At 39.6% G+C, this 60,948-nt stretch overlaps 2 non-coding genes across 2 annotated transcripts; one reads left to right on the top strand and one right to left on the bottom strand.

Annotated features, from left to right (window-relative positions):
* The first annotated feature begins 8,077 nt into the window (after positions 1 to 8,077).
* Positions 8,078 to 8,183, top strand: LOC138385529 (U6 spliceosomal RNA). Its single transcript, XR_011233762.1, has one exon. It is a non-coding gene; the product is annotated as a U6 spliceosomal RNA (small nuclear RNA).
* An 8,944-nt stretch (positions 8,184 to 17,127) lies between these two features.
* On the bottom strand, positions 17,128 to 17,258 carry LOC138385599 (small nucleolar RNA SNORA69). The gene has a single exon (XR_011233819.1). It is a non-coding gene; the product is annotated as a small nucleolar RNA SNORA69 (small nucleolar RNA).
* Positions 17,259 to 60,948: the final 43,690 nt, after the last annotated feature.

The raw sequence follows: 60,948 nt of genomic DNA, 5'->3' as shown, positions 1-60,948 counted from the left end.
AAACTAGATGATTTACAAATGATCATCCAACAAAAAGGACAAGAAGGCCTGATACTTATAGAGGCCAAAATGACTGCCACAAAAAACTCGGTACACCATTGAAACTTACTAAATAGCAATGCAGATCTGGACGGATCATGTCCCAGGAAATAATGGTATTTATTTATTCTAGCTTGGGCTGAAGATTGACAAAAAGAAGGGAGACTGAGAAATGAAGCAAAAACTATAATGATTTGCAAAATGGATCAGCTGTACTGTTCCATGACATGCAACACAAACTATCAAAGCTCTTATTATTCTAACACCAGCTTGTTTAGAACCATAGGTTACAAGATAAACCACAATAAACAGGTTTAATTATAACTCTTCATACTCATATGTTCTAGCAATTCACCTAGTTTACAAATTTTAACCAATCCCTGCATAGGCTACTAATATCTACCATACAGCCACCTTATGATTAACACTAGCCACCTTTCGAATCCTATAAATATCTTTCCCTAACTACCCCCTTTTGAGACATTATTAAGATTCTGTTATAGTGATGCTTCCCCTTATTAGCAACAAATCCAAATTTTTATGATCAAAAGGATTTCTTACAATTTTTGTGTGGAGTGTGGCAGGCTAAATCATGCCAACTCCCCCACCAACACCACCAAAGATGTCCATGTCCTAATAACTCCCAGAACCTGTGAATTTATTATCTTACGTGGTAAAGGAATGTTGCAGATGTGCTGAAGTTAAGGATAGGGAGATTATCCTGGATTGTCTGAGTGGGATCAATGTAATCACAAGGTCCTTGTAATAGGAAGATGTGCAGTCAGAGGGAGGAGAAGGCTTTGTGAAGCAGAAATTGGAGTGATGTGGCCACAGCCAAGGAATGCCTTATATAGAAGATAGAAGCAGCAAGGAATGGATTCTCCCTGGAACCTCTAGAAGAAATCAGCTCTGTCAACACTTTGTTTTTAGCCCCATTAGACTGATTTTAGACTTCTAACCTAAAAGAAGGTAACTTCCGGAGGTTGGAAGTCTAAAATCAGACAATAGAATAAATTTCCATTGCATTAAGTCACTAAGTTTGTGGTCATTTTGTTACAGCAACAATAGGAAACTAAAACAGGGAGCTTTGGCAAGAATTTGGATTTTATTCTGAGTGAGATGAGAAGTCATCGGATGTTCTGAACAGAGAAATGATATGATCTGAAAAAAAAATTTTAAGTACATTCTTATTGCTGTGTGGAGAATGGAATATAAAGCAAGAACAGAAGCAAGGAAAATAGCTAGGAAGGAATTGCTGTAGACCAGAAGAGCAGTGATAATGACTTAAATTAGAGTGGAAGGCATGGAAGTGAAATGAAATAGATTTAGATATATTTTGAATATAGAATCAACAGAATTTGCTGGTGGATTGAGTCGTGGAGAGTAGGATCTGAGAGCAGAGGGGCTCATGTAAAGAGACTATGCAAGGATGGCTCATAGGATTTTGGATTGAACAACAGTGTGAATGGAGAATATGGGTGGATGAAGTTGGAAGGAAGAGAGCAGCCAGGTCATAAAGGACCTCACATGCCACATTAAGAAGTCTGGATATTGTCCTGAAGGCAGTGGGGAAGCACTAAAAGATTCCAAGGACAGAAATGACATGGAGGACTAACTGGTATTTGTGGAACCTTTCATTTCTGAAATTCAATTAATCTATTGAATGATTTCCTGAGTCAGAAACCATTATTCCATCTTTTTCCTCATTCCTCCACCTGTGTAATGCTTTGGTTTTTAGTTTAATTAAAGGCTTTGTTATGAGATAAAATATCAAGAAAGTTCTGGAGAGCTAAGTTTTACATTTTATGGTCTGCATTAGGTCTAATTCACTGTAGGCTGATAGAAGATTAGAAAACAAAAAGCTCATAAAAAATCATTGTACTGGCTGGTTGTGGTGGCTGATGACTGTAATCCTAGCACTCTGGGAAGCCAAGGCAGGAGGATTGCTTGAGCTCAGGAGTTTGAGACCAGCCTGAGCAAGAGTGAGACCTCATCTCTACTAAAAATGGGAAAAAAAAAAATATTAGCCAGGCAACTAAAAATAGAAAAAATTAGCCAGGTGTGGTGGTCTGCGCTGGTAGTCCCAGGTACTCAGGCGGCTGAGGCAGAAAGATTTCTTTTTGTTTTTTTTTTCTTCTTCTTTTTTTTTTTATTGACCCTCTGATAACTGCACAGTACAGAAGGATTTCTTGAGCCCAGGAGTTTGAGGCTGCTGTGAGCTAGGCTGATGCCACAGCACTCTAGCCGGGGCAACAGAGCAAGACTGTCTCAAAAAAAAAAAAAACAAAAAAGTACTTGTTTATAACACTTAACCCACAGGCAAGATCAAAAGAAAACTAGCTGGTGGGTAGGATGCAATATGACAATGGCATTAGAGATGGAAACAAGGACGTAGAGATAGGTAAAATGCATATGACTTGATTAAGAGATTACATGAAATGGATAAGGAAGAATGCAAAGTTTAAGTTGATTCCTAGGTTTCTAACTTGAGTTAGCTGATTGTATCTTGATGCTATCCACTGAAAAAGAGAACCCTGGAGGGGAAAGAAGTTGGGGAAGTAGCAGGGAGAGAAAGATGTATTCAGTTTGGACATAACTGATTTTTTTAATTAATAAACTTTATTTTTTTAGATCAGTTTTAGGTGATCTGACATCTTCCAACAATACTGAGTCTTCGTATCCATAAACATAAAATATCCCTCCATTTATTAGTCCCTTGATGTATTTCCTCAGAGTTTTTCACTTTTCCTCATCTAGATCTTATACATATTTTGTTAGCTCTATACCTAAGTATTTCATTTTTGGGGGGTACTAACATAAACGGTAATGTGTTTTTAACTTCAAATTGCACTTGTTTATTGCTGATATAGCAAAGAGATTGCCTTTTGTATATTAATGTTGTATTCTGCAACTTTGTTATAATAGCTTATTGGCTCCAGAAGTTTTTTTGTCAATTCTTTTGGATTTCCTATGTAGACAATCATGTCATCTGAAAACAAAGCCAGTTTGATTTTTCTTTCCCAATCTGTATATCTTTTATTTTCTTATTTCATTAGCTAGGACTTCCATTGTGAGGAGACATCTTTGCCTTGTTCATGCTCTTAGGGGGAAAGCTTTGAGTTCTCACCATTACCTATGATGTTAGCCGTGGATTTTTGTAGATGTATTTTATCGAGCTGAGGAAGTTCCCCTCTATTCCTAGTTTCCTGGGAGGGTTTTTTTTTTTTTTTTTAATTTTTTTAAAAAATATTTCTTTTTCCTCTTTTATTTATTTATTTTTTTTTTTGGCAGAAGAATCCCTTCTGGATCTGGGAGTTTTTTTTTTATCATGAATGGGTGTTGGATTTTGTCAACTGCTTTTTCTGTACTGTTGATATGATAATGTAGGTTTTCTTCTTTAACCTGTTGATGTGGTAGGTTTTACTAATTGCTTTTCTTTTCTTTTTTTTTTTTGAGACAGAATCTCGCTTTGTGGTTCGGACTAGAGTGCTGTGGTGTCAGCCTAGCTCAGCAACCTCAAACTCCTAGGCTCAAGCAATCCTACTGCCTCAGCCTCCCGAGTAGCTGGGACTACAGGCATGCGCCACCATGCCTGGCTAATTTTTTCTATATATTTTTAGTTGTCCAGCTAATTTCTTTCTATTTTTAGTAGAGACAGGGTCTCTCTCTTACTCAGGCTGGTCTCAAACTCCTGAGCTCAAAGGATCCACCCGCCTTGGCCTCCCAGAGTGCTAGGATTACAGGCATGAGCCTACTAATTGCTTTTCAAATGCTAACCCAGCCTTGCATACCTGGAATAAATCCCACTAGTTCAAGGTATATAATTCTTTTTATACACACTTGGATTCAATTTGCTAATAATTTTTGAGAGCTTTTACATCTATATTTGTAAGAGTTATTGGTCTGTAGTTATGTTGTAATGTCTTTGTCTGGTTTGGTATTAGGGTAATTCCAGCCTCACAAAATGAGTTAGGAAGTATTTTTTTCGACTTTTATCTTTTGAAAAAGGTTGTAGAGAATTGGTACAATTTGTTTTTTCTTAAATGTTTGTTATAATTCACCAGTGAACCCAACTGAGCGTGGTGCTTTCTGTGTTAGAAGGTTATTGATTATTGATATAATTTCTTTAGTATATATAGACCTACTCAGATGGTCTATTTCTCTTTATGTGAGTTTTGGCAGACTGTGTCTTTCAAGGATTTAGTTCATTTCATCTAGCTTATTAAATTTGTGAGCATAGAGCTGTTCATCATGTTTCTCCTTCCTCTTAATGTCCTTGGAATCTCTGGTGATGTCCCCTCTTTCCTCTCTGATGTTAGTAATTTGTGTCTTCTCCCTTTTGTTCATAGATAGCGTGGCTAAAGGCTTGTTGATTTTATTGATCTTTTCAAAGAATAAGCTTTTGTTTTTCTTGATTTTTCTCTATTAATTGTTTTCAATTTCATTGATTTCTGCCCTAATTCTTGCTCTTCTTTTCTTCTGTTTACATTGGATTTAATTTGCTCTTCTTTTCCTCATTCCCTAAATTACTAGCTTAGATTGATTTTAGATATTTCTTCTATTCTAATGTATTCATTCAATGCTATAAATTTCCCTCCAAGTACTGCTTTTGCTGCATCCTACCAATTTGGATAAGTTGTATTTTTATTTTGTTCAAAATATTTTTAAATTTTTCTTGAGATTTTTTTTGACCCATGTGTTACTGCTTCAAATATTGCTTCAGTTCCTTTCTTTGTTCTCTTTCATATATTCCAGTCACATGTGATGCAGGAGATCAGAATAGGGAACAGAGGTGGGGCAGAATGATTAGGAACAGAATTTGGGCTACAGATTAGTGAAAACAAAAGCTGGAGTCAAGCTGCGATTGTAACCATTGCAAAAATACCTTGTTTACTCCAGTTTGGGGAAGCCGCTTGGGAGGCGCCTGTGCAGATGAAGGGCAAAAGTGTCCTCAAGTAACTCTAACTTCATTATACCATCATTATCGTATATTATTACCCCCTTGAATGGGTTTCGGAAGCCATGACACATCCTGGCCTGAAAAAATAAAGTAGAAAAACCTCCTCCACATTGGTCGGGAAAACAACAATGCAAGTTGGAGGAAAGAAAAGGGGAACCCAAAGACACTCCAGGCCACTGTATGCTTGGACGTGTGCTGCTTTGACCCCTTCAGAGTGTTCTGTTGTCTGTTTGCTTAAATAACTTCGTTGATTATTGATCACTTTTAACAGCCCACTTCCATGTCTGTTTAGTAGTGTGTTTGCTAAATAACACTTTCTGATCACACTTAGATACTTTGGTGTTTGGTTTCAATTCTTTGTTACTGGTTACAAGAACTGAGGAAAATCACACACTACAGGTAACACATGTAAGTTACACTTTTGTAGTTGTCCCACAGTTCTTGGATATTCTGTTCTGGGTTTTTGTTTTTGTTTTTCAGTATTTTTTTTTCTCTTTGCCTTTTACTTTTGGAAGTTTCTTTGTTATATTCTCAAACTCAGAGATTTCTTTCCTCAGCTGAGTCCAGCCTACTAAGGAGGCCATCAAAGGCACTCTTTCTTTCTGTTATAGTGTTTTTGATCTCTAGCATTTTTTCTGATTTTTTTCTTAGAATTCCCATCTTCATCACTATGCTTACATTTTCCATCTGTTCTTGAAGGTTGCCTTATTTTTTATACTAGAACCCTCAGCTGTGGTGGCTCACACCTGTAATCCCAGCACTCTGGGAGGCCAAGGTGGGAGGATTGCTTGAGGATAGGGGTTCAAGACCAGCCTGAGCAAGAGCAAGACCCCGTCTCTACTAAAATAGAAAAAAAATTAGTCAGGCATGGTGGCACGTGCCTGTAGTCCCAGCTACTCAGGAGGCTGAGGCAGGAAGATTGCTTGAGCCCAGGAGTTTGAGGTGAGCTAGGCTGACCCCATGGCACTCTAGCCCGGGCAACAGAGCCAGAGACTCTATCTCAAAGAAAAAAGAAAAGAAGCCCTTAGCATATTAATCATAGTTGTTTTAATTCCCAGTCTGATAATTCCAAAATCCTTGCCATATTTGACTCTAGTTCTGATGCTTGTTCAGTTTTTTCAAACTGGTTTTTTGTTTGTTTTTTTTGTTTTGCCTTTTTATGTGCTTTGTATACTACTATTTTGTTAAAATCTTGACATGATGAACTGGGTAAAAGAAATGCAGTAAATAGGTTTTTAGTGATATGGTGGTAAGGTTAGAGGGAATGTGAAGCATTCTATAGTCCTATCATTAAATCACAGTTTTTCTGTGAGCCTGTGCATTTCTATTCCCCCAGATAGGTTAGGTTCTAACAATTCCCAGCAGGTTAGGCTCTTGTGGTATAATATAAAAATATATTTGGTCTTTGTCCTTGCCTCCTGGGACAGAGCTCCCAAAACTCTTGGAATTTGCTGAATGATAGGAGTCTCTTTTGTTATTCATAATGAGTCCCTTTCAACCACACCCATGTTTATGCTAATGAGGTGACTTAGGGTGGGGCCCCTACAAGTCCTCAGGTTGGGGCTGGTCACCCAAAAGACCAAGGGATCAGAGGGTTGGAACTTTCAGCCCCACTCACCAACCTCTGGGAAGGAGATAGAGGACATGGAGATTGAGTTCCATAAAAGCTCTTGAGCAGTGAAATTCAGAGAGCTTCCAAATTGGTGAATCCATTCATGTGCTGGAAGGGTGGTGCACCCTAACTCCATGAGAACTGAAACTTCTGAGCTCAGGATCCTTCCAGACCTCACTTTATGTGCTTTTCCATCTGATTGCTCATTTGTATCCTTTATAATAAAACAGTAAATATAAGTAAAGTGCCTTCCTGAGTTCTGTGAGCCATTCTAGCAAATTATTGAGACTGAGGAGAGATCGTGGGAAGCCCAAACTTCTGGCCAATGAGTCAGAAATGTGAGTGGCCTGGGACTTGTAATTGGCATCTCAACTGGGGGCAGTCTTGCGGGACAGAGCCCTTAAACCCATAGAGTCTGACACTAACTCCAGGTAGTTAGTGTTAGAATTGAATTGAATTGTTGGACACCCAGTTGGTGTTCAGAGAATTGGAGAATTTGTGGTTGGTGTTGGACAACACCTCACTCTAAGGGTAACAGTTTCTCCTGAGGGTAGGCCTTGTTGAGAACAGAATGCTTTGGCATATTTAAAAATGGAGCCCGGTTCTATGGCACATGTGGGTAGTCCCAGCTACTCAGGAGGCTAAGTATCACTTGAGCCCAGGAGTTCAAGTCCAGCCTGGGCAACATAGCTAGACCCCATCTCTTAAAAAAAAATAATAAGTAAATAAAAATATGGAGCTTTAAGGGTAGTATTTTCATATCATCTATATACATCCTCTAGTATTCTTTAAATCACCTCTATATTACAGACGTCCTCTTTTTAAAAATATAGTTCCTTTTCCCCTCCCCCTGCAAGAGCATGAGGAGATTTTTCTCCAGTATTCACTGTACCTGGTAGAACTCCATGAGGTAAAACTCATAAAAGTGTTGGGACCCCCCTATGACTGGTTCCCCTTGGAGTTTATAACTCTCAGGCTTGTCCGCACTGAACCTCCAATGATTACAGTTTAGGTTTTCCTATCCTAGCCCTTACTCCTGCAGAGCTTTCTGATTGTGGGTTTCTGCTTTGGTAAATTGTGATTCCCCGTATCTGCCTGTCTTCAATTTGGAGGAAGTGGTTTGCCCTGTGACCTCACTTTTTTTTGACAAATTTAAGAAGTGTTGTTGATTTTTCTGTTTGTTCAGCTTTTTACTTGTTAGGATGAAGTAGTGACTTTTAAGCTACTTACATGTAGGAACGGAAACTGGAAGTCCTAGACATATTGATTTTGAGTTGTTCAGGAGATAACCAAACGGAGCTGTCCAGTATACCAAAGCACATTAATGTGGCTTTCAGTAAGCTGGAGATACAGACCCAAAGAATATGAGTGTACAAATAGTTGGTGAAGTCATGGAATGTATGAAGTTAACCTGATAGTGAGTTAAAGACAGTCTGGGGGAATTCCAACATTAAAGAGGCAGGATAGTGCTGCTTCGGCAGCACATATACTAAAATTGGAACGAAACATAGAAGATTAGCATAGCCCCTGCGCAAGGATGCCACGCAAATTTGTGAAGCGTTCCATATTAAAAAAAAATAAAATAAGGCCGGGCGCGGTGGCTCACGCCTGTAATCCTAGCACTCTGGGAGGCCGAGGTGGGCGGATCGTTTGAGCTCAGGAGTTCGAGACCAGCCTGAGCAAGAGCGAGACCCCATCTCTACTAAAAATAGAAAGAAATTATATGGACAGCTAAAAATATATATAGAAAAAAAAAAAAAAAATTAGCCGGGCATGGTGGTGCATGCCTGTAGTCCCAGCTACTCGGGAGGCTGAGACAGGAGGATCGCTTGAGCTCAGGAGTCTGAGGTTGCTGTGAGCTAGGCTGACGCCACGGCACTCACTCTAGCCTGGGCAACAGAGTGAGACTCTGTCTCAAAAAAAAAAAAAAAATAAAAAAAAAAAAATAAAAAAAAATAAAATAAAATAAAAAGAGGCAGGATACAATATTGAAGGAGAGGGCTGAAGATATAGTCACTCTCTGATAAAATTAAGTTTTCTCCAGTACCTTATTATTGCTCATATGAATTTATCAAAGTTCATTACCTTTTACTCTTTTACACCCACACCTCCCACACCTCAATTAACTAAAGTAATTATATTACATAATCTGCTCATGCTAGGGCAATTTTTAAGACGTAGACTTTTTTTTGATGATAATACAAATTTATTTTGCCTCCTTACTGCTTTCAGATCACAGTGTTCTGCATTTGCCTGGGTAGGTGGCAGCTCAGTTTATGTAGTACCTTCGCAGGGCGAAGAAAACGAATTGCCTTCAGTTGTTTCATGGTCTCTGGATTTTGAGAATCAATGCGTTCAAAGAGGCACACTTCCTTCTGAAGAATCTCCAATTGTGTGCGTACCATACTCACTATGCCAGTCATCTCTTTATCCATGAGAAATACTTTCATACTCCACCCGCTGTCCTCTATCATTTTAGAAATGTACTGCTTCACTGCAGAAACCACGTCGTTCACGGTGGGGGATTGACAGATGCTCTACAACCCTTCCCGCCCCTTTTTCTTGCTAAATTAATCTGGCCCCCGACCCTTGGAGGGGTCTCAGCTGCTTCCTCCCCAGACATAGACTTTTTTTTTTTTTTTTTTTTTTTTTTTTTTTTCTTGAGACAGAGTCTCACTCTGTTGCCCAGGCTAGAGTGAGTGCCGTGGCGTCAGCCTAGCTCACAGCAACCTCAAACTCCTGAGCTCAAGCGATCCTCCTGTCTCAACCTCCCGAGTAGCTGGGACTACAGGCATGCGCCACCATGCCCGGCTAATTTTTTTCTATATATATTTTTAGCTGTCCATATAATTTCTTTCTATTTTTAGTAGAGATGGGGTCTCGCTCTTGCTCAGGCTGGTCTCGAACTCCTGAGCTCAAACGATCCGCCCACCTCGGCCTCCCAGAGTGCTAGGATTACAGGCGTGAGCCACCGCGCCCGGCCCGGCATAGACTTTTTAACAGCAGAATAAAATATTTCAAACTACCTTTTCAATAAGGTTCTATAGATTGCTCAGTAAATCTTTTGTTTAAACATATCACTTTAAAACAAAGATATTTTATTTCAACTGGCAGTCTAGTGAAAGTTTTGAGTACTGAATTCTAAACCTCCAAGAGTAGGATTAAATTTTTAGATGCTGGATTCCGATTCCAGGAAACGGCAACATTTCTGCATGCTACAGTAAAATAAAGGCAGGATGGACACAGCTGCCAAACTTTATATTATAATTAAATCACTTTGTACTGACATAGCTTTAGTTTAAAGGAGAATGTTTGTGGGGATTTTTAATCAGATAAAAATAGGGCTGCTGTTTTCTCTATACCAATTAACATAGTTGACACTTAGCCAGATTGGCCCTGGACACAGTAGGGGATGTACAGTTTGTCCTGGTTCTGTGGGAAATGAAAAATGCAGTACTTGGCACAAGAAAAAAATATGTAAACCCAAAAAACGTTGTCAAATATAGCAAGTCAAATTAAGTAAATTGATTTACTGAAGGGCAGTCTATGCTTTCGAGAGAACAAAGTAGGAAAGAAGACTCTCTGGACTACTAATAAACATTAGGGACCTTGAGTTTGACTGTTAATTCTATGTGATAAACATATTTGGTTGAAGATATTTTGGTAGAACTCAGTTAAATATGCAATTCTTCTTACTGTGAGTTTAAGAAAGGAACTGGTTGTGGCTCATACACAGCATATAAAGACATGTTAAAAATTTTTAGCACAGGCCCAGCATGGGGCTCATGCCTGTAATCCCAGCACTTTGACAGGCCAAAGTGGGGAGGATTGCTTGAGGCCCAGAGTTGGAGGCTGCAGTGAGCTATGATCGTGCTACTGCACTCCAGCCTGGGCGACAGAGTGAGACCTTGTCTTAAAAAAAAAAAAAAATTAGCACAGAAAGACTACTTAGATGTCATCTAGTCTCATTCCTTCATTTACAGATAAAGAAAACTGGTCCCAGGGATGTTAAATTACTTTCATCGAATCACACTGATACGTTACTGTCTCAGAACTTTTGCCACACATCCTTCATCTCATGAACTGAAAACTTTATGAGAACATCAAAGCAATAGTGATATTTCAAATAACCAGAGTGCTTTAATTCTAGTTCATTTAAAATTCTGTTAATTAGGCCGGGCGCGGTGGCTCACGCCTGTAATCCTAGCACTCTGGGAGGCCAAGGCGGGTGGATCGCTCGAGGTCAGGAGTTCGAGACCAGCCTGAGCAAGAGTGAGACCCTGTCTCTACTAAAAATAGAAAGAAATTATATGGACAACTAAAATATATATATACAAAAAATTAGCTGGGCATGGTGGTGCATGCCTGTAGTCCCAGCTACTCGGGAGGCTGAGGCAGGAGGATCGCTTGAGCCCAGGAGTTTGAGGTTGCTGTGAGCTAGGCTGACGCCACGGCACTCACTCTAGCCCGGGCAACAGAGTGAGACTCTGTCTCAAAAAAAAAAAAATAAAAATAAAAATAAATAAAATTCTGTTAATTAATGTTTTTAAAGAAAAGTATTTTTATATTTATAACTTCTTAAAAGTTTATCTAAGGTATCTTAGCTCACAGTCCCAGCTTTATAAGTACTATTCGGTTATTAAGTATGAAATGTCTGATTTCCTTGAGTACTAAGTTTGACAGTTAATATCTGTGACATTTCACTTTGACACTACTTTTTGATTTTTATTGTAAAGGTACAGCCTCATTCTTTCAAACGTAAGTTTTGACTTGTGATTATCTTTCAAATTTTTAGAACAATTTTTGTACAACCATACACAAGTCAAAAATTCATATAACTTTCAAATATAAGTTCTGTTGTAAAACCAATACAACACAGATAGCTCAAAATATCCATAAAGTGTTTGGAAAGGATGTGGCTAGTGAACACTCAGTATGTCGATGGTTTAAAAAGTTCTGTTCTGGTAATTTTAATCTTAAAAATGAGCCATGTGGACAACCTGAGACCAAGGTAGATAATGATAAACTAAAAACTATAGTGGAAGCAAATCCATCTTAACCTACACATAAATTAACAACAAGGTTTGATGTTATTATTCCAACAATATAAGACCATTTAAAACAAATTGACAAGGTAAAGAAGCTAGATAATGGGTACTATATAAATTAAACAAACATCAAAAGAAAAATCATCATGAAGCAGGCCTTTCTTTGCTGTCACGACATAAAGGTGAAACATTTCTACACCCTATTGTTAAGTATGATAAAAAATAGATTCTTTTTGACAATCACAAGTGTTCAGCACAATGACTGGATAAAGATAAAGTGCTGAAACACAGTCCAAAACCAAATATTCATCAAAAAAAGCTAATGGTGTCTGTTTGGTGGCCCAGTGCTGGTATTATCCACTACAGCTTCGTGAAACCTAGTCAGTCGATTACAGCAGGTGTCTACTGCAACCAGTTGGACAAAATGATGAGGATGCTTGTAATTAAACAGCCGAGATTGGCCAATAGAGACAGGTCAATCCTCTTACAAGACCACATGTCACACAAACAACATGGCTCAAACTACAGAGATTGGACTCAGAAACTCTCTGTCATCCACCGTATTCACCAGACCTTATGCCAACTGACTACTACTTCTTCCAGGACCATTTCTTACAAGAAAAAATATTTAATTCTCAACAAGCTGTGGAAAAGGCCTTTCATAATTTCATCACAACTTGCTCTCCAGGCTTCTATGCTGCTGGCACAAACAAGCTACTGTTAAAATGACAAAACTGTGTCAATAGTTTAGACACATAACTTTGATTAATTTTACTGCTTCTTGTTTGAGCTATACTAAACTTTTGATTCAAAATCAGACATTTCATATTGAATGACCTATATGAAATTGCTGATATTAGATGATTTTTTACCCATGAAAATAGCATATTTTAAAAGATTCAATGTAAAATATGAAAGCAAATAGAATTAAATATTTGAATAACTTGTAGTAACTCACATTCATTACTCCAAAGAGTATTTATATTGTTTAGCATTGTGGCTCTAGACATAAATGGTCTAGGTGACTGTGTAGAAAATATTCTAGCTCCAGAAATACCCTGAAAATTTTGGGACCTGTGCTAGCCAGCCTCCAATCTGGACCTCAGTGATTTTCACTTCCTAGCATTCTTGCCTTTGTATAGCCCCTTCCCACAATGAACAGGAATGACCTGTGCAACCAATAGAATATTGAGGAATTGAGGGCGTGTGACTTCTGAGGTTAGGGTCATAAAACATATTGCAGCTTTCACTTTGCTCTTTCTTGGCTCACTCACTTTGGCAGAAATCAGCAACCAAGTTATGAGAACACTCACACAGTCCAAGGGAAAGGTCCACGTGGCACAGAACTCAGGCCTCCTGCCAACAGCCTGCACTAACTCGCCAGCTTTGTGGATAAGCCATCTTAGAAGCAGATCTTCCAACACCGCATTCAAGCCTTCAGAAGCCCTGACCAACATCTGGACTGCAACCTCATGAGAGATCCTGAGCCAGAACGACCCAGCCAAGCTGTTCCCAAACTCTTGGCCTACAGAAACTACATTAAGATATTGGGCTGTTTTGTTTTGTTTCGTTTTGTTTTGTTTGTTTTAGAGACAGGGGTCTCTCTATGTTGCTCAGGCTGGAGTGCAGTGGCTGGTCACAGGCATGATCATAGCACACTATAGCCTCAAACCACTGGGCTCAAGCTGTCCTCCTGCCTCAGGTTCTCAAGTAGCAGGGACTCCAGGTGCTTGCTACCGCACCTGGCTGAGATACTATCGTTTTAAGCCACCCAGTTTTGGGATAATAGGTAGCTAATACAGAGCTTTTAAAAATATATAACTGCCCTATGTATTGGTTTCCTAGGGCTTCTGTAACAAATTAACACAAATTTGATGGCTTAAAACAATAGAAATTTATTCTCTCACAGTTCTAGAGGTCAGAAGTCCAAAATCAAGGTGTTGGCAGGGCCATATTCCCTTCCAAGGGTCTAGGGGAGAATCCTTCTTTGCCTTTTCCAACTTCTGGTGGCTCCAGGTGTTCCTTGGCTTTGTGGCAGTGTAACTTCATTTTCACATGGCCTTCCCAACTATCACTATAGGAATATATATGTTTGCCTGAGTCACCTAAAAGTGTCATGAAGGCAAAATTATAATAATAACAGTAATAACAAAGATCTGGTTAAGAGTGCTCTAGTGAGTTTAATCACTCTAAACTGCATTATATCTTTTTTTTTGAACAGGAAATCAGAAGTCCTGTCTGTGCTGGTTATATGGTCTTGGTGAGAAACTTCACTTCTCTGGGCCCTTTCGGGAGGTGGGCCCTTTCCCCTCATCTCTCCACATGCAGACACATCCACTAGAATACCACCCCCTAGTCCCTCTTTGCCCTTGTATTCATTCTCCCTACGGGAGGAGGAGTGATTTACCTGACCAGGGAGTTCAGGAAAAAGAAATGGACATGGTTGGCCAGGGACAGGACCAGTGTGAGGCCAGTGAGGAACTTGGGGCACACAATTTAAGAGGACCTGCACTCTCAGGTGTATGCAGCAAACATATTCACAAACCTGAGGATAAGGGTCTCCTTGAATTTTGCACCCTGAGTGCCTCATTCACCTCACCCTAGCTCACCCTGTGCAAAGCCTTCACCTGGTTGGATCTGTCTGCAGAGACCTCACCCAGCCTGTTTTCTGCTGAGTGATAAGGGAGACCTTATCTGCTTAAGGAGGCCTGGCGGTGTCTGGTGGACTCATATCTAGATGGGTTAGTCTATCAAATTTTGGGGTGAAATGTGGACACATATCAAAGTCTTATCTTTCAATTTAGCTTTTTACCACTAATAAAGCTATTTTAACTTCTAGTTATCTGACTCTGGATGTCTATCTTCCAGCTGATTACGGAATCAGAAAGAGGAAAGGGTGCTATATAATGATATTCACACACATACCAAGTCACAGTTCCATCATTGATAAAAAAAGAATAGGACTAGATAACACTAGGAACATTTACATACAGCACTGCTGTGGGGGAGGAAGGAGGCAGAGCTATGGCATTTTGTTTGTTTTAAAAATAGTTCATGTGATTTCCTTGAACCTAAGAGGCCCTTCCTAACTCCATTCCAGGGATGATTATTGTCAGATTTATCCCAGCGCCCTCTATGAAGCCCTCCCCACGGGATGATTCAAGATCTCACCAATCTTTCTTTTCTTTTTTTTTTTTTTTTTTGGCCCCATAGGTGAACACACCAATCTTTCTATACTTTGATCCTCCATAACACTTGTTGGACCTCACAATTCTTTTAGTACATATCTTCTAATTGTTTCTGGTTTACAATGCTTGTCTCTGCAGTTAGATCAATTAGATTGTAAAATCCCTGCTGGCAAGACCACATCTTTGGCTTGTGTTGGATTTCCTCTCTTCAGTGTTGTTTTTCTGCTGGGGCACATGACATGAGTCTCATTACACATTTATTGATTGACCAAATTAATAGAAATACTTCTTAATATGCTTTTCCTCCTTGAAGATCATTTTTGTCTTCGCAATCTTTCTTTATTTCAGAATATACTGCAGAGGTTTTCCACACAGACTTTTTTCCCCAAGAAAGCTGTAGAATACTTAAAACACCTAAGTCTATCATGTAATCCTTTTCAAGTTATTCATATTTCAGAAATGTGCAGATTTTTCTGCTATTAGTTTGTGACTTTTCTCCATTGGTGAGGCTACTGATCTAATTATATTATTTTAGACAGACTAAGATATGAGTTAGGCCAAAAAGAGCTTGCTTTGACAACTGTGCATGAACTCTCCCTGAAAGGCCCACCCCTAAGACTCTGGTGGTGGGACCAGGTGATACATAGAGGCCTACACATCATTTGTCTAAATATTTAAGTCACATGTCAAGCTATCAAACTTTTAAGAAAAAAAGTATGTCCTATCCTTCTACCGTGATAAATTTTTTTACCTTTTCTGAATTTCACTTTTATATATTTTTTGAATTTTACTTTTATATTTTCTATTTCTCTCTGGGTCTTAACTTGTACTTATTCTCAATGCTCCAAAAAATTTTTTTTTTTTAAAAGTAATTGTATTCAAAGTGTTCAAATATATTTTCCATCAAAAAAAAATGCAAAGTGTTCTCGAAAGGAGGTCTTAAGGAAGAAAAGAAAAAATAAAATAAAATAAAATGTAAACTAAATGTAATAAGTTGGAAAATTACAATTATTTTGTTTGGAAATGATTTTTCTAAAGTGTTCAAAATTATCTTTCTTAATATTAAAAAGGGAAAAACAAAGTATAGTTATTAAATATCAAAATTTGAAATCAATATTATTGAAAGAAAATATTTTAAAAATTTATTTGCGTCTATTTAAATATTTTACTAAAAATAAAACTATTTTCAGTTTTTACATTCAATGCCCATCCAGTGCCAATGTGAAGAACTGACATCACACTTGGTGTATATTACAGATTGCCTGCACAAACACACAATGAAGAGTAATATGAATTATTTTATATTACAAAATATTCCTCAGCTACCATGTTTAATTATTCCCAATAAAACACCAGTTCATGAGTACTCCAGAAACACAAATTAAAATGTGAAGAAAAGCAAGAAAATGGATGCTTTGTGTGCTAGAAAATAACCGCATTATGCAAAAATCTCTTGTTCTCTTGCTATCTGGGAGGAAGGATCTAAAAAGTTAATCTATTCTCCTACTTAGTCGCTTCTGTTATTCAAATCCTCTGAATTGCTGATGTTCATCTCCAAATTTGGTGGTGGTACAATGCATAGGACTTCACAGCATTTAGACACAGTTGCCTTTTCATTTTAGAACATAGGACAAGAGATGTAAAGAAGCATTTCCCTGTGGCCTCAATGCTGTTAAGCATGAGAGTGGGTGCTTAAGAACATACTGTGTCCATTAGGCATGGTGGCTTATGCCTGTAATCCTAACTTTGGGAGGCTGAGGCAAGAGAATCACTTGAGCCGAGGAGTTCGAGACCAGACTGGGCAACATAGTGAGACCCTGTCTCTTCAAAAACTAAAAAAAGGAACATACTACCTCAATGCTGAGGGCCAGAATCTTAAGAGCCAGAGGTGCCCATGTGTTTATTTATTTATCTATTTATTCAGCCAGTTTTGTGTTTGATTGGCATAGTTTTTTTTCAGCCAGGTGTCATTTAATCAACTAATTTTTGTGTTATAATATGTGGGGCCTTCTGAAGCCCAGGGCCTAAAGCAAGGGCCAACTTGCCCAGGTAACATGGTGGTACTATTGCACCAACAGGTAATCACTGAAAGTCAGAAAGCTCTTTCTCTCATGCATGATTCATGGATTAAACAATTAAGTTATTTGTAGTGATATACTGTCATAGTGAGAGTAGTGGAGAGAGAGTGCTTGGGTTCACATCTCAACTTTGTCACTTAGTTGTGTAACCTTGGGCAAATTTTTTGCTTGTCTGTTTTTGTTTTGTTTTTTTTCCCCTCAGAATTGTCCGTGTCATTGTGTCATTATTTTACCCTCATAAAGGCAAAATCAAAAATGATTAACATGGGTATTTTTTCAGCAGGATAATAGCAGTGCTCCAGAAAATGAAGCACTATATTTGCAATCTGATTTACCTTGGGTAGGTTACTCAACCTTTCTGTGCCTCAGTTTCCTGAACTGTAAAGTGAAGATGATAATAATAAAAACTACCTTGAAGGATGATTGCAATGCTTAAAAACATCCATCTTACTGAGTAAAGTGCTGAGAACAGCATATGGATCATAGCAAGCACTATATATGCATTGTTCTCATTTTATGTGCTCTCTCCAAAGCATTGTGTAGAACCTAATCCATTCCCAGAAATAGCACAATCATTAATGATAATTACACCCAGTTTTTGAATACCTTCTATGTGCCAAGCACAGTATTTACATTACCTCATTTAATCCTCAGAACTACCCTAGGAGATAGGCATTATTCTCAAATCACAGAAGAAGAAACTGGAATTAAGAAAAGTTAAGTAATCTGCTCCAAGGCACAGACAATAAGTGACAGAGCTGAGCTTTAAATGGATGCTTTTTGAGTCCTAAGCTTATGCTCTTTTCTCTTGTTCTTGGTGGAAAAACCATGATTCTTAATCCCAAATTCCTAGTTCTGAGATCACAGAGTACAATGGTACTGTTATTTGTAAGAATAAAAATTATAAATAATTTAATACTTCCTTTAACAAATTTTTATATAATAATTTTTTTAAGTTTAGTTATATCTATACTCTTTGTTGTTGCTTTGACATTTTTAACCATATAGATCCTGACTCTCCCTTGAATCTTTTTTAAGTGAAGACTGGGTTTATTCAAATTTCTTCTGGCTTCAACTATCATTCCCATGATCCTTGCTAGAAAACAAATTACAGGATGTTTAGAGATGTTTTCTTGTTTTGAATTGCCCAGGCTATTTTTTTCTCAGAAAAGTTTCATGGTACACACGCATTCATACCAGCTTGGAATATGGTTATTTGGCTCATCTGCGATTTTTAACAATATTTAAATTTAAGTTTATGTATTCAGGGATATAATGGGGATGCCATAGTTTCAGTCCTTCAGCAGTTCCATAAGGAACAACCTGTATGTAGTACTGAACGCATCTTAAGATGCACTTCCCAGCAAGTTGTAGGGGAAAAAATTAAACCCCTCAAGTTCACCTCTCTTCTACTGGACCAGAAGGAGCAGCAATTTATTTACACTTGAGTTCAAATGAGGCGGGGAAGGAAGGGCAGAATTCAAGTAAACTCATAAGCATAAGTCTGAGCAGCTGCTAACCAAAATGCTGGTAGAAAGAGGAGACTTGTGTCAGACACAATCTCAAATATCCACTCCCTGTCCTTCCTGCATGGAATCTTGATTTTGGGGTTTATAGCCACTCAAAAAGAAAAAAAAAAATCTTCCCTTGCAGTTAGGTATGTAGGTATGTGACTAAATTCTGATCAATGAGATGTTAACAAAATTGTCCTTTGAGATTTCCTGGAAGACTCCTGAAAGAGAGATCAAGCAGCCATCTTCACCTCTGTCTCCTTCATTTGGGCTGGAAATAAAACATTTGGACTGAAGCTCAAAGATTCTGGGCCATTAGGTAGAGGCCATCCACTGAGGCTGACAGAGCAACAGGGTAGAAAGAGTCTGTGTCCCTAATGATGGCAGAACTGTCATACCAACTCTGGACTGCTTACTTCCAGACTTCATTTATGTAAGAGAGAAATGAATTTATATCTGGTTTAAGCCATTATTATTTGCTGTTTTCTGTCTTCCTTAACTGTGCCTAATTCCAAGAGACAGAAGGAGCCCTTAGGATAGCCACATATTGTTCTTTCTTAGGCAAAGTAAAGAGGAAGATCTGCCCTTATCTCCATGATCATGTTCTTTTTCTACTCCTCACCCCATCATATTTCCATCTGGCCTATAGTAGCCAGATATCTAGACAGCTTCTGCAAGGAGAGGGAACTTGTCAATTAACCCTAGTTTATAAATATAGTAGCAATTTCTTAGATAATATGCTTATGTTCTCCCAAGATGGACTAATTAAATATTCTGGGTTTTATTCTCTGAACTTAGTTTAAATGACTTCTCTGTACTTTACACAATTCATTAATTGTTCATTAATTAATTGTATTAGTCCTTTAAGGTCTGTAGGACCTTTTCTTGGAGTACCAAGAAATGCAAACTAGCCAGATATGACTTTTAACCTCAAACTTCAAACTGGTTTATTTATTCCATTGAAAAGTACCCTACAGCTGTTTCCCCAGAAAGCTTAGATTTTCTTTTCAAATGTTCTCTCATTTTCACGACCCAATCTCTAAAATGTTTCAATCTGTTATTATTTATAAATTAAGTCCTATGTTGTAAGGTTATAAATTTATTTCTTTTTAACTTTGATTTTATCCTTGAAAAGAGATTTTGCATTTTCTACAATAAATAATTATTAGGGAGGTAGATAAGGGTAGAGGATAGGAGGAGAAAAGAAAAAGAAAATGAAAGAAAAATTAGACTAACACAGAAGAAAACTTGTCTTTAAGTTTTCTTACACATTAAACATTTTGGCTAAGTAAATTCTTATAAGGAGTACCCAGCAGAAACAAAAGCCTGACAAAATCAAAAGACAGATTTCCTTATGATCTAATAAGATAATTTTGTCTTCATAATTAGCAAACTGCTGTTGCTAAAATAGAACATGAAAGAGTATGCTCAAATATTCCCCCAATAGGAACAATGTGCATGATTCAGACTATGAGCAATGACAGCACAGGATAACTTTGGGAAAATGCACACAATTGCTAAATCATATCCTCAGGCACCAGAATGTGTGTGAATCTTCTACCCACTACCAACTCATGTCTCTAAGATATGTTGACACATTTATTCGTCATGTTTCTTTAGTCTGCAGTGTGGAGTAATACAAAAATCACTGGGTTCGGGGTCAGAAATGTTAAGAGTTCCAGTCCAAGCTCTAATACTTATAGCCTTGTTCATGCCACTTGACCTTGCCTGGTGTCAGTTTCCTCATCTGTAAATTGGTGTTAATAATACCTATACTGCTTGCTTCAAAAGTCTGTTGTGAAGATCAAATGATATGCATCTATTAAGGCTTTGTAAATTAGAAAAGTTAAGCATTCTATTACTGTAGGTTTTTCTACTTATACCTTTGGCTCTACTTGTGACATTTCTTTTCCTCAAAATCTTTTTTGAAAATTAGGAGCCATCTAGCAGATCTTTCAGTGACCTCTCTCAAGATCAAATCACTTAACTTCTTGAGCCTCTTTATCTATAAATGAGAAGTTGGATTAGAATGATAGGCCAAAAGTTTATTTAGAAGCAGAACTTTTTTAATAAAATTGTTCAGAATTTCATCATGTAAAATGGACAAAAGCAGGTTTACTCTTGGGTGAGATGGTTGAAGCTGGCATGAGGAGAACTCAGAGTCTTACCTAATTAGAATTCCTTCCCTCTTTCAGGCATCCACTATGGTTCCTCACAACAAACCTAAGGTCCTTCCCACTCTAACCTCCTACAGTGTTGATGATATGATTCCAGTCCTTACGTTTCTATCATTCTTCAAGCAAAACTCTCTAATATAAAGAGGTAAAGAAAAGCTGTAGTATGTTATAGATGGACAGATGTCTTGGCCTTCCCAGTGACTGAATACCAGGTAGTTCATCATTTCATCATTTGAGTCATTCTGAATTCTTTCTAGCCAATCAAAAATTTTGTTCAAATGTAGCCAACTCAATCTAACCAGAAATGTGTCAAATTCCTTGAGATGGAAGATGTCTTTACAAAGCTATGTAAAATATCTTAGCAGCCCTCATGGAGTGAAGAACTGTTCATGAAACTATACAAGTCAACATTAAATGGGCGATTCTCCAAGTTATTCTCCACTAGATATACAGCAAAACTGCAGGCTTTTTGAAACTCTTAAGTAAGAGTGACTCAGAGATAAAGAAGCCACTTACAACAAAGCAAGCAATGCAATCCCATTTCTCAATGGCCCAAACAAGAGAGACTGCATAGGGAAGTTGGCTTCAGGATACACAGATCATATAATCATAGAGTGTCAGAGCTGGAAATGATGTTAGAGAATAACCCTTCTATTTTACATATGACAAATAAGAAGTCCAGAAAGACTGTGAGCCACCCAAGTTTAGGGATTCATTCAAGCTTCATTTTAAACAAACATTACCTGAGTGCTAACGATTGCCCAGTGGTAGGGATAGGAAGGAAAATAAAACATGATCCCTGTCCATGTGGTGGGAGAATACAGACAAATAAGTCAATAATTGCAGTTAGATTGTCGCAAAACCGGGAATCACACTCTGTGTCCGTTTGTAAGCTAGTGTCTGTCTCACGACCGCACACTGCCTTTCAAATTTAAAAGCTTGATTCCAGGCGTGGTGGCCCACCCTGGTAATCCCAGTGACTCAGGAAGCTGAGGCAGGAGGATGGTTTGAGCCTAAGAGTTCGAGGCTGCAGTGAGGAGCCATGGTCAGTGTATCTAGAGGTATAGGTATATGTGTGCGTGTAATATATATATATATTAAATCCCAGGCTTGTGCTCTGATAGACATATATTAATGTAAACTAAGCCTAGGTCTTTGGGGTGCAAAGGTACTTATCCACCTTTCTTGAGGGCCTACAAATAACAAAGAGGACTCTATCCTTACATGAAAAGAAATGCTTACAAAGATTTTTCACCAGTACTTATAAAGACTTCTTAGAACACTAAGGAAATAAAAAATGGGAAAGTCTTACAAAGAAAGGTAATCATTTGCTCTAACCACCACCAACGTCAAAGTCATGAAAAATTCCATTACCTACTGGCATACTTTTTAACTTACTTAAGCAAGAAAAGGAGATTTTAATTAGCTATCTTCATAGGTTTGTTTTCCTTTAGTATATAAAATACTGAAGAAATATACAAATATTCAAAGATTTGTACCATTGTGCAGGAAAAAAACAGACATAAAAGCCAAACAAAAACCTAGGGCACACTTATAAAACCTCATTTCTTCATTACTGGCAAGATTCTAGCATGAATTCTTTCTTGTCAATTCCTTCCTGTTGTGTCCTTTATAAACTACATTATGGTTTTCAACTAGAATGAAGTAAAACTAGCATAAATACCTAAGAAGAAAACTCTAGGGAAAGACACGAAAGTCCCTTCATTTATTTGACAAAAGTCTAGCATTAGTAGACTGGAGGTCAGGCTGCTTTATAAGCAATCCATTATTTATCCATTCATTCATCTATCAAGCATTTATTGAGTACCTTCTACAGAAACACCATGGTACCAGAAGTTGGGTAGAATACTAAAGGCATAGAATAGGATTTCTCAAAGTGTAGTTTGAGGACTCATCTGCATCAGAATCACCTGGTGTTTTTGGTTTCTTTTTTTTTTTTTTTTTTTTTGAGACAGAGTCTCACTGAGTAGAGTGCCATGTCATCGGCCTAGCTCACAGCAACCTCAAACTTCTGGGCTCAAATGATCCTCCTGCCTCAGCCTCCTGAGCAGTTTGGACTATAGGCATGTGCCACCACACCTGGCTAATTTTTCTATTTTAAGTAGAGACAGGGTCTCGGTCTTGCTCACACTGGTCCCGAACTCCTGACCTCAAGCAATCCTCCCACCTCAATCTCCCAGAGTGCTAGGATTACAGACATGAGCCACTGCGCCCGGCCTGAATAACTTGTTAAAAATGTGAGTTCCTAGACCTTAGTATTGAGCTACTATATTGGTTATAGTTCTGGGTTGCAAGCAACAGAAACCAATTCAGCTACCTTAGGCAAAAAAGGAACTCACTAGAAGGACATCAGAGGTTCACAGACTTGACCAGAGATTGAAACCAAGGAAGCTATAAGCAGAACCACAACAAAAATCATCCTGCAGGAACAATATGGTCTGCATGCTGTCACGATCCCAAGTTCTGACCTTATCATTGCGTCACTGCTCTAAACTGAAAGTTCTGAAAAAGAGCCTCCATGTGAGGGAACCTAAAGCCAGACTCAGATGACTCTTTCTAAGCCTGTGCACGAAAGGAGATTCCCCAAAAGGGAGATTAGGATAAAAATGGAAAGTACAGTTAAATGCTGGTTACCTATTAAATCAGAATCTGTGTGTGCTAGGCTGAGGATTTTCTACATTTTTTAACAAGCTTCTCAGATAATCCTAAAGTATTCTAAAGTCTGAGAAGCACTGACGTAAAGGATATTATTTAAATCAAAGTGGAAAGCATAGGCTAGACATTGCCCCCATCTCCACTCCTTGCCCTCATTGGCTGTCCATTCCATCAGAAATGAGCATCTTTATAAAAAGAGTTATTATGCTTATAAAGTCATTACAATAGAATGTACGTGCACACTCACATTTTTATGGAAAAATGTCTATGTGCATAAAAGCAGGTTCAGAAGGCTACACACCAAAATATTAACAATGAAAAAATTCCAAGGAAAATAAAAACAAATGCATGAGTTATATAGAATATATGCACAATAAAAATAAAAATAATTTCTGTTCAGGCCCTCAATTGATAGGAAAAAAAGGAAAAAGTAACCCAAATCCTTTATTTTAAACTCTTTTTTTTTTTCCCCAGAACTGGTGAACAGTAAGTATATTTTAAACTCTTATGTATACTTTTTGTATTTTCTAATTTTTCTGGAATGAGGAAAAAAAATACTCAAATTCAATGCATTGGGAGTACAATTGATAATTGTGAGTGACTATGTTCAGATTTTCATATGGCTGGTAGTTTTAGGCCTTCCAAAAACACTACATATCAAAATTTTAAGTTATAGAAATTTTCATCAATGTTACTGAGTGTCAAATGAAGGGAAATAGCTGTCAACAAGAACCTATTGTGCAGTGAATTAAGTAATATATTTATTAATTCAATCCAACCAACATTTGAATACCCTCCACATGTATAGTTTTATCCTAGGAAAAAATTATAGAAAAAAATGTAGAAGGGTACTAGCTAAAGAAAAAAGATAATTTTAATAGGAAAAAACTAAAGAATAATGTGAAAGCAACTTATAAACAAACACATGATGGTATAATCTAGATTCTAGATAGTGTCTAATGTCTGGTTTAACAGCCCTACAGCATATTCGTCTCAAACTAACTCTAGTGGATGTGAGCAAAACAAACAATCAGCTTTTCTTGTGTTGCATGACGCAAGATAGGCATAAACATAGGCATAAACTCACAGGCAGTTCTGAAACAGCATCATCCACTGTGTGCTAGTCGTGGCCCAGGGCAACCAAGAACAGCCTGGCTCTTTTAACAGAATAGTATCTACCAGTCACCAACAATTGCCATGCCTCTAGCTGATCACATGGCTCAGAGGCAAAACTGAAAACAGTGACCCAACAGAGCAGCTAGTAGCTATGTTCAGGCTACTAGGACAGTAGCTGGCTCCTAGTAAGAGCTCAGTATATGTTCCTTCTTGAATAGTCATTCATTGTGAAAGAGCTGCTGGTGACACACTGATCTAGCCAACCCTTCTCCCACCCTTTCCCCTTCATTTTCTCACTCCTGTGGGTCCCTGATTCATAAAACACACAAAGAGAATAATCATCCACAATGTCATCTCTGAAGGACATAGGAAATGTGTATCTGGATGTCAAACACTTAAAAATATTAAGGTCTCTAAATACATTGCGAAATATAACCTAAAATGTGCATTTAGCTAGAGGTCCATCTTAAAAAAAAGAAAGAATAAAAAGCAATTCGGATTCAAACCAGAAGAGATTTTGTGCTGTTTTTATTCATAATATTTCAAGCTTTGTCTCTGGGAATCTTAGAGACATTTGCTCACAGCATATTAAAATGCAGGTAGCTGGTTAACTCACAAGTCAAGTCTTGTAGATGTAGACCATTATTATTATATAATTATTACAGTTAATAATTATTATAATAAACATTTATGTAACACTTTACATTACCAAAGTGCTTTATAATATTCTTGGCTCTTATTCTGCTGATACTAAATCAGCTAAAGCCAAAAGCAGTTCTTTTTTAATTCATTAATGAGAATGAAGTTTGACTGTTTTGTGGAACATACAGAAAAAAAGACAGATGAAATAAAGTTTAGATATTTGGTATAAATTTCAGTTAAAATACTCAACTGTATAATTTATCTAGGAGTGTAATGAAGCTGTACACATTTTAAAAAATAAAATTACTAGATGTTATTTTATTTTAAATTTTGATTATAATTATAGAATACAACAGATATTGATAGTCTATATTAGTGTTTTCACAACTTTTCTGATGATATGAATCATAAATAACGTTTGTTAAAAATATAGTTCCTTAGTTCCCAAGCCTTGGAGTTTCTGATTCATTCAGGTCTGGGATGAGAACAGGGCAATTATATTTTTTTAACCAATACCACAAGAATTTCTTATTATCAGGGAAATTTTGGAAACAGGAGTTTCTGTGAACCAGTATCCAACTCCCAGATGCCATAGACACTTGGAACATGTAAATTTTACTTGTATAATCAATCTGTAACCCACTGGGCTCTAGACTTTCAACATTGCTTTGGATCTTTATAACATTCCATAAGATAGTGTTACCATTTCCAGGAATCAAACTCTGAAAGATTGAATAACTAGACCAACAGAAAAGTTGACTAACTAGACCAAGATCTCAAAGCCAGGTCTTCTTGGCTCCAAAAGCTATGCTGAATCAATATACTGTCTATATTTTCTTCTGTACATTGCCAAATCTTGCATCTCTGAAAAGGAAGACAGGAGGGGAAGGGGAAAGCAAAGTTCCATTAAGTGCACATCAGCTTTTTAAGAGGTTATTGAATATACATAGTAAGTTAAAAAATTAAATCTACCTTAAAATTCTCCAGTTGAAATGTAAATTTGTTAAAAAAAGAATCATGTAGAAGTCCCAGGTCTACTGGGAAGTCTACTCTTCCAGAGAAGACCAGAGAGTAGATGATCACAAAATAGATTGAAGATTATAGTTAATTCTATAATAGTGTTGAGGTAGATGTTATTGTGTTTGGAAGAACTCCTTCCGGTTAAGAAAATAGAGGAAAGAGTAAACAGGTTATGATATTTGAGGGGATCTAATATTTTATTTCTCCGAAGTTGGCAATTCAAACTATAATGAGATGGGCCGGGCGCGGTGGCTCACGCCTGTAATCCTAGCACTCTGGGAGGCCGAGGCAGGCGGATCGTTTGAGCTCAGGAGTTCGAGACCAGCCTGAGCAACAGCGAGACCCTGTCTCTACTAAAAAAAAAATAGAAAAAAATTAGATGGACAATTAAAACTATATAGAAAAAATTAGCCTGGCATGGTGGCGCATGCCTGTAGTCCCAGCTACTCGGGAGGCTGAGGCAGAAGGATCCCTTGAGCACAGGAGTTTGAGGTTGCTGTGAGCTAGGCAAACACTACAGCACTGTAGCCCAGGCAACAGAGGGAGACTCTGTCTCAAAAAAAAGAAAGAAAAAAAACAAACTATAAGGAGATCATCCTTTTCTGGTGTGCAACTCCTAGCCTCCACCAAAGGAGACTAAGACAAAAGCAATGCACAGCATGTACATCCAACCTCTTGTTCTGCCTTGTTGCTGAGAAGGGAAATTCTTCAAAGACTCTTGATAAGCAAGCCTAGTTATAAGAATCAGGTTGTCTTTTACACATGTAAGAAATAATTCACCTGAGTTCAGCTAACTTTTTCAGAGAATACATACAAGCTGAGTTGAGCTAGTTTTTGTGCAGAACACAAGCTCTAATGTTACCTTGAAAGACATAGCAAACAAAACCTTCAGCCCTTTGATGCAGAAATGGGACAGATAGTCCATGACAAGAAAGGGGGAAATATGTCAGCAAGTTGCTATTGAAATTAATGTCTCCACCCTTTTAGTTTGTGGTATTGGTCTAATGTAGACAAAGGTGATTATTTTTCAATTTTATTACAGGATGTGGCTGCTTCCTTGGCTTTCAAAAAATTCTACTTCCTTGGTTTCTTTCTATCAACATGTCATAATATTTCTGCTTTACAACCATGAGGTGAGGTGGTCTTGGAAACAGACTAGTGTGTATATGGAGTGGGGTGGAGTGGGACTTATAACTTACGGGAGACCCCAGTTTGGTAGAGCTTAGCTCAGGGAGCTTCCAGAAAGGTACCAGACTCATCACCCAGGTGTAAGCCTGTATAATGAGAAGGTCATTATAAAAGAACCTGATAGGCTGAAAAGGCCTAGCTATAAGGCAATGTCAAAAACCATAGTGTTCCATTTCTTCTTATATAAATGGGATACACTAGAAATTAGTCTAAGAACTTTGTGTTAGAACAGCTAAATGATATCCCAGGGGAGATGTTTAAACATTTGGAGGAAAATTGTTTAAATCTCTTTTGAAGCACAATTTGCATGGGAGGAAGCATCCTAGTGATTAGATATCATTCTAGGTTCTAAAGCACTAAAATGTACCACTGCTTTGTTAACCTTGACAGGGCTGGGTGATCTCTGGTCTGTGGACTGTCTGGCCAATAGCTTGATTCTTTTTTGGCCCCAAGATAATATTCTGGTCACTACCCAGTAGCCCAAAGAACATGTTTCCTTTGGTGGATTGACTTGACTATTAGTGCCTTGGAAGGGAGGCTGAAAGGCGAGAGAAATGAAAGGGCTATGAGCAGTGGTTAAACAGTTACTTGTCATTTCAAAGGACAGTGGGAGAGGAAATATACTTGAAGTCCACAGTGAACTGCAAGGTATGAGTGGAATAATTTACCTGCTCACCACCAGCCTCTCTCTCTGGTCCTTTTGCTTTGCTTTCTCTTCTACTCTTTCACTCCCTATTTTTCTGTTTGTTTATGTACGTCTTTCTGTCTCCACTCTTTTTCTCCTGTCTCTTTCTCTCCTCCTTTATCAATGGTTCTTTTCCACGCATTCTTTATCTCTTTCTTTGACTTCCTTCTGCCTCTTCTCTTTACCTACCTCCACTCTCACCCCCGTCTGGAAACCAACCATAATATGACATTTAAATACAGCATTTGAGATAGTCATATTTGTAGAAGATAATTTTATGTTTGCAGTTCTTAATTTTAGAAGCACATAATCATAAGCTTGTATATAGCTTTCTTAAAAGAAAATTTCCACAACCAAACAAGTTAAATTACTTCTACTTCTGACAGGACTTTTACTGTTTTCTGTGGGCCACTGGGCCTTGGTAGACAAAATATTCCCTAACAAAGGCCTCATATTTGTTACTCTATGAATTTAAGGTTTTTAAAAACATAATTTTAAAATAAATGTTTAATAACTCCTTTATGGACAGACTTTCTTCTAAGTCCTGCTATTTGGTGATATTTTGTTGTGTAAATATACTGGTTACATTAACATAAATGCAATCATCTAGATAAATCAAATTGTTTTAATGAGTTTGTCTATATTGAATTTATTTTATTTACACTTCATTTTTAGCATAAAATAAGGTTTTGAGGAAACTGAATGCATAAAGTAAGAATGTTGAAGAAAAGGGCCAGTTCTTCAAGCCAGAGAGCTCTGTTACAAAAAATGGTGTCAGTCTCCTAGGCCAGCGGTACCCAACCTTTTTGGCACCAGGGATAGGTTTCATGGAAGGTAATTTTTCCACGGAAGGTGGAGTGTGGGGAGGACCCCAGGAGGTGATGTGAACAATGGGGGACAGCTGTAAATACAGATGAAGCTTCACTGGCTCACCTGCTGCTCACCCTTGCTTGCAAGCTGTTTTGTTGCTAGACTGCTGTCTAAATTTAAAGCATAACTCAGTGGTCCCCAAGTTTTTTGGCACCAGGAACTAGCTTCATGGAAGACAATTTTTCCATGGTTAGGGCTGGGGATTGCAGAGCTCTGCAGCCCAGTTCCTAACAGGCCACAGACCGGTGCCAGTCTGCAGCCCAGGGGGTTGGGGACCACAGTTCTAGGCATTCGCTGCCTTGACACTTTGTGTGCCTAAGATCAGTGGCTAAACCAATTATTCTTTGAGATACTCCCTAAGAGCTATAAGTGTATGAACCAGAATCTGAAGCGAAAGAGTCTATGTCTAAGAAATATTTTTCAGCTAGATTGTATTGGTTCTTCACACCAAGCCATATTCTATCTACATGCCAAGTGGAAAATATAGTTGGAAATGTTTTTTGGCCAAATATACCTCTATTCTGGGAAATTACTTCCTTTATTAACCACAGGTATTTAGACACATTTTAGAATGTTGTATAGGTATCCTTGGAATGCCCACCGTGGTCCTCTGAGCCCAAGAATCAGCTCCTAGGAAAAAACTACAAGTTAATTCCAAAGGCATCTGGGCTGGCATGGATGTCTGCTCCTTTTTCATGCACGCCCCTAACCTAACCCATGTCTAGTTGGATGTGTAGTATGAGAGGGGAGTGGAAGTATCCTATTATGGTCAAGCAAATTGGCCGTTTAGACATCCTCACATGACTGTGTCATAAGTCTATCACACTTAACAATCCAAATCAAAATCCAATCCCCAAAACACATTCTACACCCAGTCTTTCATGTCTCGTAAATAGCACCACCATAACCCCAGGAGTTCAAGCCAAAACCTAGGACTCATTCTGGTTTTCTCTTTACTTTGCTCTCAAAATACAATTCGTCAACAAATCCTAGAGGCTATTCCTTCAAAATAAATCCTGAATTTCACCATCACCACTGGTATTACCCCACTCAAAGCCACCATCATCATTCACCTGGACTTCTGCAAAAGTCTGCTGTTTTCACTGTTGCCCCTCCATACCCCATACTCTATGCAGCAGATAGAGTTATCTCTTTAAAACATAAATAGGCCGGGCGCGGTGGCTCAGACCTGTAATCCTAGCACTCTGGGAGGCCGAGTGGGAGGATCATTTGAGATCAGGAGTTTGAGGTCAGGCTGAGCAAGAGTGAGACCCCATCTGTACTAAAAATACAAAAAATTAGCCGGGCATGGTGGCATGTGCCTGTAGTGCCAGCCACTCAGGAGGTTGAGGCAGGAGGATGATCTGAGTCCAGAAATTTGAGGTTGCAGTGAGCTATTATCATATCACTGCACTCTACCCAGGGGATACAGAACAAGACTCTGTCTCAAAAAAAAAAAAAAAAAAGAAACCCATATATTAGTCAATATCTCTCCTTTGCTTAATCCAACTCCATCCATGGTCTCTTACTGTAACTAGAACATAACCAACAATTTTGCTATACCCTATAAGGCCCTGTATGATCTGGCTTCCACTTACCTCTACAATCTCATATCCTATCCTTTACCCCTTTGCTCAGTTCACTCCAACCACATTATCCTTTCTTCTGTCTCACGAACCTGCATACCAAACTCCTTTGCACTCAGGGCCTTTGGATTGCTATTCCCTCCACCTGACGTGGTTTCACCCAGGTCTTCTCACAGCTGTCTCTTCCATAATTCAGGTTTCAGCTCAGTTATCATGTCCTCAGAGGAGACTTTCTACCTCTCCTCTCCTAGTCATCAGATTTTTTTTGGAATTAGACACATTTTCAAAAATCGCATGCATCTATTATTTTGATTTTTACAATTAAGGTAAAAATAAGTATGTAAATAAATAAAATAGCCTCACTAGTCACTATTATATCACTCTGTTTTGTTTTCTTTATTGATGTCACCAACTAAAATCATTTTAAGTTGGGTTTTGTTTGTTTACTTATTAAGATACCATTGCCAATACCCATGCACATGGAATGGGTCCTTGATACAAATGAGAAATTACCAACATTCATATAGAGCTTGTTAAAAAAGTCTGGTAAACAGATTGGTATCTATATCCATTTCAGTGACTGGTGAGATTCACAACAAAGTGAAAACTGAAAAGCAAAATTAATGTTGATTTGGATCTGAAAGCTCATGCCTGTGTTCTGCTTTCGAGGCAGTGGGGAACCGTGTGGAATTGCTGATGTGGCAGCTGAAGCTAGCACATGGGAATGCTATAGGCTGGTTTGCAGCACCGTGAGAATGGAAGAATAAGAGGTAAGGACAGTTACCTAGAGACTCCAAATAGGATACATAGTTATGAGGAAGTGATTTAGAATTAGGGCTTTGAAAAACAATCGTTTTCATTGATTGAGTGCCTACTATGTGCCAGGCTATTCTCTAAAATCCTTACAGAAACTCCCAAGATAGGTATTATTTCCTCATATGACAAATGAGTAAGCTAAATTGCAGGAGGTTAAATGACTTGCCGAAGCCATATGGTTATATAAAAAGTGGAGCAATGATTTAAACTAGATCTTTCAAATCCCAAAGCTGACATGCTTTCCACTGCACCACACTGTCTTCCTTTGTCCTTGTCCACTCCACTTATTTCTGTAATTCCTGGCACCAATTTTAGAGCTTGGCACAGCATCCTAATGGAATCATGCCTAGCTGGATAGCAAACACCTCTGCTGCCAGTGGAGGGACAACTTAAGAGAAGTGGTCAATCCAAATTGGGCCCAGGGTTGCTGACTAAGCATGTTTCAAGCCTTCTGCTCACACCTCTTCCTCTTGACTTTCTTTCCCAGCATCCTTCCACAGCTCACCTCGACCTCTATCTACTGGGGAAAGCATCTTCCAGGTGCTAATAAGAAAGTTACTCTGGCCATAAATTGAGGGGAAGAGGCAGGTCAGCAGAATCACTGCTGAAAGCCTGGCCAGAGACTTAGGCAGTGTGATCTGAAGAGCTGAAGTGTGCAGCCCACAGAGAGAAAGAATTGGGTAAAATGCAAAACTAAAGAGGAGGATAAGCGTAAGAGGAAAATCTTCCTGACAAAGATGAATTAGTTATGGGACTAACTCCTCCATTCCCTGAGACTCCTTAAGCAGAAACCATACTACACAGGACAAGTAGTGGGGTAGTGATGGTGGGGGAGACATCAATGCCTAACAGGTGCTTTCCACCTCTGAGTTTTATGAAGATGAATGAGGCATTTTTGAATAGAGGAAGAAATGAAAATAATAATAAAAATGGAGAGAGGGGGCTGACTAAGGAACTGCAAAGATAGAGGAATGAGGCTTTTGGTCCTTGTACTGAGTGAGAAAAATTATTTCTTTCAACTGGAAGTTGCAGAGTTAATCAGTTCCAAGTGTTGAATTCAGAGTCCTGGCTCTGTATGAACCTGAGCAAATTGCTTAGTCTTTCTGAGCTACAAAATAGGAATAATCCTCTATTTTATAGGTTATTTTTCACTATAAAATAGAAATAACACCATTGCAAATTAAATGAGATACCTCATGTGATAACAGTACCTATTAGCATGTAGTAAGCACTCATAAATTACAGTAATTATTACTGGGGCATGGCTTTGTGTGGAGGGGGAAATATAGCTGGGTCATTATTATCAAGGTCACATTCTGGGGACAATTTTTCCCTTTAAACTTAATGATAGCATCTCCTTAGTTCAATTATTTGCTGAGTTGATAGCTCACACCCTCTCCTCTGACTTAGCTTTCAGCTCACAGGGAAGATGAAGCCCAAATATGACAGATACTGCTTCTGCTTGTAGGCAAGCTTGCCAAAGAGCAATATAACCGATATTGGTACTCCAGCTCACTCTGAGGGTACAGCTATCTTCCCATGGAGAAGGGTGGTATACACTAATGTGTGTAATACTAATGATATTGTATGTTTATTTAGTCTTTTACGGTTTACAAAGCATTCTTACTTGGGAAGGATTTCTATAGTAATTTTACAGACGAGGAAACAGAGTCTTAGGTGAAGCAACTTGATTATGGTAACAGAGATAATTGGTTTTAGGAATTCACCCCCAAATCCTCTAATTCAAGTCTGGGGCTCTTTTATACCGCAAGGTGCTATAGAGAACAGGAACAAGCAGCAGATTAGAAAGATAGTTGTTTCCAGTCATGAAAACAATGAATTTGAGAACAGGAAGAAGCTTTCAGATTACCTAATACTGCGCTTTTTAGTCTGTGTCCAGGGCGGCCAGTAGGAGGTGGAGGGAGGCAAGCAGGAGGTGAGAATATATGCAGAGCAGCTTTTATCGATTAAATTTATAACATTAAAATGTTCTTTGAAAAAATGTTTAGAACTTTAAGACTTTCCTTAAAAAAGAAAAAGGAAGTTTGAAAAATCTGATCTAGCTCAACTATCTAATTTCTCTAAGAATAATATTGAGGCCCAGACAGGTTAAGTAACTTGTCCAAATCTCAGGACTAGTTAGGGACAGAGCTAGGACTAGAACTCAGTCTTCAGTCACCTGCATGTTTGATAAGCATGTCATAAGTGTCCTCATGCTCCAAATATTTTCCTTTGATTACCTCAAGTGAGTCACTTACATACAACAATCAGATCATTGAGGAGAAATTAGCTGTGGCATTAGTCTCTCATCATGAACCTGTATGTGACCTTGTATCAGTCATTTGATCTCTGAACCCTCGGCTTTTCTGTAGGTAAAATTATAGGAATGATAATTCCTGTCTAGGCAACTCTTAGTCTGTTGTGATGAATGTAAAAGAAAAGAATGCGTGGAGGCCAGTGGAGTTCTTCCATGGAAGGAGACTCAGCAAGTTCAATGTCTTATTATTTACAATGCCTACCACGAGTGTCATTGCTTCTAAGCTGATCTTTGCAATTTACCATCTTCATTTATTTGTGGATGCCTCATTCAGAAGGGCAATGATGTTTGTAACCATGTCAAGTATAATATTATTGGTTTATGAAATAGTCTCAAAAACTTCTCTCTTTTTTTTTTTTTTTTTTGAGACAGAGTCTCACTGTGTTGCCCGGGCTAGAGTGCCATGGCATCAGCCTAGCTCACAGCAACCTCAAACTCCTGGGCTCAAGCAATGCTCCTGCCTCAGCCTCCCGAGCAGCTGGGACTACAGGCATACGCCACCATGCCTGGCTAATTTTTTCTATATATATTTTTAGTTGTCTATATAATTCTCTCTATTTTTTTAGTAGAGACGGGGGTCTCACTTTTGCTAAGGCTGGTTTCGAACTCCTGAGCTTAAATGATCCACCTGCCTCGGCTTCCCAGAGTGCTAGGATTACAGGCGTGAGCCACCGCATCCGGCCAAAAACTTCTTGTTATATTGGCTTTATGATAAGACTTTGTGATTTCTTACTACTTACTTAAACATGGAAGTAAATCTTTTCAGGTTAAACACCTTTCATTCTAGATAAGTTATTGAGGCAGCTATCACTGAGAGGGTTCTGGCAAGCCTGGGGTGCTCAGAGCATGCCGAGATCACAGGATGTGTGTAGCTCACAGAGTTTGGAACTCTCCCACCTAATTGTGAGTTTCTTCTCCTTCAACAAGGATACTCAGAAAATATAATCAAAGACCTTCAGGCTGATCTTGAAAGCAGCCTAATTGCTTGTGACTTTGGCCAAGTTCTTAATCTTACTAAGCTTCAGTTTTCTCACTTGTTGCCTACCCTTTCCACCTCATAGGACTGTCAAGGATTAAAAGAGAGAACACAGGGTGTTTTTAAAATTGTGAAGTGTCTACTAACTAAAGGGATTGTTATGTTTAAGAATGTGTAAAATATTAGGGTTACTTACAATGTGCATTTCAACTAAATCCTTTCAATTTATTAGAAATACCCACTTGGATAGAACAAATACTCGGGTTGAACAGAAATAGTGTTTTAGTTTATTCTGGTCTCTGTGAAGAAACTAAATTTTGCAACATTGAGCAGGGCAGAGTTAAAAGTGAGGAGCCGGTTATCTCCTTACTTTGTATTATCACAAAAGAAGAAATACTTTTATATTTTCCATTAAAAATTTTTAAATTAAAAAATAAGAAATTATAAAAGCCTTTACCAAAATTCCACTCTGAGTGCCCTAAATTTCTAACTATATCCCTTAGCAAACAGCATTTCTGTGCTTACCCTTGTTGATACTTTTAAAAATCTGGACCTAGTTTCCATTCTGCAGGCAGCCCAGTCACAGAAGCCAACCAGTATTTTAAGACTGCGATGTTTACTAATGGATGTCTGGCTAGAAACAGTGTTGGCAGAATCCTGGCGGAGGCATTTACTCTCACTAATGATGTGGAACAGGGCTGCATAATTATGTCCACTTGCATTAAGTCTACCCAAGACTGTGATGTTTTGCAGTGGAACCGGAAACAAACATCCCAAAAAGTCCTGGGATTTTCCTTCAAGAGGCATTACATCAGAACTGGTTCAGACTTTCCCAAAACCTTTGTCCTGCCATTCATTTCATTTAGGACCTTTTTCACAAAACTGACTTTACAGAGTACAGTGGATATCAGGCTGTTTTATAGAATATTTAGGGATATAAAGACAGTATATATATCATATCCGAATCATTCCAGGTTAGGAAAAAAACCTATCAAACATTTCTTTGGAAACAACACCAAGTACTTTTCTTGTGAATTTCCTGACATATCCCAAATGTAGAAGGACACTCAATTTATACCCCATCCCCTACCCCAGGAAAGCTATTGCCAGTTACGCACTATCATTTTCTTTTCTAGCTGTACCTGAGACTAGAAAAGTCAGCAGTTCTTCATTAATACGAAAGAAGGACAATGACATTCATTTTGATTGCCTGGACACTCTTCTAGAGGAGAGTAATTTCTGTCTACTAAAAGAGATAGATTCCAAACTTAGATATGTGGGAAATCACTTGGTATTTAATAGAATTCAAATCGTGTACATAGTCCTAGAAAGTGATAACTAATAAGGAGTGAGGCAAGCAAAAATGAATAACAGCAAGCCTTTAAAATGAAAATCCTTAGAATAAAGGGATAGCTGTTATTATCATGTTAGTATTACTCAGTATTAAAAATGTCAAGATATTATCATCAGATTTTGTTTCCTTCCACCTAGTTCCTAGAGTCCAAGGAATCTTCATACCATTTTGTGAAATAGAATGCTGCTTCAAAGATTTTAGAAGTAAATCATGAAATGAGAACACTAAAGAAGCATTAATTTCTACAGATTACTATTAAAAATCATCTTAATCCCTTATTAATAATTTAAGCACACGTTTGTCAAAATAGTCTAAAGATTTGGCTACTTTAGAAATACCTAGTATTATCTGAAACCAAATATTATGGTTATTTCAAATGGATTGGAACTTGGATCTGGGGTAAGAAAAGATCCTATGTCCCTCCCTCCCTCCCTTCTTTCCTTCCATCCTTCTATTTATCCTTCCCTTCTTCACACTTCTGGCCTTTTGGTGCTCCTTATCTAGGGCAACATTTCAGTGGAAGGAGTTCAGGAAACAATATGCTAACACGTTTGTGTGGTGGCATTTAAACGTGGAGCTGTATTTGCAAGGCAAGATGCTGTAGCTGCTGCTGCTCCCAGACAGCCTGTATCAAAATGTTTGTCCTTCAATTGTTGATTCAGATGCAAAGATTATCCCTTTAATCTTTAACACTGTCAAAGTTAATATATACCCTTTACTTTTCAACATTGTCAGGGTTAATACAAACCTTTTAATTTTTAACATTTTTAAAGTTAATATAAACCCCATTAATGCTTCTCAGCTGATCAAACACAGGAATGATCACTATGAACCAGTTGTATCCATAGTTTTTCCAGGCAGTAGCCAGTACATTTTTTTTGATATGATGTTGTCAATAGTCATAGTGATAACTACCCATGGTTATAGCATTAGTTATATACAAAGTAATTTCACCCTCAAGACCTCATTTGAGACTCTCTTAGACCACTGCTCACCACTCCAGATGTCTTCCCTAATTGCCTCTGCCATTTGTGACCTGTCCTCTGTGCAGCTGTTCCCTCTCCCCTGGGTCATTCCCTAGATGGGCATCAACTGCTCCCTTCTTTCTGCCAAGTAGAGTTAACACAGGCTATTATGTATGATAGACTTTACTAAGTGTATTAGTGCCCTAGGACTGTCATAACAAAGTACCACCAACTGAGTGGCTTAAACTGCAAAAATTTATTGTCTCACAGTTCTGGAGCTTAGAAGTCCAAAATCGAGGGATCAGCAGGATTGCTCCTTCTGAGGGCTGTGAAGAAGGATCTGCTCCAGGCCTTCCTCTTCAACTTGTAGATGGCTATAGTCTCCTTATGTCTCTTGACATCATTTTCCCCTCTAATTTTATGTGTTTCTGTGTCCAAATTGCCACTGCTATAAGTACACCAGTCATATTGGATTAGGGTCCACTCTAATGACCTCTTTTTAACTTATCTCTATAAAGGCCCTATCTTCAATTAAAGTCACATTCTGAGGTACTAAGGGCTAGGACTCCAACATATCTTTTTAGGGGGACATAATTCAACCCATAAAACTAAGCCTTGAAGATAACAAATGGAAAACACAATTTAAAAAAGAAGAATTTAGGTGGGGCATGGTGGCTCACACCTGTAATCCCAGTACTTTGGGAGACCGAGGTGGAAGGATTGTTTGAGCCCAGAAGTTTGAGACTGGCCTGGGCAATATAGCAAGATCCCATCTCTAAAAAAAAAATAAAAAGTTAGCTAGGCATGGTGGCACATACCTGTAGTCCCAGCTACTTGGGAGGCTGAGGTGGGAGGATCGCTTGAGTCCAGGCATTCAAGGCTACAGTGAGCTATGATCACACCACTGTACTCCAGCCTGGATGAGTGAGTGAGATCCTGTCTCTAAAAAGAAAGGAAAAGAAGAATTGAAATGGAATCTCAAGTGTCATTATCATGGAACCCACTGGCCATGCCTGGTACAGAGCCCGATTGTTTCCCTCCTTATGTCCAACGTGCTACCATGTTTCTGGGGACAGCTCATCTCCCTGGATGGAAACCTGGTAATGCCCATCTCTTTCTTCCTGTGATGGTTAATTGTATGTGTCAACTTGACTGGGCCACTGGGTGCCCACATATTTGGCCAAATATTCTGGGTGTTTCTGTGAGGGTATTTTTGGATGAGTTTAATATTTAATATAATATACCAAGTAATGTGGATTGCTTTTTTAATATGTGGGTGGGCCTTATCCAACCATTTGAAGGCCTGAATAGAACAAAAGGCTGACCCTTCCTGGAGTAAGAGAGAATCCTTTTGCCTGACAGGACTTCAACCTGGGAACTCATTTCTTCCTGGTTCTACATCGGCTTCCAGCTTCAGGACTCAAACTGGCACATAAACTCTGCAGGTTTTATATTTACCAGCCTTCATAGTCATGTGAGCCAATTCCTTATAATAAATCTCTCCCCCTCTCTTTCTCTCTCTATTTCTCTGGAGAACCCTGAGTAATTCACTCCCTAAGACCAGGTCTCACTTAATGAAGAAAAATCACAAACCATGTAAGTATCCTTTCAGATTGCAACTTCTCAGCCTCAGCGTCAGTCCTTTACCTTACTTAACACAATACTCAACACCCCTAATCTGAAGCCCCTACATCGGAGTTATGTCTCTAGTTTTCAGTCATCTTTTTATGACTAAAAATGCCCCACCTCATTGATATCTCTGAAAATAATGCAAGAGCGGCCTGCCCCAAAGTCAATTCCAGCCGCCAGTCTTATTGTACTCATGGATTGAAAAATACTGAGATCCAAATGCAGAGCACTTTGCTACATGCACAAAACTACTCACATATCTTTGCATACATGTCAAACCATTGAAGACTTTCTCAAATTCTCCTTATCTGATTTCATTTAGGGCTTTTCATGTGACAGTTATATATAATAACTGTCTTTTTTTTTTTTTTTTTTTTTTTGAGACAGAGTCTCACTCTGTTCCCCAAGCTAGAGTGTCATGGCATCAGCCTAGCTCACAACAACCTCAAACTCCTGGGCTCCAGCAATCCTTCTGCCTCAGCCTCCCGAGTAGCTGGGACTACAGGCATGCACCAACCATGCCCGGCTAATTTTTTCTATATATATTTTTAGCTGTCCATATAATTTCTTTCTATTTTTAGTAGAGATGGGGTCTCGCTCTTGCTCAGGCTGGTCTCGAACTCCTGAGCTCAAACAATCCTCCCGCCTCGGCCTCCCAGAGTGCTAGGATTATAGGTGTGAGCCACTGCGCCCAGCCAATAACTGTCTTTTATAGCTTAATATTGCATGTATGTGACTTTGTAAGGAATTAGCCTTGTCTAATTAACACTCAATACAAAGCCCTTCAAAGTTTTAACAGATCAGAGCTGAACCTAATCAGTCTTGAAAGAGTTTCCAGGCTAGAAGAGTCTAAACCACTCCCCTGGCTCTGTGACCTGACTTTCGTCTCTACTTTGGGTTTCTGTTTTCCAGATTCTCTATGTCACCACATCACCTATTCACCCCTCTCCCAAGGCTGTGTTGTTCTCCTTTAAAAATTTCAACATGGACAAAAAAATATTTTCCCTTGGCACGATTGAGACAGGCTGGTATTTTCAAGAACAGCTTTACTAAACAGGAGGGAAAACAGAAAAGAAATAATTATAGAAAACATACACAGTATAAAAATAGCCAAGTTTCCAACTGTAGGTTTCTGTTTCTAAAAATTCCATTTGAAGCAGGAAAGCTTTACTGGGCCTCAATCTCATTTACCGCTAGTCTACCACATCCCTTAATTTTACTATATCCTGTCTCCCCTACCACCAACACCTCACCCATCCCTGTTGTGATCTTGAGCCACTATCTTGATTTTTCAAACCCATATCTCAAAGAAAAAAAACACCCAAGAACTTACTTTCAAAACTAAACTTACTTTTTATTCTCCTAATATAAAATGTCCTAGACTCACAAAGAGCTGCCAAAATGCTGGCTTACAAGAGATTTTCAAGTTTTGATATTTAAGATCCACTGGGTTTCAAATATTAGCTCTTCTCAATACTGGTGTTAAACCAGCATAAACCAAAGTGTATTCTAGGAAATTATTCCTAGGATAACAAATATTCTTCACAAAGGCAGGTAGGATTCTGTGGTCAAATAAATTTCAGGAGTGTTGGGTTAATCTAAGTTTCATAATTTTCCCCACTGCATGATTTCTCAGACATTTTTATCCAGTCAACAAATATTTATTGTACACCTGTAATGTGTCAGGCACTGCTCTACGTACTGAGGAAACTCTGGTGAAGAATGAACAGAACAGATAAGATCCTTGTGCTGCCCTCATGGAATTTACTTCCTAGGTGGGGTTCACCAGAAAAGGTAAACAAACAAGATCATTTCAAATAGTGGTATGGACTTGGAAGACCTTAAGGGGCGATATTATAGAGAGTAACTGGAAGTGGAGAAGCCAGGCAGGCAGAGGGAACAGTGATTCCAAAGACTAGGCAAGAAAAAGCTTGGCATGTTGGAAGAAGAGAAAGGAGCTTCTGCGGCCAGAGCTGAGTCTTACAGGTCATGGTAAGAAAAAAAGAGGTTATTGTTGGCACAATGAGAAGCAATTTGAAAGGTTTTAAGCCCTGGCATATTTGGATTTGCCATTTGAAAAAGAAAAGTCTCCTTGGATGTTACGTGGTAAATAAAATTTAGGGGCCAAGATTACAAGTGGAAACCAGTTAGGAGGCTCTTGCACTAGTTCATCTGAGAGATGATAGGCGTGTCAGTGCAGAGAGAAGTCAATGGCTTCAGCAAGTGCTTGAGGAGTAGAGACAGCAGGACTTCCTGATGGGTTAATGTGGGAAATAGAGGCCAGAGAGAGGACAGTGATGATGTCTAGCTTTGGGGCTTGAGCAATTAAATACACGGTGGTAGTATTGACCAAGCTGGGACAGACTAGGGAAGCAAAGGCTTAAAGGGGTGAAGGAAATTAAGAGACTGTCTTATCTACGTTAAGTTCAAGATACCTACATGTGTAAGAGGTGCTATCAAATACTCAGATTTTACTTACATGTATGAGTCTGGAGCCTAGGAGAAAGCTTTGAGACATAGATAGAAATTGGGAAATCATTAGCACACAGATGGTATTAAAGTCATAGAACTGGATGAGATCACGTAGGTAGAGTAGAGAGGCGCTAAGGCCCAAAGCCAAGCCTTGGGGCACTTCAATTAGAAAGCTGGCACAGAGGAGGAGCCAGCAGAGGACCACTTCTAACATGTTCCTGTGCATTGTGACTCTGTAAGACTCAGATACAGAATACAGCATTTCCCCAATTTATTTGACTTTAGAAACTTTGTCATATACCATCTCACAGGGCTAGGGTTCCAAGGAAAATATTTTGAGAAATACTGTACCCTTCTAGCTACACTCCACTGTGGCATAATACATTAACTTCTCAGGTGACCTAGGCTAGTCCTTTCTCTCCAAGCAGAGAGGTGTTTCACTAAAAGCGCATCCATTTCTAAACAAAACACTGCCCTGACGATCCAGGCCCAAAAATATACCTGCAGGAAGCGCACACATGTCAAATGCAGTGAGGAAGAAACGAGGGCTGTCCCGCTACAGCCTCGCTGAGCCCAACCTCGAATGTTGGCAGGTTTTAGCTTTTTCTTTAAAGTCATTATAGTATTTTGGTGGAGGAGTAAGATTGAAGGTCTGGACAGAGGCCCAGGAAGTAAATGCTCTTTTTTTATTTTTGGTGACGTATGTAACTTTGTTCAGGACACTAGCATTTGGTTGTTTCTACATATATACACTATGCCAGAGTGTCATCTGATGCTCCGTAAAGAGTTAAAGATTATTTTTTTCTATTTTCTAGTTAGTGGATTTTTTTGTTTGTTTTTTATTTTTTTGTTCGTTTGTTTTTGGTTATAAGGAACAGAAACTCACTCAGAGGGCCATAAGTAAAAAATGTATGAGGGGATCCCTGGAAGGGAAGTCAAGTCATCTGGTGCTGGGAAGTTGCCGGGATCTGAGGCAGCACTAGGGGCAGGTTTCTCTCTAGGACACGTTTTCCCTCCTCTCTCCTTCCTTCCTCCTCTCTCTCTCTCTCTGTCTCTCTGTCTCTCTCTGTCTCTCTCTCTCTCTCTCTCTCTCACACACACACACACAGGCTCAGAGGCTCTGTGGTTTTTCTCACATAGTATCTGAGACCTCTCACATTTTACAATTATATACTAAGAAATCATAATAAAATCCTCTATGTTTGAATAGACACAATAGACACAATCTAAGTGGACCACACAGAAAGTCTTGAAGGTTTGCTTTATAAACCAGGAGCCCAAGGCTCGGGGAGAAGAGACATGACCCAGTGGAAGGAGCCCTAGATAGCTCTGGTAAACCTGAATTCTGCTCCTGTGTGATTACAGGCAGGTGGCTTCATCTGGGCCTCAAATTCCTCTTCTGCAAGGAAAAGCAATTGGTTAGGGATGGCTGATCTTCAAGATGAATCTCACAGTGTGACTTCGTTGTGGTCGTATAGCTGGGTGGGTCATGGTTGAACAGGTATCACATCTTCTATCACTTGGTCCAGTGTTTTGTTTTGTCTCCTCATACCACACTGCATTTCCATTTTTTATTTTTTTAATCCCCACCCATTTTTCTCATCTATTTGAATTTCTATGGAAACACTGCAAGAAGGCCACATGATGCACAACTATTTTGTATCCATAATAATTAAAAATGAAAAAATTTTTAAAAAAAGAAGGCAACATGTTGTACTGAAAAAAGTATAAGCTTTGAAACCAAAGAGACCTGGGTTTGGATCTATGTCCACTTTTAGCTCTGCAATCTGAGAGCAGTTGTTTAATCCTTTCTCAGCCTCAGTTTTGTTATCTGTAAGACAGTTGTATATGACACCTACCCGATAGGGTTGCTGATCATACTGAGACCATAACTATAAAGAATCATGGACATAGTATGTACAAACATTCCATCTCACACTTCACATCTCCTTATCTCTTAATTATTTGGGGAGATAAGGAATTACAGCAAATTGTTCATGAATCAAGATGGGAGTGAGGCATGTGATGGCTTCATTTTCAGTATAAGTAACATCTATTGGCCGGGCACGGTGGCTCACGCCTGTAATCCTAGCACTCTGGAAGGCCGAGGCGGGTGGATCGTTTGAGCTCAGGAGTTGGAGACCAGCTTGAGCAAGAGTGAGACCCTGTCTCTACTAAAAATAGAAGGAAATTATATGGACAACTAAAAATATATATGGAAAAAATTAGCCAGGCATGGTGGCGCATGCCTGTAGTCTCAGCTACTCAGAAGGCTGAGGAAGGAGGATTGCTTAAGCCCAGGAGTTTGAGGTTGCTGTGAGCTAGGCTGACACCATGGCACTCTAGCCTGGGCAACAGAGTGAGTGAGACTCTGTCTCAAAAAATAAATAAATAAATAAATAACTAGGTAACATCTATCAGGAAAATATTTTAGTTCAATTCCTCTTGTTGATTTTTCAAAATATTAGTCCACATTCCTTCTTCAGAAAGCACACATTCTGAATATAATTGAATCTTTTTTGAGGATTGAAGATCTTGCCATGCCTCAGGTTTATTATTCCAAACTTGAATTCAAATTATTCAGCTGCTTAGAAAAACATGCACAAGGTGCAAAACTTAGTTGGAATGTGTTGAACTCAGGAAATCTCTAGAAGTTTGTTGTTTGTTTTGAATTGAAATCCTTGTTAACAATTTCTTTGTGGTTCAGACTTCTAAATAGTGCAAACATTCCATTTATAGTTGAGGATCTTGGATAATGTGCTCTGATTAAACAAATGATCAACAGATTTTTTTTTTTTTTTTTTTGATGCATGTCTACTTCGTTGAAGGACCTGAACCAGGCACCATTTTGGACATGAGAAAATATAAAAATTAGTTTGATGCCTTTAGAAATATATACTCTCATTGATGAGGCAAAACATAAACTTAGAAGGAGCTACAACAGGAACAAAACAAATGAGAGAAGGCTTTATAAAGAAGGCAGTACTTGAAATGAGACTTGACCCATGGTAGGATTTGGACTAGCAGTCCTTGGTAATAGGAGGAATATTTGATGAGGAAGGGTCTTTAAAGCAGAGAAACCACTTTATTAAATGCATGGGGATGAGAAAGCTTGGGGTACATCAAAGGGACTTTAAGTTGTTCATTTCAGGCCGGGCGCGGTGGCTCACGCCTGTAATCCTAGCACTCTGGGAGGCCGAGGCGGGTGGATCGCTCAAGGTCAGGAGTTCGAGACCAGCCTGAGCAAGAGCGAGACCCCGTCTCTACTAAAAATAGAAAAAAATTATATGGACAACTAAAAATATATATATAGAAAAATTAGCCAGGCATAGTGGCGCATGCCTGTAGTCCCAGCTACTCGGGAGGCTGAGGCAGGAGGATCGCTTGAGCCCAGGAGTTTGAGGTTGCTGTGAGCTAGGCTGACGCCACGGCACTCACTCTAGCCTGGGCAACAAAGTGAGACTCTGTCTCAAAAAAAAAGAAAAAAAAAAAATGTTCATTTCAGAGATAATTAGTGCTAACACAGATATTTAGTTGGGACATTCCTAGTTTTTCATAATATGTACTAAATATCCAGATGTCTTGAAATATGTTGCTTAGGCCCCTGTGATTATGGGAAACTGTGATCTGCTGTGCATTAGTTTATCTCTGCGGGCTGGTAATACATAGGTCACAAGAGAAATCACAGGGCTTCCAATTTGACTATTGTTAGAGACCTAAACCCATATGTAGGACATCAGATAGCTGGTGCACCAGAGACAGCCCTACTAGGACTCATTCTCCTCTCTAGAAAACCTTTAAGAACCATGGGATAGGTCCTGAGTTTGACACCCACGGCCTGCCCCTCCTTAAACATTTCAACCCAGGATCGTGGAGGAGGGAGAGGCCAGGTTTCTCTAATCTTCCCTCCACTGGCCTCACCTGCCCCTTTTTTGCTAGCCCCACCCTGTACCCATTCCCATCCTGCACTGGCTCCTTAAAAACAAGGGCCTGGTCACTTAAGAATCTAAACATGTGGGTCGGGCGTGGTGGTTCATACCTGTAATCCTAGCACTCTGGGAGGCCGAGGTGGGAGGATTGCTTGAGCTCAGGAGTTCCAGACTAGCATAGGCAAAAGCGAGACCTTGTCTCTACTAAAAATAGAAGAAGTTAGCTAGGCGTGGTGGTGCACGCCCATAGTCCCAGCTACTGGGGAAACTGACGCAGGAGGATCGCTTGAGCCCATGAGTTTGTGGTTGCGGTGAGCTATGATGATGCCACTGCACTCTATTGCAGGTGACACTCCATGCATTCACATGGTAGCCTCAGAAAACAGCTATCTGCCTTTACTAGAAAAATCTCACTACTTAAGAAAAACTTACTACTTGGAAAATCATGGCATTTTCAAATCAAATGGACATAAATGTCCTTGTCCAAACATTGCAAGTGTACAGGGCCATGCCCTCAGGTGGTGTTCGTTTAATAGACATCTTTGTGATGCAAGGTCAGGACCTGACATGATATCAACATGATTTGATTTAAACCATTATCCTGCACTGTTTCCTCCCAGAAGTGTCACTGCCTCTCTCCAACCCCACCATTGTTAAGTGAGCAGACTCTTAGAGTTGAGGCACACATAACAAGGAAATGTGCTTGCCTGTAAATATGTCCCTGTGAAGTCTTCCTGTGTTGAAGCTAAGAGCAGCTCTCATGCAATAGATAAAATTTGTTTTCTGAAGTCTTCTATTCGTTTTTTTACCCTTCTCCCCAGGTTTCTAACATTGTCTGCTGATTATCCCGGGCCTCTGTTAAAACTCATCCAGTGTGGAAAACATCCAGGCTTTCAGTCTAGTATCTCCTTTCCTTCCCCTTTTAAATGAAGGGTAGTGAGGTGTAGTTGAAAAGGGTAAAGGCCTTAGAATCAAATTAGTCTGAGACCCGCTCCTCCACTTGTTGATGGAACCTCAGTTTCTATTATCTGCTAAACGGAGATAATACTTATTATGGCCTACCTCTGCTAATCACCCCTGAGTCCTTCACCAGCAAGGACCATGCATTATTTATTCTTCTTTTTATCTTACACTGATCAGTACATAGCATGCAGCAGGCACTTGACATATGCCTCTGGAGTGAAATTGAACCGACTTTATATATAATCTTGCATGGATCATGAAATGCGGAATGTTTGGACTAAAAGGAACTCAAAGACCTATCCAGTTCAGTGTCAGCAAACATGAAGCAGATGCGACTTTCTCCTCACTTCTCTGCTAAATAGACAGAAATGACTAAATCGTCACTATATTTTTTCCAGCTGAGTGTCTTTCCTGACATGAGCTTCACAATCTTCAGCAGGGCTCCCTAGGAGGTCACTACCATTAGACTGAAATTGTCATGAGTGAAAAAAAACCTATGTGCCATTCTGGATTGCATGTAACTTGCACATTATAACTGAAAAATCCAGACCTAGAGAGGTGATATGATTTGGCCAGGGTCACAGAACTAATTGCAGGGTGAGTTGGAAATAGAATACAATCAGCCTTCCACATCGGTGGATTTGAAATCAGAGAATTAACCAACCACAGATCAAAAATATTTGGAAAATAAATCAATAAAAGTAATAACACAATGATTAAAAAATACAAATTTTAAAATACAGTATAACAACTGTTTACATGGCATTTACATCGTTTCAGGTATTATAAGTAATCTAGAGATGATTTAAAGTATAGGGGAGGATGTGTGTAGGCTATATATAAATACTACCCCATTTTATATAAGGGACTTGAGCATCTGCTAATTTCGGTTTCCACATGGGGGGGGTCCTGGAACTAATTCCCCCCACACCCATGTGTCTCCGTGCTCTCCATCCAGTGCTCTATCCACAACTTACCATTTGAATTCTAAGAGAAGTCTCAATGTATTTAGGCCAAGGAGTGAGCACTGGAGGAAATTTCTAGCAAGGACAAATGAGTTTTTTGGGTGAAAATGGGGTGGACAAGAGGGCTTTAGGGTCTTTTTGGTATTTCAGAAGGCAAGTTGATTATTCAACACACTTTCACTCAAGGTCTCTTCCAGGCAAAGGTAAAAGGCCCAGAGGCATAGGTGGATAAAATGAGGACTCTGCCCCAGGGCTTATAAACAAACAGTTAAAAAAAAAAAAAAAAAAAAAAAACCCAGGGTGATAAGTGAGCTAGCAGAGATATGCTTAGAGCTCTGTAAGGACAAGAGGGCATGACCACTCATTGCCTGAAGGTCACAGAGGGCTTAACTGAGGAAGTAACTTCTGAGCTGACCCTTTCAAGAAGAGTCATAATTGTCCCAAGCAATGAAGATGGGAAAGAATGTTCCATCAGAAGGAACTGTGTGTACAAAGGCACAGGGCTAGGAGGGAGCCTGGCACGTATAGGAAACAGCAAAGAGTTCTACGTGGGAGGAGCTTCAGGAGTGTGGTGAATGAGGGAGCAGAAGAGAGGGGAGTGAGGGCAACGTCAGGAGAGGGATCTGGAGAGAGAAGCCAAAGCAGCCTCGATACGACATACACACAAGTCATTATATCAATGTTAGAATAATCCAGTGCTTTTCTGAGAGTCACAGGAAGTGCAGAGGAGCTCAGAGAAATGGCTTCCTACTGGAGGTTAAAAATCATATCACTGATAAGTCAGGCAGGGTTTAAATTGGTCCCTTTCTACTGTTGGAATTCAAGTAGAAGTGAAAGAACTGCAGTATAATTACCTGCCCAGGCCTGTTCTCTTTGAGTGGTATCTTTAACCTAATAGACTTGATCCTAAATCCCAACATACTGCCCAGCGGGGTGCCCATTCCCACTACATAATGTGTTGGTCAGTTTTCTTCACCACTCTGTTACCCGATGTCTACATCAGTGCCTGCCACCTAGCAGGCGCTGAATAAATATTTGTGGAATCAGTCTCTTAAAGGATGAATTTTTATCATGGCAACTACACACTCTGGATTTTTTATTTTTTTAGTATCTTTAAAATATTCTGTCCCTTAGTTGCCATTAGGACAACTGTATTGTCATGCATCTGGATTTCTGACTTAGAAAATATGGTAACAGAACACACAGACACAACATAGAAAAGCTTCATTCTCATTTTCAAAAATTCTTTCTGTGCCAGCTGGAGTGTTTGGGAGGGAGGTGGGAAAGAAGTGTGGTGTAGTAAGAGCATACCATTTCGGGCTGGGGGCCTCAGCCGCTCCCTGCTGCAGGGTTGGCTGCCCATGCAGTCTCAGACCAGGGAAGCTCCTTCTTGTTCTTTGCTCACTCAACACGCAGGCTTTGAGAGTCTTACGTGAAGGTAGAAAGCATTAGCATCTTGGAAAGGATGTAGTTGGGGTGATTGTGGCCTTGTTTGGTTCTTTCCAGAGCTCTGGCTGCTCTATTAGGAGAGCAAACCACTTCCATAGGGATGAAAGAGCATGCTGCTTCTAAATCTTAGCATCTGCCTGACACTGCCTGGAATGTAACATTTCGTGTGCTTGATTTTTACAGTCAAATGGATCATCAGTGAAAGTCATTATCAACCTTACATGTTCTATTTTTTAAAAAAACAACATTTCATTTATGTTTAGTTTTACGTTCAGATGTCAAAAGTATTGGGTACACATAGATTTTTTTTTTTTTTGAGTTGAGGAAGAAGCTTGCTTTATATTCTGACTTTTTGCAGTTTCTCTATCTCTTCTTGAAAATTTTGAATCCCCTCTGTATTTAGAAAACAATAGAGAAAGCTGTCTTTCTTAATGGTTTCACCATCCTAATGAAAGCCTTTAGAATTCTCTCCTCCATTTCTTTTGCCACTCCATTCTAGAATCCTCTTGATTCTGTTCCCAAATTATTCTCACATGTATCCCATCTTGTCCAGCACCTTAATTGAGGCTCTCAAACTGGGTTATCCTAACAGCCTTTTAACCAATCTTCCTGACTCTAAGATCTACTTATCAGGTCAGTCTTTGCACTGCTACCGGGCTGACCTCCCTAATACACACATTAGTCTATAGCACTCTCTTCCTCTGCAGGCAGCTCCTTATAACACAGGGTATGAAATGCAAAATCCTTAGCATGGTATTCAAGGCCACATTGAATCTTGACAATACTTTATCAGCCAATCTTTGGAAATGAAAAGTAAGTGGAAGAAAATAAATTTATAAAATAAACTGATATATTACATAAGAACTGTTTTCCAACACTCCACTGCAAAAAGTATGTGTTTGTGTGTGTATGCGAGTGTGTGTATACATGTAGATAGATAGAGATATGTATACATATGCACACAGTGCTGTAAGTAGTTATTAGGGTTTCTAGGCAAGCCCATAATCTGTAAGCAATCTACTGTGCACATGCAATAAAACATTACTCTGCAATGCCAGTAAATGAAACAGGAAAACCACTAAAATTTAAAGTAATTTTTAAGAAATATGTCTTGACCACTGGCCCTTGAGGTGACAAGATGGACAGATAACTCCCTTTGTCGTTATAGCTAACATTTATGATGTGCTTACAATATACCAGGCTATGTTCTAAGAGCTTGCACACATTAGCTTTATAAGTATTTGATCTCACAACAACTTTATCATATAGATACTATTTCCCCATTTATAAACAATGTACACATGCATCAAAACATCAACATTTTACCCCATAGATATCAATTATCGTGTGCCAATTAAAAATAAAAATAATAAAACAATAAAAGTCCCCACTTTCAATGACAACCCTATACTGAGAGCCACTGGAGAGTTCTCAGGAAGCGTCAGGGCCATTTAACAGTGGAGGATGCACAGGAAGTGTGTGAAGCCATCAGTACCAGACTGGCTGGGGAACAAAACTGGGTAATCAGGAGAGCATATGGGGTATAATATGTTTTTTTGAGGTAATTTTAATACCAGTAATATTTCAATGTTCATAATTAATTCACTATTATAAAGAATCAACCATTACATTTTCAGCTTTTAAAAAAGCATCAAGTAATTTGTGCAAGTAATCTCTCTAATATCAGGGTGAAGTGAGGGTCAGATGGGGGAATTCAAGAACGGGGCTGGAGACAGATGTGGTGAGAGATGGTAAAGCCTAGAAATGGGGTAAGGTTTTTACCCATATCATTCATTCTTTTTTTTAAAATGATAGTTTATTGGCTTGATATTTTGGGGTCAAAGTATCTATGCCATCAAAAGAAAAACGTATTACTTGAGAGGGGCGTGCAGGAGGAAGAGGTTCAGCAGTGAGTGCTAACCGCAGCCTGCCTGGGGCAGAAGCAGAAAGAATCTTCAGGCCAAGTGACAGAAGGGAAGTCTCTTTCTGCCCTGGTTATCGGAAAGGTCAAAGAATCAAAACACCACTTTCGCAATGGATGATTTTACAAAACTACAGGAGATGTGACAAGACTTGAAAGAGAGGATACATTTTTGAAACATCTTCATGTAGTATCTTCTTGTTTTGAAGTATTTCCCATCTGAAAATTGGGATTATTTGGTGAAGGGGCATCATCTCTGGTACCAAGACAAATACCAAGACAAATCTTATAGGTCAAGAAAAATAAAGTATTGTGAGGAAATTGGGATACAGAACCACGTTCAAATCCAGACTCTACCACTTGCAAGTTGTGTATTTTCAGGCAAATTTCAACCTCTCTGAACCTCGGTTCCTTCATTAATTAAAGGGGAATAATATTACTACCTAAATCTTCAGATTGTTATGGGCTTTAAATTGTGCTTCAGCTAGTCAGCATTCAGTAAATATTCATCAAATAGCAAGAGTGCTTAGTGGGATTACGGTTGATTCTTTATTTTACTTCTCTGCATTTCTTAAATTTTCTACCATGAACATATGCTGCATTTTTTGTAAGTAGAAACAAAAACAATAAAACTTATTCTTTTTAACAATGACAGGCATAATTTCTCATATTTTCACATTTACTCTTCCCACCTCTGTCTCTTTCATGTCTCTTCCTGCTGTATAAAGCACGAGCCCTTCTATGCAGCGATATTCCGAAGACCCCATGGGATAACAGTTACTGTCTATTCTCCAGCACAGCGTGATTGGGGTCAGCAGACTGTACCCAGGCCTGTGCCTGCAGCACTGAAATGAGGCTGAGATCAGAGTGGTAGCTCAGTGTCCACCGGGAGCTCTGTTCTCTCTATTACATATCGATTCCCATCCCGCCATGCCCTCAGTCTGACACTCAGCAGGATGCTCCCAGCCATCCCCAGTCCTCAGAGAGCTCCATTTTTCCTCCTCCTAGGTTCATTTATTCAGCACCGAGGCCCGGAGGCACTGACATGGGCTGCAGGAGTCAAGCCTGCAGTTGGTCTTTGGAAACCAGGGAGAGTGTGGGCGAGTGCATCAAATGAAGCAAAGCTCTGGCAGGAAACCAGCTTCTAATCTTGAAGCTTCCCCTGGTTCTCTTCTTTTCTTTATAATTTTAGGTTTGTGGGTCCCGGATCTCCATTTTTGCCTTCTGGAGCTGATTTAGGTATAGGAGAAATGACGGATGTAGGGATTTAGGGCTGAGTTAGTCCAGCCTCACGAAGCACTCTAGCATCAGGGAGTCTAACCTGAGGCTCTGTCACTTGGAAGGTGCCTGGTCTGCCCGGCCCTCTCATGCAGGGGGGCTGTTCTCAGAGTCACAGAGGCAGGGGAAGAGCCAAAGGGCCAGGATCTTTCTGAGTGCATGGGCTTTGGGAGCGCAAGGTGCAGTTCATCAGCTTCCTCTCAACCCACTCTGGCTAGGTTGTTCCCGTCTCAGTAAGCTGCCGTCCACGCAACGGCCTAAGTCAGAAATCTAGGAGTCGCCCTGGGCCACTTTCCCTCCTTCACGTGCCACATCCAACTACACATACAATCCTATTTTCTCCTTTAAAATGTTCCATGAAGCCATCCACCTCTCTCCATTTCCACTGCTACTACCTAGCTGAGACAAACATGCTCTTCTGCCTCTCTAACTGGTATCCCCAAAATAGGACAGTTGTTTGAAGGCCAGGCAGCCCCAAATGACAGCAAGAGAGAAACGAACATGTAAAGGTCACACAGTCAATGACAGACAGATCCAGAGGGGAGCCCAGGCTTCCTGATTCCCAGTCCAGCTCTCCTCCTGGACAGCTCCATATTGCACGTGTTCGTCATTCGGTACACTGTATCAAGCCCCTGATGGGTGCCAACACATCTCCCTCTGGGGTTTCTCCAGTGCCACCTGTGGGGGTGGCTCATATTGGATGATGGTTTTCTGCCTGGTTATTTATGTCCCCTCACTCCTTCATGCTCTTAATCACAGAGTAGGGCATCTCTCAGGCCCCTGCTGGTCCTTTCATGCCAGCATTCCCCAGGTGGGCTTCTGCATGGTTTGCTCACAAGCAGCTTCTGAGCTAGTGAGGCTAAGAGAAAATACACACATTAAAGCACTTCTCCAGAGGAAAAAAGCTCTATATGAGTCTAACACTTAAACCACAAATAAGTGGAAATATTTCCCTCTAGACCAAACTTCTCTACGTAGGAAAGGGGAACAGGGAGGCTGCTCGGGTTCAGTGTTTGTTCCTGTTGCACTCCATGACTTCTTGGGAAGGAGAAGTTCAGAGCAAAAGTTTCCAGCATATCCAGGAGTCCACTGATTCATTTAGTGCATGTTAAAAAAGGTGTGCTATGTGCCGGGCATGGGGATGGGTGCTGGGAACACTGTGCCGTATCACATAGACAGAGATCCAGTCCTAGATGACCTTGTCAGCTAACACAATCTGACCTAATCTATGACCTAGTTTCCATTTATTTATTTGTTTGTGTGTTTATTTATTGAGCCAGTGTCTCAGTATGTTGCTCAGGCTGGGCTCAAGCAATCCTCCCACTTCAGCCACCCAAGTAGCTGGGATTTCATTTTTGAATACCATCTTCACAAATTTCAAGTACAGGATTACAGGATCATAGATTCTAGGACACATAAAAGAAATATTTCTTTAGCCCATTGCTTCTCTCCCTTTAGCCAATGTTTAAACTGCCTTTTACAATATCCTACTCAAGTGATCACGTGATTTCTCCTTGGACACCTCCAGTAATAGAGGATTTACTACCTCCAAGGTGCTCTATTCTATTTCTAAACAGCAGCAGGGGTTAAAGTGTTCTTCCTTGTCTCAAGCTAAAATCGGTTTCCCTAAAATTTGTGCTGTGTTCTGCCCTTTGGGCCTATACAGGACAAGACAGTCCCCTGTACTCCGAGCGAGCCCTGACTATGTGAGGATGGTTATTGTCCCCCCCAAGCATTCTCCAAACATCTCCACTTGATGCTCCCTTTCCCCATAACATGGTTTTGAGCTCATTCTCTAGTCAAATGGGCAACGGACCTACTCCCTCCCACTCTGCGGAAGCATGAAAAGAATCTTCACATAAACAATCTTTTTCTCGATTCTCCCGTATTAAGTTAGAAAACCATGCAACTCGAGAACGACCTATATATAGCTTTGAAACAAGCAGGAAAACTTTATTATTCACAAATTAGAGCTAAGAATATTGAGCTTTCAGGGTGGCTTTGAGTATTACGAGAGATAATGAATGCTAAATTAAATACTTCAACAAGTGTTGCTTGAGTACTCATCATGTACTGGACAAAGTGCTGACCTCTGTGTGGGACACAATCCTGAAGAAGAGAGAAAAGACCTCTGACCTTATGGCGCCTACAGCCTAGATCCTGTAAACTAGCAGCTCTCCAAGGGTTGTGCAGTTTGAACTGAAGCTGGGGGTTCCCTGGAGGCAAATCCCCATAAGCTAAGCTGGAGGCTCAAAAATGGTACCCGCTGTTAATGATTATCATCATGGTGAACACAGGGAAAACCATATTAATGCCAATAAATAAAACCTTTAGGTGTTACAACTTCCTTATAAGAATAATACTTTTAGAAACAGAGGAAAGACCAGAGTGGTATTTCTTATGAATAATAACCATTATATCACCTATTGTCTCATTTTCTCCTCCTAGAAACCCCATATTTCCCATTAATCAAGGAGTTTTATAATAAAGGAGCTGGGTTAGCTTCCACTACGTGACTGTTTATTCCAATCTGGATCAGCTTCCTACCCTGGTCAAACCGAATGGGAGGTTCTAGTGCGGAGCAGCAGCTTCACCGAGGAAAGTACAGTTGTGCTGACAGGTGTGGTGCCAGGCTCCTTCCTCCTTCCACTGTCTGCTGCACCAGTTATCCTGTCCACAGTTGTCTTCAGCCATCGTCTTATTTAGCATGCTGTGGATGACAGGATTTGCTTCCAACATCAAAGAGGCTTTCAGCTTTTCCAAAAGCTGTGCCTTGGCTTCCTTGTCATTTCACATCAAAGTTTGCTCAGTGTTTGGTCAAGGAACTGATAGAAATGGAGGAGTTATTTACTGTGAAATATGTACTCTCTTCTCAGTTGCAACCACTATTCTTCCTGTTTCTCTGTTACTGTCAGATAATCCACCATCTTGGGTGGGGTGTGCATGAAACCACTACCTAACATCTAACGAGGGGAGGGAAGTGACCACAGGATGTCACCATCTGTGTCAGAAGAGTGGCAGATACTTAACGGGAAGGACTTCACATTACCAGTAAAGCAGAGTTGCATTTCTGGGAAGAGGCTCCATGTCCACCATGCTGCTGGGATGAGAGTAAACATCTCTTTCATTAAGCCTTCTCCACTGACCCTACATGCTGACACATTTTTAATACTGTCTATATGGAGGCTAAAGCAACTCAATTTAGGATGCTAATCCATCAGGTTGACTTCTGATTAACCCCTGTTCTGTGAATGCCTCTAAGATTTCTACTTTATCTACCATTAATATTACCATAAATCCCACCTTTAGGCAGATTCACATAGCATTCTTGTCTCTCCATGACAGGTTGACTTCAATTGTCCTACACATTCCTTCTCTATGGTATATGAGCCCAAGGTGTTCAGGGGTAATGGTGTGGGTGCCACCATCTTTTCTGGTCTCTCCACCATCCAGGACATGGCTTCTTTTCTTAAGTCCCTATTAAATGGTTTCTTTCTGAGAAACTCAACATGTTAGCCTCTCCCTTCAGCCTTTCAGCTTCCTTAGACTTTGGGGGAAGATTTGCATAGAACTGCCCACCATGAAACAGTCTTATGTCTTTGGGTATCAATCATAATGGTACTTATAGTGGCTAATATTATTTACAATTAGCCTGGCATTGTGTTTGGCACTTTATGTACTCTATCTCAGTTAATCCTCACAATAATCTTCTGAGGTAAGCATATAACTCTGTTTTCATATGAGAAAACTGGTTTAGAGAGCAAGTGGCCTGTTCAGTGTGACTTCAGTAAGATTCAGGCCCAGTCTGGTAATGCATAGAGCCTGTGATCTCTTCACTTTCTTCCCCCACCACCCCGTATATGTGAATCCCAATCCAGGAAAAAGGGGGCTACCCTCAGAATGTACTTCCTCCTCTTCTTGTTTATTCCACTCATTATTTATGTTTTTGTCTATCTCTTACATAGGATTGCAAGTTTCTGTGAGGGGAAGATGATTATTAATCTTTGTATTCCTCCCAGAAAATAGAACACAGTAGAGTCTCAATAAATGCTATTTTAGTGAACACACACATAAACTATATTATATTCATGCTGTAGCTGGAATTTCCAGCTCCTAGTTCAAAATTATGGAAAGGCCTCCTTTATAAGATCAATTACAGGCCTGGCACGGTGGCTCATGCCTATAATCCTAGCCCTCTGGGAGGCCAAGGCGGGGGATCCCTTGAGCTCAGGAGTTCAAGACCCAGCCTGAGCAAGAGCAAGACCCCTATCTTTACTAAAAATAGAAGAAATTAGTGGGACCTGGTGGTGCATGCCTGTAGTTCCAGCTACTTAGGAGCCTAAAGCAGGAGGATCATTTGAGCCCAGGAGTTTGAGGTTGCTGTGAGCTAGGCTGATGCCACAGCACTCTAGCCTGGGCAACGCAGCGAGACTCTCAAAAAAAAAAAAAAAAATCAATAACAAATCAAATCACCTTACGTAGACTATGGGATTATAGCCTTGCAATGACTGAACAGTAAAATCCCCTTTTCACTGTGGCTCCAAATTGCACATCCTCTTGCTGCCCAAACCAGATAGAAAAATCCTCCCACCCCATAGTGTGCCACTCAAAAGTAGCTGAGCAAAGATATGCAGTTGCTTAAATATGAATAGAAAGACTTGCTGCTCTGCATAAATAGAGAAGCTTCCTTAGAAGTACAAGAAACTGGTGGGAGTTATTGTGCAGAGAGCATAAGAGGAGAGATCACCCCTTTATGCAAGATTGGCTTCACTTGGAGCAGAGGCAAACTGAGAGGCAGAGTTCTCAGCTGTTAGTATTTAAGACTCTGACACCGGAAAGTCATCATTCCAATTGGAATGGAAGAAACATGGAACAAACGCGTGTATAGGGATCAGCAAGCCAAGAAAGAAAACAGACTGGGACAGTCTTAATAATAACTCTCCACAGTTATGGAGGGTTTCCTATGTGCCAGGCGCTTACTTTATTTGTTTTAGTCTTTATAGTAGTCTGAAGGGTAGGTATGTTTTACAGATGTAGAAATGAAGCTTAGAGAAGTTAGGTAACTTGCCCAGAATTCTCCTTGTTGGTAAATGTAGAGCTGCGAGAATTGAACTCAAATCTGTCTGACTCCAAAGCCTAAGCGCTTAACCATTAATGGCAATCATTAACTACACTTAACTGACCATTTCATCTATTCCTTGGTGAGCAAGAACTAGAGGTTAAACATTAGAACCTCAGGGCATATTATTTATTGTCTTTATTTACATTATATAATAGCTAAATGTATAATCCTCATTCAGTGAGATAGATACTATAATTCTAAATTCATCTTTTTGTTGTCAGATTAAGCTTTAGGCTAACAACATTTTCTTTCTTTTTTTTTTTTCTAGCTTACTCTGTCACCTGGGCTAGAGTGCCATGGTGTCATCGTAGCTCACAGCAACCTCAAACTCCTGGGCTTAAGCGATTCTCCTGCCTCAGCCCCCCGAGTAGCTGGGACTGCAGGCATACTCCACCATGCCCCCGGTAATTTTTTCTATTTTAGTCGCCTGGCTAAATTTTTCTATTTTTAGTAGAGACAGGGTTTTGCTTTTGCTCAGGCTGGTCTCACTCCTGACCTCAAGTGATCCTCCCACCTCAGCCTCCCAGAGTGCTAGAATTACAGGGGTGAGCCACTGTATCTGGCCACATTTTCTAGATAATATACAGAAACATCTGGACTCAGTGTCTCCCTTTGACAATTTTACTCAAGAAACTGATACCCAGAATGGGCAGACCAGATAAGCAGCAGCCGTTACAGATTTGACCCTGATGAAAAATGCTGCTTGTTTTACTTGTTTGTAGAATGGATTATGGTCTACCAGGTACTTTGTATCTATTATTTCATTTGATCCTCTAAGAATATTATGAGTTAGGTAAGATAAGGAATATTATCCCTATTATACATATGAGGAGACTTGTCCAGAATTATAAAATTAGTAAGTGGTAGAATGGGACTCCAGGTTCTGAGAATCCAAAACCCAAATAAATGAATTTCTAGCCCTTTAAAATGCAAATGGAGCTGGTGTGGTGGTGCACCTATAACCTCAGCTACTCAGGAGGATCAGGATCAGGAGAATCGATTGAGCACAGGAGTTTGAGACCAGTCCGGGCAATGTAACAAGACCCCTTGTCTAAAAATAAATAAATAAAACAAAACAAAAAAAGGCAAATGGAACTATGCTCAAATTTGGACTTTATTGCATATCTATCTTTGCTTCAGTTTCCTCATCTGTCAAAGAAGGGTAAGGATGTCTACCTCATAGGATTGTGAAAGTAAATGAAACCATGCAGGTAAAGCCCCTTCAATAAAGTAGTGAACAGAACAGACACGGATCCTGTCCTCATGGACTTTATAGTCTGGAGTTAGGAGCTGGGGAGTGAGAAGGAAATGTCCAATAATTACACACTTAACTATCAAGTTACAATAATGAAAAATGTTATAAAGGAAAAATTTGGTGACTTAACCTAGTGTGTGGCTCAGGGAAGGCTTTCCTAGGCAGTGACAACTAAGCTGAGACCTGAGGGATGTGTGATAATTAGCCAGGGAAGGTGGGGTGGGGGCATAAGGAGCATCCTTGATGAAGAAGGTTGGTGCCCTTGAGGAACAAAGAAATGACTTGTGTGGCTGGAGTGTAAAGAGCTCCAGAATAATGATGTGATACGATCCTGGTGAGGTAGGCAGCCTCCAGGCCACGTGGGGCCTTGAAGGTCGAGTTAGACTTGTTGAACTTAATCTTCATAGCAATGGGAAGTAATCAAAGGGCTTTAGGCAAGGAGTCATCATGATTAGATTTGAGCTAAAAACAAACAAACAAACAAAAAAACCCCCTTCCAGTTCCTAACTAGAGTAAGTTAGGATCTTTTAAAAACTTTTCCTTTATTTTTTTAAACAAAAACTTCATTAGCACCCCTTACATTGCAAAGAGAGCTATAGGCTGTTTATTTCAAATGTAGAATCAGAGACTTATTAATAGAATGGGGCAAGTAGCACTTCCTCCCTTTACTCCTTTCAAGTTCTAGGACAAGTCTCCTCAAAGGTGTTTCTGCTCCTACCACGTAAAGCAGTTGCTTCTTGCTCTGAGCAAGAATTAACCTCCAAATCCTGAAAGCACATTGAGAACCAGTGTGACATTATCTATTCTTTTTGTTGAGCAGACATTTATTAAGCATCAACTGTGGATTCAGCACCATATTGGGCACTGGGGGTACGAAGATAGATACGATAGAGGCCCTGTACTTTAAGAACTCACAGTTTGAGGTAGATGCAGGCCAAGAAAAGAAATAAGTAATCACAACAAAGTAGGATCTATTACAAGAGAAGAAGCAAGGAGGGAGTTACTCACAGAGCTCAGAGTCAGGAAAGTTTTAGAAGAGTTGATTAGCACGCTAATCGGTACATGCTGAGTAATTAAAAGTTTGAGCTGAGTCTTAGGAGGATGAGGGGAAGTTTGGCAAGCAGAATAAAAGGAGTAGGGAGTAAACAAGATCACGCCTACCATAAAAGTGGTTTTTAAGATTATTTTATCAGCAGTAAACTGGATGGGTTGAAAAGGAGAGATTACAGGCAAGGAGGCCAAGTGAAAACCTGGGGCAGTAATCCCGGTGAAAGATAAAGAAGACTCGATGCTCACTCAGCAGTAACTGGGACTGTACTCAGTTTGCCTCACGTTAAGTTGCACTCGGTAGCACAGCACAGCGTAGGGCTTGTCAGTGTTATTTGCATCTCCCCATGAATGAGCGCCTGTTCTCCCTCACTGGGATGGAGACCATGTCATCTACTGAAATCCTTGTACACCTCAAAACATGCACCCATCAAAAGCCGGGACGATAATTGCACTCCCTGAGCTGGGATTGGAGTGGGAGAGCTGGAACGAGGGAGGCAGGAAACCAGGGCTGGCAATGAGGGTCTAAAAGGATTTTGTGTTATCTTAAATTGCTTAGAAATATTATTAAATCAGTCATGATACTATTCTAATGGCAGAATTTAATAAGAATAATGTTGCTGAGGTATGTTCACAGATGTAAAGAAGTTAGTAATTTATAGTTCCATTTAAAAGGAAGTAGATACTAATTATTACATTCTGAATTACCCCATTTTTTAAACAAATATATGCACAAAAAGGTTTGGAATAATTTTATATAAGAAATTTACAACCGGGCGCGGTGGCTCATGCCTGTAATCCTAGCACTCTGGGAGGCGTGCCAGGAGGATCACTCGAGGTCAGGAGTTCAAGACCAGACTGAGCAAGAGCAAGACCCTGTCTCTACTAAAGATAGAAAGAAATGATCTGGACAGCTAAAAATATATAGAAAAAAATTAGCCGGGCATGGTGGCGCATGCCTGTAGTCCCAGCTACTCGGGAGGCTGAGGCAGAAGGATTGCTTGAGCCCAGGAGTTTGAGGTTGCTGTGAGCTAGGCTGATGCCATGGCACTCTAGCCCAGGCAACAGAGCGAGACTCTGTCTCAAAAAAAAAAAAAGAAAAAGAAAAAGAAATTTACAATTGTTTCTACGTAGGTGGGATTCTGGTCATGCTTTCTTCCCCCCTCTGTTTCTTAATTTTTCTATGAGAAACAAATAACAAGGAAAAACCTGTTTTTAAAAATGTAAATGAAATGAGAAAACTGAACTAAGAATGAAGAGAACGAGAAAGGTAAAAGGAAAAAGTGTATAATAGTGGATAGGGAATAGAAAAAAAGAAAGTAGAGAAAAGAGGTTGGTGGGATTGTTTTTTTAAAAAGAAACTTTCTTATTTTTCCAGAAAGTTAAGGGGAAAAATATTTTGTTCTCAGAGTTTTTCAGTATGCTTTCCAAGCCATCAAATTCCTAAATATAACCAAAGATGATTCTACAAGGAAGCCAATATAAACACAGTAACTGTTTATATTTCAACATTAACAACGTGACATCGGAGCTGCAAAAGATCTTTCAAATTAGCTATATTTGATTTTTCTCAAAAGTTTCCATTCTGAGTCCCCTTTTAAAGCACACCCCCTCCACACCCTGCATGGCTTTAAAATTTTGAGAAAAGGCAGAACCAGATTAACATAGCAACATTTGGGAGTGAGGATGTGAAAGAAAGGAACAAGAGGGAGGTGGTAGGTGGTTGAGCATTTGGGTAGGAAGGGGACGGAGAGGACTTTTTCAGAGCCTTACCCAAAGAAGCACGACCCAAACATTAGTATTTGTTCAGATCATCTGGTTAAAATGCAGATTTTGATTCAGCAGGTCTTGGGTGGGACCCCCCAGGGGATACCCACGCTATTGGTACATGAACAATTTGGAGCAGCAAGGCCTTAGAATCTGGGAATTTGCTCTTCCACCCTAGTTGCATTTCACATCAGTAGCCTCTGGTTGTGACAACCTCTTTCTTTCTAACCTAATGGGTTTTTGGGGTTTTTTGGTCAAAATACCAAATAGTGGAAACTTTTCAGAAACTCATTTTGCCACAAAGCAAGATACAGTTCAAGGCACTGT

This window comes from Eulemur rufifrons, chromosome 6 (genome assembly GCF_041146395.1).
Source record: "Eulemur rufifrons isolate Redbay chromosome 6, OSU_ERuf_1, whole genome shotgun sequence".
In the NCBI taxonomy this organism is placed as follows: Eukaryota; Metazoa; Chordata; class Mammalia; order Primates; family Lemuridae; genus Eulemur; species Eulemur rufifrons.
This window is presented reverse-complemented; position numbering and strand designations above follow the sequence as displayed.